General features: G+C 33.6%; 7 protein-coding genes and 1 long non-coding RNA gene across 13 annotated transcripts; 3 read left to right on the top strand and 5 right to left on the bottom strand.

The window, feature by feature from the left end:
* The first annotated feature begins 3,641 nt into the window (after positions 1-3,641).
* LOC111908737 (uncharacterized) lies at positions 3,642-5,942 on the top strand. The gene is made up of 4 exons (XM_023904576.3): positions 3,642-3,996; positions 4,589-4,845; positions 4,953-5,401; positions 5,496-5,942. The coding sequence occupies exons 1-4, from the start codon at positions 3,875-3,877 to the stop codon at positions 5,751-5,753; spliced, it is 1,086 nt and encodes a 361-aa protein (XP_023760344.1). The 5' UTR covers positions 3,642-3,874; the 3' UTR covers positions 5,754-5,942.
* Positions 5,943-13,055: 7,113 nt separating this feature from the next.
* Positions 13,056-14,463, bottom strand: LOC128128490 (uncharacterized). The gene is made up of 2 exons (XR_008226443.1): positions 14,257-14,463; positions 13,056-13,420 (listed from the first exon to the last, which is right to left on the bottom strand). It is a non-coding gene; the product is annotated as an uncharacterized LOC128128490 (long non-coding RNA).
* Positions 14,464-15,068: 605 nt separating this feature from the next.
* On the top strand, positions 15,069-17,365 carry LOC111908536 (uncharacterized). 3 transcript variants are annotated; one of them, XM_023904436.3, is made up of 7 exons: positions 15,069-15,228; positions 15,824-15,879; positions 16,003-16,159; positions 16,250-16,389; positions 16,485-16,631; positions 16,813-16,872; positions 17,015-17,365. In XM_023904436.3, the coding sequence occupies exons 3-7, from the start codon at positions 16,024-16,026 to the stop codon at positions 17,189-17,191; spliced, it is 660 nt and encodes a 219-aa protein (XP_023760204.1). In that variant the 5' UTR covers positions 15,069-15,228; positions 15,824-15,879; positions 16,003-16,023; the 3' UTR covers positions 17,192-17,365. The 3 variants fall into 3 exon arrangements, with proteins under 3 accessions (XP_023760204.1, XP_023760251.1, XP_023760150.1); XM_023904483.3 differs by having other exon boundaries at positions 15,070-15,228; positions 15,841-15,879; XM_023904382.2 differs by having other exon boundaries at positions 15,070-15,228; positions 15,827-15,879.
* Positions 17,366-27,128: 9,763 nt separating this feature from the next.
* LOC111908446 (vacuolar protein sorting-associated protein 60.2) lies at positions 27,129-29,417 on the top strand. Its single transcript, XM_023904301.3, has 7 exons — positions 27,129-27,407; positions 27,963-28,114; positions 28,209-28,302; positions 28,676-28,747; positions 28,835-28,946; positions 29,015-29,166; positions 29,259-29,417. The coding sequence occupies exons 1-7, from the start codon at positions 27,339-27,341 to the stop codon at positions 29,310-29,312; spliced, it is 705 nt and encodes a 234-aa protein (XP_023760069.1). The 5' UTR covers positions 27,129-27,338; the 3' UTR covers positions 29,313-29,417.
* A 2,242-nt stretch (positions 29,418-31,659) lies between these two features.
* On the bottom strand, positions 31,660-33,781 carry LOC111908191 (F-box protein At4g09920). The gene is made up of 4 exons (XM_023904159.3): positions 33,585-33,781; positions 32,411-33,288; positions 32,168-32,308; positions 31,660-32,091 (listed from the first exon to the last, which is right to left on the bottom strand). Exons 2-4 carry the CDS (start codon positions 33,272-33,274, stop codon positions 31,813-31,815), a joined length of 1,284 nt encoding a protein of 427 aa, XP_023759927.1. The 5' UTR covers positions 33,275-33,288; positions 33,585-33,781; the 3' UTR covers positions 31,660-31,812.
* Positions 33,782-35,005: 1,224 nt separating this feature from the next.
* Positions 35,006-38,128, bottom strand: LOC128125839 (FBD-associated F-box protein At4g10400-like). 4 transcript variants are annotated; one of them, XM_042898622.2, is made up of 4 exons: positions 37,822-38,121; positions 36,421-37,293; positions 35,558-35,692; positions 35,006-35,464 (listed from the first exon to the last, which is right to left on the bottom strand). In XM_042898622.2, exons 2-4 carry the CDS (start codon positions 37,282-37,284, stop codon positions 35,177-35,179), a joined length of 1,287 nt encoding a protein of 428 aa, XP_042754556.1. In that variant the 5' UTR covers positions 37,285-37,293; positions 37,822-38,121; the 3' UTR covers positions 35,006-35,176. The 4 variants fall into 4 exon arrangements, with proteins under 4 accessions (XP_042754556.1, XP_042754558.1, XP_023759878.1 ...); XM_042898624.2 differs by having other exon boundaries at positions 36,421-37,190; positions 37,822-38,115; XM_023904110.3 differs by having other exon boundaries at positions 36,421-37,341; positions 37,822-38,113.
* A 230-nt stretch (positions 38,129-38,358) lies between these two features.
* LOC111909574 (receptor-like protein 1) lies at positions 38,359-42,196 on the bottom strand. Its single transcript, XM_042898626.2, is given in 3 exon segments — positions 38,359-39,718; positions 39,720-40,036; positions 40,128-42,196. Coding segments are annotated over 3 exon segments (1,077 nt in total). The 5' UTR covers positions 40,149-42,196; the 3' UTR covers positions 38,359-38,979.
* A 7,361-nt stretch (positions 42,197-49,557) lies between these two features.
* Positions 49,558-51,866, bottom strand: LOC111908101 (uncharacterized). The gene is made up of 3 exons (XM_023903969.3): positions 51,425-51,866; positions 51,159-51,308; positions 49,558-51,068 (listed from the first exon to the last, which is right to left on the bottom strand). The coding sequence occupies exons 1-3, from the start codon at positions 51,770-51,772 to the stop codon at positions 49,713-49,715; spliced, it is 1,854 nt and encodes a 617-aa protein (XP_023759737.1). The 5' UTR covers positions 51,773-51,866; the 3' UTR covers positions 49,558-49,712.
* Positions 51,867-71,687: the final 19,821 nt, after the last annotated feature.

Raw genomic sequence — 71,687 nt, 5'->3', positions numbered from 1 at the left:
TATCTTGTACTATAAGTACTTTTGGTTAGGTCTTTATGCTGTTAAGGACTATCTTCTCTGGATATGATGTAAGACCTTTTACAAGGTCATTTTCCCGAACTTTTACGTCATGAATATCAAAGATATTGACAGTTGGCTAACTTCTGTGTCATTCTTTATTCAAGTACTCTTATCATACTTTCATTGAGGTCTATCTGAAACATGCTTTAGTTAAGTCATTGGACTATAGTAATTTAACTCCAGAGACATTTCCAAGTCTCTTTCAGTGGTTGGATCATGTTATTCACCAACCAACGATACCTCGGCTTGAACGACAAACGTCTTGAGACCATTTTACAAACTTACTTCCACTCAGTACTAGGACTGCATCATAGGGATGTAGGTCAAACCTTCGCGAACATACTTCCAATCCGTATTAGGACTGCATCATAGGGATGTAGGTCAAACTCACAAGAACATACTTCTACTCTTTACTTGAACAATCGAAGTACATCTAGAGTCAACTAGAATCGCTCACAAAATCCCTATCTTTCGTGTTACAGAATCATGTCGTCATCCGGAAACAATCAGCCGAGCAACGAAACCCCTATCCTCCATATCGACGCCGCTACATTACAAGCTGTAGTAGCAATTGTTGTGACAACTTTCCTTACATACATCAACTCCGGCAACACAAGCCAGACTTACAAAAGAGTCGAGAGTTCCGATGGTAGTATCAAACCGGGAAACCAACAAATGGCAACAATCATAGACTTGCGAAGCCGTAAGACTGAAAGGAATAGACGATATCGTCAAGCCCTAAAGGAGCACAAGAGATCCCAAAGACTTGCCATGCCACAGCAACAAGTGGCAACTCCTGCAGAACGCTTTAGGAAGCAATTTCCAAGGTGGAGTAATGAGGAAGGCACTCGTCTTCACATAACACTGGCTAAACACTTCACTCCCGCCACCAATGCTAGTGCTAGCCAGTCATGCCACCAATGCGGTGAGATAGGGCACTTCCAGAAGGATTGTCCTATAACAAAGAACTCCAGCGCAGATGGCAGAATCCTAAGGATCACTGCCGCCGGGGAGACTACTCCAAACCCACGTTGATGTAATTTAGGCGTTTCGTTGTAACAGACTTATAAACCATCCAAAACTAGTGCAACCAGAGTCTTATCTTTTGCTGGATCCCGTCGGTATAGGGATGCTCGTGCTGCGTATACTTGCCTTTTGTAGTATACCTTATTCGCAACAATAGTCTTGTAGTAAGTCTAAAGTACTGTAACTCTGTTGATGGTTGCACAATTGTGTTTGTCTGTAACGCCTTATGTTTAAATCTAATGTCTTTAAGTTTCCTTATGATTCTGACATTATCATACGACTCGATTCAATTTGATCCGCACAAAACCAACTTCATACGTACATCTCTTTCTCGATAAACGTCTTTTTAGCGAAACCGTCATTTCAGAACACCGAAGTACTCATGCGTGGAGTACCTCATAGTTCTTTTCTTTTCCGAAGAAATCCCCGAAGTACCACTCGTACAGTACGTCAAGTTCAAATCCAAAGATCCATACGGTTGATCTGTCGCTAAAGAATGTATACATAGGGGTGATATATAATCAAGGTTCTACAGGTTTAGAATTGATGATTCCACTTTAACTTCTTTTTCCTCGATGGGATATGAGCTTAAAGAAGAATCAGTTATTCGACTACCTTTTCAATCTTAATTATATACGACTCGTATACACGATATTGTGATCGTTGAACCAAGTATGAATTCTAATATGAACTTCAGGACGGAGACTGCCCAAGACTACGAGTAATCGCATCGTCATGTGAACAAACTTAGAACCCAGTATGACTCCTGTAAACAGATCTCCCTACAGTCTAAACACCAATGGAGATACAAGAATAGTCCAGACAACTTAGCGAACTACACAAAAATAGAATTGGAAGACTAGGCTTCTCACCCTGGAGAGCTCCGGTCTTATCCTTCCAGAGGTCGACGGATTGCATCATATGTACCTCGGCTATCAAGGACTCCGTCTAGATTTTCCATTAGAAATCGTTGCCTCTACCTCACATAGATGAATTGATTGAGCAAACGCAAGGAACGAGTTACCTTTCAAAAATGGACCTGAGATCCGAATATCACCAGTTCGAGTGTTAGGGAAGGATGTCCTGAAGACTACCCTCCGAACTCGATGCGGACACTTCAAGTCCGTAGTGATACCCCTCGGATAGGACCAATACGCCCGAAGCATTCATGAGTTTAATTAATAGGGCCCGTCTTTCTTACTTGGATCAGTTCGTCTCGACTCGCCGAGTCTATTAGCAGACTTTCTCGACTCGACTCGCCGAGTCTATTAGCAGACTCGCCGAGTCTATTAGCAGACTCGCCGAGTCGATACGCGATCCAGTGCATGGAACCTAAACTGACTCGTCGAGTCATCTCCCAGACCTCGACGAGTCCATGCGGGACCAATTTGGACAAAACCCTACCTGACTCGCCGAGTCATCCCCCAGTCTCACCGAGTCCGTACGCATATTCTCATGATCTAGGACCGAAGGGTCCACCCGAGTTGTGGGACCGGAGGGTTCCACTGAAACACATTGACCGGGGGGGCTTATTTGAGTACAACCATGAGAGGCTACTGAGATATGTGTGTTATTTTGGGGAACTCACTAAGCTCCGTGCTTACCGTGTTATGTGTTATGTGTTTCAAGTACTTCTCAGGATCACGGGAAGGCACCGGCTTGGTTGTACACACACGAGTTAGAGATATGTTTTGGAGGATCCTAGATTGTGTTTTAAAAACAATTTATAAACATGCGTTTTGATAACTAGATATTTGGGGGTTTTGTGATTGTGTTAATGAAATTAATGTGCTTTTTAAATGAAAAATCTATTTGAAAATTTACAGTGTTACAAAAGCCGTGAGGACAACAGATCCCATAAGAACTCTGCAGTTAAGCGTGCTTGTGCGAGAGTAGTACCAAGATGGGTGACCCCATCGGAAGTTTTAGTGTCGGGAGCCAAATCGGACAATATTGTGATACGTTTCGGACGAGGATGTTACAATTTTGTTCTAGATCTAGGTGTGATTTTCCTCTTCTGATCTTGAATAGAATTTAATAATGGCTGGCATAAGATGTTGGTGGTGAACAAAGGAAAATGAGGGTGGTGATTGGTTTCTAGGTAACAATTATTCAATTGAGAGAGAGACAGAGATGGGTCGGCCCCAAGTTTTGTCTATATGTCCCTTAAACCGGCTAAAACAAGTAAAGGAGACTAAAATGATAGATTGCCCACAACTTGGTTCCCTTATAAAGCCACGAAAAAACTTAAATGACTAAAATGGTCAATCCTAAAAAAATCCGTTATATATATATATATATATATATATATATATATATATATATATATATATATATATATATATATATATATATATATGTCATTTTCCCTAATTGTTTATATGAGTTAGATTAGTCAATTTTCAAAATAATAATAATAATAATAATAATAATAATAACTACTACTATATGAAGATAAGTTTTCTTGGAGTAAATTAAGTAATGGTCCCTGTGGTTTGATATTTTACATCTATATCACAAATTTTGACCATTTTAGTCGAAGTCAAACATAAATCCTGGTTAAAGCGATGCGCAGCCAATCAGTGCGTCCTTCGATCCAGCCAATCAGTGCGTCCTTCGATCGAGCATCGTGTTCTAACTACCTTTTTCTTCTGCCTTTTCTTGATTCCAATCTTGATCAAATTCACCTCTTAATATACTGATTGGCTGGGTTTTGATTCGAAGCGTAGTCTAGGGTTTTGCATTTTGGAATTTGTTATCGATCTATAGTAGTGAAGTGTGTATAGTAATGGCAGAACCGGGAGTGGATAAAAAGAAGAGAGTGGTGGTTATTGGTGGCGGGGTTGCAGGTTCTCTTCTTTGCAAAACCCTTCAAAAGCATCGACATTTTGATTTCACCCTCATTGATTCGTAAGTTTCTAATCCTTCTCTTCTCTTCTCCCATGTTTTTTGATTGATTGGGATTTTTCTAAGCTGATATTCAATCGGAAATGTTCTTAAGATCCTTTATTTTCCGTGCCCTTACTTTCACCCTCCATTAATGGTATTCATTTCAATCCGAAACAAAATACTTGTCTAGCTCTGAGTATTTCGGTAAAGTGATTACTACGATTTTATAACCATTTAGGGAATTGCAATAAGGAAACATACTATCATCGAGATATATGTAAATTACTACCTATATCTTACGTTAATCAACTGATTATATACCTATTTCTCACCTTAATCAATTATCTGATTCTGATTGTAATTCTTTAAGCTTTCAAATGCACATTGGATATGGTCGCACAAATATACACCCTTATGTAGTTATGCGACCTTTTCTTTGAGATGAATAATCATATGTTTAACTTGTTTATCTTTTGAAAACAAATGTTTACTCTTATACTCCATATGAAGGAGTGAAGGACTATATGAATAACCAGTAGGATCATCTATTCCTTCTTTTTTACCTCATTCTGTATTATGCTCCTATTCAATTTCCATTTTCTTTTTTATCCAGGAAAGAGTATTTTGAGGTGACATGGGCAAGGTTGAGGTCAATGGTGGAGCCATCGTTTGCAAAAAGATCTGTGATTAATCACCATGAATATCTTCAAGGGGCAAGTATTATCACATCTGATGCAAATGGGATTGAAGACAATGAAGTGTCAACTACAGAAGGTCGCCTGATTTCATATGATTATCTTGTAATTGCCACAGGTCACATGGGTAGCAAATGTGTCACAAAACCTGAGAAGCTCAGGGAGTATGAAGCAGGTAATTTTACAAAACTTTCATATCATTCCAAATTGCTTAATTTGCTTCGTTTATAAAAGAAGAGTAACATGTGATGTCTGAGGCCAATTTGCAATCTTTGTTTGCAGATAATGAAAAGATCAAATCTTCAGAGTCAATATTGATAATTGGAGGGGGACCCACTGGTGTGGAACTTGCAGCTGAAATTGCTGTTGATTTTCCCACCAAAAAGGTGAAACTAGTTCACAAGGGTTCAAGATTGCTGGAGTTTATAGATGAAAAGGGTAGTAAAAAGGTGCTTGATTGGTTAACTCTAAAGAAAGTTGAGGTAATTTTAGGTCAATCTGTTGATTTGACTTCCAGCTCTGATGATGGAACCTATAAAACATCTGAAGGTGAAACTATCATGGCTGATTGTTATTTTAAATGCACAAGTGATCCGATTGGTTCATCATGGCTTAAAGAGACAAGTCTCAAGGATAGTTTGAATGATAGTGGGAGATTAATGGTTGATGCAAACTTTAGGGTCAAAGGGTTTGAGAATATCTTTGCAATTGGAGATATCACTGATGTTGCAGTAAGTCTCATCACATTTCTATGTTTCTTTGGCTCATTTTTTTGTCAATTATATAATGTTGTTTGTGAAATGACAATGTTTGATTGATTTTTAGGAACTTAAACAAGGATATTTGGCACAAAAGCATGCTTTGGTGGTTGCTAAAAATTTGGAGTTGCTGATAAATGGAAGTGATGGGGGCAATATGGTAAAATACACTCCGGGATCACCAACGGCAATTGTGTCATTGGGGAGACGAGAGGCCTTGTTGCAAGTATGGTGTGTAACATCGATTGGGAGAGTTCCTGGTATGCTAAAATCTAAAGATTTGTTTGTTGGGAAAACAAGGAAGCAACTAGGGCTAAAACCCTAATCTTGTTTCTTTATTGTGCTTGGAATTGGATTGGATTGATAAACCCTTTTATTATACCAAACTAGTTTATTCGGTTTGAAATTTTAAGGTAAACAAACACATACTATGATGTTATACAAGTCTAAAAGAGTGAATATGAAAACTTTGGTATTGTTTGGTTATGTAACAATTTCATTTATTTCGGGTTAAGTCATTGCTCAACTTCTTATCTCAATTCACACACATTGTATTAAAATTTCTTGTTTTGAAATCTTAACAATATCAATATGCACAATATAATTAAAACTCATAATCTTAAGCAACATTTTTACTTTGCAAGGTATACATGTCAAAAATTTGATCTTTATGAGCTAATAAATAATCTTTAGAATTGGTTAAGGATATTGGGTGCTCTTAGTTTTGTTTTTGTTTTTGTTTTTTTTTCTTTTTGAATCTATTCATAAATCACAAATGATAGTTGTATCTGATTTACAATTTTTTAATATTATGTTATCAGTACAATATAATATGAATATTTGATTATTTATAAAACATTATTTAAACAATGTTTTAATTAAAAACCGAGGAGTGGTGCTTTTGGGAAAACTTCCGACTAGATAAAGAATGCCCCACACGTATGAATAAAGGGAGGGTGATTCCTCCACTTAAGAAATTTATCATCCCCAAATAAAATACATGTTTCATTAAGTGCAAATGTGTTGTATCTTACGTGGATCAATCAATTTCTTAAGTAGAAGAATCACCTCATATGAATAAAAGGTAACATGATATAAGACATTATTTAAATAAAATGCCAATTGAAGGAAGAAGAGTAGTTATAACCAAGTAGTGTTGTACACATAAACATGAATAAGAGTTTGTTCATGTCCGTTTGGAAAGTTTAACCGAACAAACGAACTGGCACAAACATATAGATGAACAAACACCGACTATTAAACGAACAAATCGTATTGTTTGTGCTCATTCATTAAGATGATAAACAAACATTATCAATCATATGCGAATGAACATAAAGAGACATAAATAAACATAAACATTCAAATCAATCACCGGAAAACTTGATCATCAACAATTCAATGATTGTTGACCATACTTAACATATATTAAATCTAGAAGTGGTAAAACGTAACCACTCTTAAAAGCTTCACTTTCACTCTCACACGTTGCATAATATTTTATAACATAATCAGAAAACATAACATAAACGAGCGTAAATCGACGAACATAAATAAACACTCACGAACGTAAATAAACGAATGAAGTTGTTTATGTTCATTCATTTAACCAAAACGAACAAAAAAATCTTATTCATGTTTGTTTATTTATTAAATAAACGAACATCAATGAAATTTCAACCAAATTATCAGTTTGTTTGCAATATTAAAGTAGTAGATAGAGGTTAATTCAAGCTAAAATGTAAAGGAAAAAGAGTTAAAGGACTAAAGCAAAAGGATTGATGGGCATAAAAGAAAAAGGCTAAGATTACCTCGTTTTTCATTTAAGGAATCGAGAGGAAAGGAGAAGATCTTGTTTCTGAGGTTTTTTTTGGTTTTTTTTGTTTTGAAAAGAAAAGAAGAGAAAATAAGGGAAGATTTTCCTCCCAAATTGGAGAGATTTGGAGAGAAGTCGTCCATATCTTCGTCTGATTTATTTGAAGTTTACCCAATTATCCTTCTTATCACTATTTATACGCACGCTGCAAACCAGAAACTTGTTTATATTAGGACAGAAGTATACAATCAATAATTCTAATTGAAATAAAACAAACGAATTCAAATATATTTAATATACAAGAATCAATTTACAGAAAACATACTTGTTTAATGATTATACATAAATTTAATCATGAAAATATAGAGATTGAGGCCTGCCTTGCAGTATCCTAAGACAGAAATTTCCCTGGTAGGGATCTGTCAAGAAGATACAACAATCAACCAAGATCTTCTCTTGATTCTGACGAAATTCACTATGTTCCCTTCATTGCATGAGGAATATTTGTATGGTTTTTTCTGAACCCGAAATCTGTTCTTTGGTGATGTATTTATAGGTATAGAGTGACTGGTTTTCCCTCCAAAAACTGCTAACCGAAAATAACTGTCAAAACAGTTAAAACAATTTAATAGATTTTTTTAATAAATAATAAAAGTCAAAATCAGAATTAATATATATAAAATAATGTAATTAGTCAATGAGACCCCAAGGCCAATCTTTTGACCATTAAATATATAATACTCTAAGTCTTTCAAGACCATTTTGACTAGCCCAATCACCAAATCCAATCTAATCCTTCTAGTCCAAGCCTTTGATGTAATTAATAAATAACTAGTAGGAGGCTTTTTAAGGGAGTATAAAGTTCCTCTTTCTTCCGATGTGGGACAAGTCCCATAGAGAGAGTTTTCCATTTAACAAAGTTCCAACAGTTTACACGATTTGCATCCTCAAGCCGTTCATCAAGTCTTCATCAATCTTCGTCCATGCAATATCACATGTAAAACTTGTTTTTATTTTCTTTTTTATTTTCAATTCAGTGTTCTACTTCAAGTTCTTCTATGTATAGTGATCTGGTATTATTTTCAATCGTGATTTGTTATTATTTTCAGGTTCTTCTATGTATACAGGAGAGTGTTATATTAAAATAAGTGTTCTTTTTGTGTACGTACTCGACATTCATATATGTTGTTCACGTGAATCATCCTCAAAAACAACATGCAAATATTAAAAATAATTGAGTCTGACTACTTTTGCCATTCTTGAAATATTATTAAACCAAGTTAGGAGGAGGTGTCATGCTTCACGAAACAAGATTTGTTTTTTTTTTCAAACATGAATTGTTTAAAATATGATCCGACAATGTACATCAAAATGGTTGGATAATAAAACTAGTCAAGTTTATTCTCTTTTAAGTACATTTTCAGTATATTTGTATAAGAGTTGTCGAACACAAAAGCTACTTTTCGAAACGAAGAATTAATTAGAAGAAAAATATCACACTGATTTTGTTGTTCTCTAATCTTCTGCGTTTCTGTTTAAAACAGAAAAGAGTTGAAGTAAACGAGATGAGTTCAACTAAGGACGCCTTGGAATCGGTATTGTTTCTTTCTCTATTGTATGTTTAGTTTAAAAATACCATGCCATATGCATGTTTTCTTTACATATAACAAAGTTCTAATTCTTTTTTCCTTTATAACTTTCTCATCAAGCAAACACGGATATGTTAGTTAAATACGCCATTGTTTGAAGCTAATACTGCAGTCTAATAGGAATAATTAATAGATTGCGCATGTCAGAGTTGTGTTTTAAGTTGTATATTAAATTGAAACCTGATCACTCTTTATTGCTTATGTAGATCGACAAAAGACGTAAAATTGCGGATCAGTTAATCAATCAACTTGATGAACAACTTGTTGAGTGTAAAGAGGAGATGAAAAGACTTCAACATTCTTCAGCTGATCAAGAAGCTGTGATAGCTCATGCAAAGATACTTCTCGGACACAAAAAAATGTAAGTTGATTCATAAGAAAATGACACCCTTACCCTTATGAGGATATATTGTGAATCCGAAGGATTCATGTAGTTACACAAGTGAAAAGGATTTCCATGCCTTCTTTTTTCTCCTTTAGCCTCCACATATTTTATGGACTTGGCATATATATAGTCATGTATAATAGCAATATGCTTGTTTGATTATTTTATCTTTAACAAATGTTATCTCCGTTCCAAATTTCAAACAAGTTACTTTTCTATATTCTATTTAATTATATGTTTAGATATTAATCCACAACCTTTACTCATTCTTGTCAGGTACCAAGAACAAATTTACATACTAAACAACCAAGCATTGAACCTACTTCAAGTGGAATCCGTTTCCCAAAGTCTTAAAGAGGCTCCAAAAAAAGGTGAAAGCTAATATTCAAAGGTTTCAAGACATATTATAACTAGTATTTCTAACCAATGTAATGTATTTGGCCTGTTGTACATGTATTAACCATCTGCTAATACTTTCAATATGAAATAAGAAAAACTACATTGAGTTGGCAAGAACACATGAAAATGACCATTATTCTTATTAACTTTGTTCATATTTGCTCATTTTGTCAACTATAATGTTCTTTCTGCATTTTCGAAAGGGGCTATGGCAACATACTTTTATTTATTTGTGTGTCATTATCATAACATCCTACTTTTGTATATTTCTATTAAAACATTGTACTTTTAAAATTTTTTTCAAAAGGAAATGTATGTAGAAAAAATCTATCTAACCAATTGTAACATTGTACTTTCAAATTTTTTTTGTGAGGACAATATACATCGACAAATCTACCTAATTACAGTAGTGAAAATTGCTTTGTATTTGATTACATTGCTATATTTGGGTAGATCTATGAAGTAAAATGTTGTTATAGGAAGAAACATAAGTAGGATGTTACCATAAAGAAATCAATGAAAGTATGATGCTACATTTTTGAAAATAAGGTAGTTGGTTAAGATGTCTATGACAAGTACAATGACTAGAAATGCCATTCCTTCAAGAAGATAAATTCAAATTTTGTTTCATATTTACTATGTGTTCTATTTCTAAATGAAAGATTGATGCAAGCTTTGTTATAGCTTAAATAGTATACCAACATATATATATATATATATATATATATATATATATATATATATATATATATATATATATATATATATATATATATATATATATATTGTTTGCAGTAGTTATTAGTTCTTAAGGTAAAAATTTTATTTATCTATTTACAGTTAAAGCGCATATATATATTTTGGAAAAAATGGCATACAATATATAAACTTGTTATGGCTCCTATACAATTATAGGTGAGGGTGAAACATTAGTAACAAAGTGAAACTATTTGGTTTATGAAATGAGTAAAAGAGAATGTTTGATTAATGTTTATGAACTTAAACAAAGGGTATTTAGCACAAAGGCATGCATTGGTGGTTGCTAGAAACTTGGAGGTGATGTGAGTAATATGGTCAAATACAATCCAACTTCACCCATGTTTGATTAAATGTTTTTAAGATACTTTATCAATTCGTGTGAAGACAAATGCATGATTGTATACATTCATCAGCAGTTTAATGATTTGAGATTCCAATACTTTTCTATAAAACTCAGATTTTTAAATACAGTTTACGAACAAAGGGTCTACGAATAAGTTTGTAAAAAAAATTAAATTCTTCTAATGTACAAAATAATGCCACACATGAAAATGTTTTAAATGAAGAAGATAATATTACATGAAAATGTGGATGTTGATGAAATTATTAATAATGAAGATGTTAATTTCACTCATAAAAATGTTAATAATACAAATGAGGTCCTCAATTTCAAATGAAAATGTCGATATTGTAAAAAAAATTATAAAGGCCCTAATTTTTGCCACAAGCCCTAAATTGTCTAGGACCGATCCTATACCTTGGCTTGGCTTCCATTTTCTTGTTCTCCTAATTTCAGGTAAAAGTGATTTTGATGCACCTTCATAAACCACAACTAGCACCGATAAACCACCATTTCATCAACTATTTTTTGTTTTCCTTATTTTGGTTCAATTCTCACTTCATCTTCTTCATTTAGCTCCTTAATAATGACATCACTCCTTTGATTTGGTGACATGAAGTATGTAACCAAATTGGATGTGTCATGCTCAGTACATACATGAATCACTTTGATAGCTCTAATGTATTTAGCTAGGTTACATATATCTTGATAATTACCAAGAGGTCTAAGGCCAAAAATCAAGTCTTGGTCGGGAATTCTGAAATGATAATATTATACGAGGGAACTACATATTCTAGTTCTAGCATCATAGCGTCGAGCTCATGCACTCAAAAACTCATATATATATATATATATATATATATATATATATATATATATATATATATATATATATAAACTAAATCAATATACCTAACTTTCCCTTACACATATCTTATATTTGGAAAAGATGTAAAGTTCCTATTATAGCGAAGTTCAATCGTGCACAAAGTGGGACGATCAACTTTCCTAGAAAAAAAAAGAATGTAGTTAGCATATTATATGAAATTTCAAAAAATTTAAGTTTCAAAAACTATAGTAACACTCATCATACAAAGCCAGTGCATCAAATCCCATCGTGGTAGGTCATATCGTCCACAGTGAAAACATCTTTTTTTTTCTTTAAGCTATCTGACTACAGCTTAGCTCAGTAAAGGATTTTGGTGGAAATTATTGATTTAGGGTTAATACCTTAATGGAAATTAAACGAGGAAGAAGATGAAAAGTGTCTAATCGTTTAGACATCGTTATATGCACGATAATAAATGAGCAATGCCTCCATAAATGAAAAGATGAAAATGCACGCGAATAAATGAAAAGATGAGAATGCTCTCGTGTGCAGGGCACATGGGAAAGAAAACAACATGCCTCTAACTAGGGATGGAAATGGGGCAGATTTGGGGCGGGGTTGACCATCATTGTCCCCATCCCTATCTCTGCCGGATGCGGGGAATCAAATCCCCTCCTCTTCGTATTTTAGGCTTTTCCTTAGCCCATCCTCAATCCTTCAACATAATAAACTCAACTTACAAAAAAACCAAGTTTAATAAGTCATCAAAACCATATGCATAATCTGATTTTGTTTACATCAATCATAAAGTTTAACAAACATCAAAACGAAAAGTAATGATTTGGTATACAGATCGTCGAACAAAGTGAGGATTGATGAACTCTTGGAATTGGGAACATAATTTTGTATATGAAATCTATCTCTGACGGTCTAATATAGGTCAATTCATTGTAGTGGACTTAATTCAAATTCAATAAACGATCGTTATATATATATATATATATATATATATATATATATATATATATATATATATATATATATATATATATGCTTAGGTTATTCTATTCAAACTAATTATTGTGTTATTGTATGCATAAATGTGGGCCAATCAAATTTACTTATTTTAAGAAAGTGATTAATATATATTATTGAATTAAATATAATTGAAAATATCATCTTAATTAATTACAAGGGTAATTTAGTCAATTAATTAAGATTTAATAAAGGAAAATTGCATTTTTAAGGGATCATAGATTTTATTAATTTTAAAAATCCGATTTTACGAATTATAATTCTTTTAATTTGGACATTCTGACAGAATATGTTTATGAGTATATTCAAAAATAAAAATATTGTTGAACAATAAATAATAAAAATATTCTTGAACCTATTTCTTGATCATGAATTTAAAAACTTCTAGTAAAATAACAAATTTTTGAATAATCAATTGAAGAATAAAAACAAAAAATATATTATTTTCTTATAGAATACGGGTAACAATTGTTAAGAATTACATTTATTGTTAAAGAATAAAACTAAAAAACAATCAAAACGTGAAAGAAAACATTAAAATCTAACAATAACTAATACATTCTAAAAGAATAATGTGGTCCGTTTCAATTTTGTGGTCTGTTCTTCAAGCATCAACTTCTGTGATTCCAACAGAATTGGAATTCGTCATTCCATTCCAACAGAATTGGAATTCATGATTCCATTCGAATAGAATTAGAATCTCACCAATATCATCCATTGAATCATCTACATAAACATACTTGATATCTTTTCAGAATTCGACATTGTCAAGATCATGCACTGTCCACATAAATGAAGTGTTAAATCAGGAAAAAAATTCGAATGAAAAGCAAATTAATCATTTCCTGTCAAAATAATAAATAAAAAAGAGAAGCTATGTAGATGATCAAACCTTTGCAAATTAAGGGTCCATACAATATGAAGAAGCTAAATCAGATAGGAAGAAGCTAAATTTGATAGGAAGAAGCTAAATCAGAATTTTATAAGGGAATCCATGGTTGTTATTGATGGCAAAAACTTTGTTCTTGAGCAATTAAGTAAACGCAAAACAATAAAAAAAAATCTTGGTTCTAAAAGTTTGGATTCTGCTACTGTGAAATCAGTACTTCAAGATTCTTCTTCAACTTTTGGGGATGAAATAAAAAAGGGAAAGTTTAGGGGTTTGGTTCCAATCAAGTTAGAGGAGAAATTCAGAGAAACTGTTTCTGATTCCAATTCAGATTCTGATTCCAACTCTCAAATTCCATTGAATTGGCGTTCAAAATCAATGAGATCGGAGAAAATACCAGATGAAACTTTGCATTTTACAAAACCTTATGTTGGGATTCTTGACTTAAGATCACAATTAATGAGAGTTTCCACGCCAACCCAGATGAAGAATTATGCAGATAACAAAGAATCGAAAGGAGAAATATCATTCACAGAATATAAACCTCGAGAATTTAGCTTTGATTCTTCTGAGATGAAATCATAAAAACACAAATTTCTCTTGATTTTATCAGAATATCAACATCAAAATCAAAAATTCGAAATAATGAAACACCCGAAACAACAGATTTCGATCGGAAGATATTGATAAATAAAGGAAGAAATAGAGGTGGATCTGGAGAGAATACCTTAGACGCAATGATATGTGTGTGTGTTTGCACGACAACTGGGGAAGCAATGATTGGGACCAGCGACTGATTGGAAGCAGAGAATGGCCACAATGATCGGAAGTATCAGGGAGGGAAGGCTGGCCCGATTGTGAATGGAGGGATGAAGACGATTTGTGGAAGATGATGAAGACGATGACATGTTGTATATAAAAAAAGAAATTAGGTTACAAGTGAATGTTAGCGTGATTACAGAAACTATTTGTGGAAGCTATTTATCAAATTACTAAAATACCCTTGTTTATTTATTTAATTATTTAAATTTTTATTTAATTATGATTGGCTCACATTTATGCATACAATAACACAATAATTACTTTAAACATTTGAACCTACCTCTGTCTCTCTTTCTATATATATATATATATATATATATATATATATATATATATATATATATATATATATATATATATATATAGTCATCAAAGTGGGGACGAAGCGGCTTGGAGAGTGTTATACCCGACCCTGATCCCATCCCCGGTTTAGCATAATGGGGATCCCAGCCCCATACACGGTACCCGTTTTGGTGGAGAATACTCGTCCCCGATTGGGACGGGTCTACCGGGTTCCCACTGGCCGGGTGAAATTCCCTGCCTATAACGACAATTAGAGGCAGCTCAAACACCGAAATTTTTTTGGACCTCACCAAAAAAAAAAAAAAAAAAAAAAAAAAAAAAAAAAAGGAGAAAAAACAGCCCGCTGAAACCATTTCTATGGTTTTGTCAAAAAAATTCTTTTTGGAACGGACTTTTTCAAGTTCTTTTAGCTTAGTTAAATTATCTATATACCCCAAAACTACCCTAGCGTCGCTGGCCTACTTCACAACGTTCTGCAGCTTCTCACACCGGCGACCCTTCTCCAATCTCCGCTCCAGACATCCGATCGCCGGCGTCGGCGCCGGCTACTGACTTCTCCTTCTACGGTCTCTTAGTAAGTCCCACTTTTCTTATCTGTTTAGTTACACCTCTTGGATGATAAACACATGATTTCTTATTCGATTTTGAATCTAAAGCTCAATTCCTGTCTGATTTCTGGTTAATCCGATTCCCAATTTCTGGTTTGGTGTTAATCTCATTTTCTTTTTCTGGTTCGGTACTCCCCTGCCCTGGATCGATAAAGCACATGACTTTTTTTTTAATCGATGAAGCACATGAACTTATTGTTCCAATTAAGCACATGATTTCTTTTAGAATCGATGAAGCAGATGTAATTTTAAGCCAGTTTGGTGATCTGGTTTCGCGTTATAAAACCAACAAGTTGGTTTTATCTAATTCTTGAAACAGGGCATTGTACTACAGCTTTTTTCTGAATTACATCTGGTTAATATCGATTGCTGTTAATCTGCTTTGATGTTAAAATATCGAGTCAGCTTACTTTCTTTTTTTCTGATAACCGATGCTCGTTGTTAAGCACTTGAGATGACTGATGCATATTTCTTTATGAATTGAAGTGGATCCAAATGTAGATGTTTGGTATTTATGTTGTATACATTTTCCATGTGTGATTTATGTTGTTTGCATCTTAGTAGAATGTAATTCTCAGATACTTGGATCGTGTGTTCATCATCATCTCCAAGCCAAGGTACGCTATTTTATGAACTTTCTTCTTTTCCCCACTTAAATGTCACTTGAATTGATTTTCCTAGTGCTATTTGTTCACCAATATTTTGGATTTCAATGGGTGTATTTTCGTATGTGGATTTAGGGGAGTGTTTCAAATTCAACGATGGAGTTCATCTCAATTGTTGTTATCATTACTACACTGCTACTTGTCCGAATTCTTTATGTTATATCTCAAGGTAGTAAACCGATATGTAACACTTCTTCAAAACATTTGAGTACTCTTATTGTTTTGGGTTCAGGTATGTATGTTAACGCTTCCTTTCTTATTCCTACATAAAAAAGAAAACATTCAAGCTCAAAATTGATACTATTTCTTGGTTTTGATATAGGGGGACACACAGCAGAAATGATAAATTTATTATCTGTTATGCAAAATGATCGATTTGCTCCAAGATTTTACATTGCTGCAGTAACCGATAACATGAGTCTTCAAAAAGCGCGTGTTTTTGAGACCACTTTGGCTGATAAGGTAGATCAGAGATATATAATATTTCTTATGGGTGGGACAAAAAAATTGTACCTTCTGTAGTTTTATACTGTTATGTCATGTCATGTCATGTGCAGATAAGTTTGCAGGTGTCAGATTCGACCAAATTTATGCAAATCTATCGAAGCCGTGAAGTGGGACAGTCATATATTACCTCAATCGGGACAACATTATTTGCTTTATGTCATGCTTTGTGGCTCATGCTCAAAATCAGACCTCAAGTGGTACTACTATTTTATTTTATTTTTTTAATTAAAACGAAGTTTTACATATATTACCTTAACACTTATTTTTCATCCTTTTCTTGTTTTTATAACGTTTTGATGCCATACTTTTGTTTTGTATTAATTATTATAAAGTACAATGCTATTTCTAGTATTTAACCCTTCCATTTTCTCTACACAGATTCTATGCAACGGTCCCGGTACTTGTATTCCCTTATGTGCCATTGCATTTATTTTCAAGGTTTGTATGTTTCAACTTTTTAAAATAATACCATGAAAATTTGGGTCTTTGATTTCTACTCTTAATAGATGGTTGACAAATAGTCAAACAGTTTCCTTGCCAAAAGTCAAACATTTGACTTTTCATGTGTTGACTGTTTCAGGTTTTGGGAGTTAGATGGTCGTATATTTTCTATGTGGAAAGTATTGCAAGAGTGAAAAGACTATCACTCAGTGGTTTGCTTCTTTACAAATTACACATGGCTGATCAGTTGTTTGTGCAATGGCCACAATTACAAAAACAATATCCTCGAGCTCGTTATGTGGGGCGTCTTATGTAACACAATTTGTTTTATATAAGTGACTTAATTCATAAAGACATTTAAGTGTATACAGTGTTTAAAATAGAGGTGTGTATCACTATAGACATGTCTTATTATGAGTTTTTGTTTATATGTAAACTTTGTACTTTATTTTTAGGCTAATACAAATACATCGAATACCATGTTTGTTAATTGTTTACGTGTATATGCAAGTTGGGCTAAATGTCTAGTTGGAACGTTTGGAGATGTTATTGTTTACACCAGAAAATGAAAACATATTGATGAAAATTGGTCTAATAATTTGGAATATAAAATAGAAAATAGATATTAAACAAATAAACAATCATTTTGTGAAAATTAATTTCTATTCTTATTGCCAACTCTTCTTGACAGTTGGATTCTGTTTGCTACTTTACTTTGACAAAAAAAAAGAGTAAATTACACGAATGGTCCCTATGGTTAGGAGTAATTTGCACGTTTGATCCCTAACTTATTTTTTTAACTCGGAAGGTCCCTACAGCTTATTTTTGTTGCACGCTTGGTCCTGTCTTACCTAAAAATACTATTTTGCCCTTGATTTTTTAATTTATTTAAAAGTGGGGTACGTAAGGTAAAGTAAGGTGAGGTGGAAGTGGGGTTGGGGGTATGTTTATTTAAATAAATTAAAAATCAAGGGCGAAATAGTCTTTTTAGGTAAGACATGGACCAAGCTCGCAACAAAACAAACAGTAGGGACTTTCCGAGTTAAAAAAATAAATTAGAGACGAAACGTGCAAATTACCCAAACCATAGTGACCATTCGTGTAATTTACTCAAAAAAAAAACGACCAATCAGGTGACTTGAGAAAAGGAAAACGAAATCGAACCAAAATCTACAAAATAAAAATTATATTAAAAAAAAGCAGTCGTTAAAAAAAGTAGGGGTGAGCGCGGTGTAGTTCGGTGCGGTTATTAGCCAAAACCTCATCACTAACCGCAAATGCAGTTAATCCATTTTCAAAACCGCTTAATGCGGTTATTTTTGCGGTGCAGTTTTTTTTTTTTTTTTTTGTGTTGCGGTTATTAACCGCATTAATTTGGTGCGGTTATTTTGTGTGGTTTTTAACCACAGTTTAGAGCTCAAACGGTTTTAAGAGTTCAAACATAGTACTTGTAATAATAAAAAATCATAAAATATAAGACAATTAACTTAAATCACAAACAACTAATATCTTAAAAACGTCAAATCGATAGTAATTAACAATATATATCTTAAAATTGTCTAATTTCACCATTTTTCAAAGTTAAACATAACAAAGACCAACACTTTTGTCTTCTAGTATTTTATCCATTTTTCATTCATGAAATTTGTCTTATTTTTAATATTTAATATATTAACAATTAATAAAAAATATATATATATAATGTATGCGGTGCGGTTTTTTTGCGGTTTTTGAAAACTAATAACCGCACCGCACCGCAAATTTGTGGTTTTTGAAAAACAAAAAACTTCACCATCAGTTTTTATTGCGGTTGCGGTTTATTTAGTTTTTACGGTTAATTTTAGTTGTGGTGCGGTTTTTGTCCGCCCCTAAAAAAAAGGACACCAACAATTTGGATTTTCCTTTTAAAAAGCCAAACTTTTAAGGGCGGTTTAACAAAGAAAACCTGAATTAGTTACAATCATAAATTTCTTATTGATAAATAAAATCATCGCATATCTTTTTAGAGCTTTTAAAAACTTTTAATTTTTTATCTTTTAAGTTAAAATTCAAATTAAAGTTAAAATTTTGTTTAGCAATAGGACAAATGACATAAAAACTTTTAAATTTTTTTAAAAAATGTCATTTTTACATTTGGCCTTTTTTGGGGTTAATAAAGTCTGAACTTTTGTTTGATGGGTTCATATATATATATATCGCATTTTGCAGGTTATAACCATTGTTGCCAATAACCTTCACCTGATTTGGCAATACTTGATGAGGTTATAACCATTGTTGCCAATAACCTTCACCTGATTTGGCAATACTTGATGTAACGCCCGCGTTTTCCATTAGACATTAATAAAGATGATGAAGTGGTTAGGGTTAATAATTGTAATTTTTTGAGGTTAATAAAAGAGAGTTATTTGATTATTACGTGGTATTTGTATGTATGTATGTATGTATATATACACACACACACACATTGTGTGTTTATAGCCATGTAATAAATTAGGAATAGAATTCACATGTAAATAGATAAAAGATCAGGATAAATAGCCTATGAGTGAGACGAAGTAGCCATAATAAGGATTCCAGAGGTATAAGGAGCTCTCAAAATGGACTTATAACGAATGGGTTATGACTTGTTGAAGTTTCACGTTCAAATCGGCGTAGCTACAATATCGTAAATAGCAAATCAGAGTTAGGACAATTATTAGTCTTAGTAATCTAAACGAAAGTCGTAGTAGTCATTAAACCGAGAGTGTATTTTATAGAACGCCCCAATCTGACTTTGTAAGAGGAAGTTAGGGTTTTTAGAACTTTCAACGTATTAGTATACGGCTCAGAAACCGAAGTAGAAATCGGTTGATCGTTAGGAAAAACAATCTAAACGAGGGTTGAAGATCTCGTCCATATGGTTATGTCGATATAAAGACAGTCGAGAATGGATATCATATGAGGAAGTTATGAATTTTTAACGGACTTTAACAGTCTAAGCCTGTTAAAAATATAGATTTAAAAAATAGAAGTCAAAATTAGCCGACATATTCTAAACGAAAGTTGTAGATCTCGTCGAGAGCTTTCCGGGGATATAAAGAACGTTAAAAACGGAGCTAGTATGAAGAATATACGATTTTCTGAAGTTTTCCGAGAAGCGCCATGCGCATGTGGGTTGCATGGCGCACACCTTCTAGAAGGTGGGGCATGTACCACTATATTTGTGACACGTGACAGAAAAATAGGAGGAGCAATGTCTCAAGTGTGCACGGCGTGCAGTTGCGCTATAAATAGACTTTGCCTGCTCATTTGCTTCCTCACTCCCCATCCTCCTCCTCCTCTCTCTCTCTCTCTCTCTCGAAATTCTCTTGGTTTTAGCCCATTTACCATAGTTCTAGCCTTCATTAAAGCCCTACGATCCCTGAGGAAATAGTGGCTAGCAAGTAGAAGCTCTGCCAGTTCAATTTCCTAAATTATGTCAGGAAGAACCTCTGTAAGTTAAACTACACTCTAGTATTTTTTGTGAACTTATATTTATAGTCATAAGTCGTCATTATGAACCTATAAATAAGACTTCTCATTAATTCCATGTCGTTATACTGATTGATCTACTTACGGGAAATGTATCTAAAATGGTCTTGCTGGCTTGGTTGTTGGATTTTAGAAAAACTATTATGCCGAAATGATCATGTCTCCCAACTGTCCTGCCTAGTTGATCCTTACTTGATAGATCTTGATGTAGGCATTGAGATTAGTGAGGATCTAGACTATTCTTAGTCTCTAGGATCATTAGACTAAAACTTTGTAGTAATTATACTTAGGTCACGTCAAGGAATATCTGACGTGTTAGACGAAACTATGCTCAGATCACCAGTCACCCATTTTATCATGTGAGTGCATAATTACTTTCATCTTACACATAGAATAAAGTATATAAGATAATTACATGCTATATGTGCATATTATATGTGTTCTTGATATCTATGCTAGATGAATGGTTTATATATGTTTTACTCGATTTTAAACTGTATATGTATTTTTTTTACCTATAAATATGTTGGGTAAAGATGGGTAAATATAAGATGACATAGATGATGAGAGATGAAAGGTGATATAGATGATGAGAGATGAAAGATGATATAGATGATGTGAGATGAAAGATGATATAAATGATTAGAGGCCTTGACTTTAAAGATGATCCAGTTGTCTAGCGGAGTATAGATAACGACCACGAACTATTTTAGACAGTCTAGTGGAACGCTACCAGGCTCGCAACCTGTATGTGTTTTTGAACTTAGTGTTCACCAGGTGTACTCCATCCCCCCCCCCCCCCCCCAATGGTTTCCTTACTAGCATATATTGTTATGGACTTCCCTAAGCATTATTGTCTATCCCGAAGATGGTCCTTATGATAGGTCCATTGAAATTAGATGTTAAGGATAGAGAGTGAGGATAGTGGGAAGGGGTAATCGGGTTGATGATTTGATAATAATAAATAAAGATTTAATTATTATGGGTTGAAAACCCGACGTGTTCACCAGGCCCCTCATGCCTGACCCACTCAGTTTTTTATATTATAGGTAGTGGCACAAGAGCACATGTGTGATGATATGATGAGAGATTTATGGATGCCTATAGGCCAGTAGTTTAGATAAACTAGTGTAACACATGTATTATTTCGTTTATGCTTATGTACTATATCGACAATGACATTCCAAGGTTTTTAATATAAATAAAATATGTTTCTTTGGAAATGTTTAGATAATATCATTATTATGTTTTTGGGAACAAATTCCACAATATTATTCTTTTAAAGATACTCTGATATCAAAATAAGCATAAATAAATCGGTCTTTTCTAACCGTGAAATTGGGGATGTCACACTTGACAAGCTGATCCCACGTAGACTCCTACATGGTAGTCATCGTAAACCTAACCCATTTATAACAATTTCAACAAGAATCGACATTTTTCTCCCACGCAAAATGCCAACATCCTCTGCAAAATCAAGCTCGAATGGGATTTCACAATGCAAGAAGAAGTACGAATCGAAATGCGGATATGGTGATGTATGTCATGTCTATGTTTCACATACACACCCTAAGAAAGAAATTTTGGGGGTTCCCTAATTATTTCATCATCCTAAGTTTTTCTTTCTTTCTTTTTTCTAATGTAATTGGGGTTGCAATAAGCTTATATTATGTAGGTAGAAGGAGGCTGTGGGTTTTCAACTAGGTTGACGATGAACAAGATATGAAAGAGTCAAATGGGTTTATAGAGATAGATGATGACATTGATACAAATGGTTGTTGTTTTGTTTGTAGTTATATTATTCATGCTTGTTTTAGTAGTGTACAAGATTTACTGGCACCTAGTTGTTTAGTAGTTGTTGTTATGACAATGGTTGTTTAGTAGTGTTTAAATGGTTGTAGGTATGTTTTCGTACTTAAAATCCCCATTTGGATAATATTTGTAATGTTTGGATGGTTTGAAAATTACATTGTATAAAATGGTTACATATGATTTTTAAATGATATTCGGAATGTTTGGTTGGTTTTATAAGTACTAAATGGTGTTTGAATGGTCTTTGTAATGTTTGGTTGGTTTTATAAGTACATTACATAAAATGGTATGTGTAAGTACTAAATGGTGTTTGAATGGTATTTGTAGTTGTACTAAATGGTGTTTGAATGGTATTTGTAGTTGTACTAAATGGTGTAATGTTTGGTTGGTTTTATTAGTATATTTCCTTGACTATGAATTATCAACCAAAACCTACAATTGTTTATACAGTTAGTAAAAATCATTTTTATGATTAAGATAAATGTTAGAATACATAAAATTAGAAATATACCTCATATTCTTTCCAAAGAGAATTATTTTCCTCAACACTATCGGACAAACATTAGAATTCCATCTTTGACTTTCCTCATTCATGTGAGCAAACATGTTCATGATATAAAACATTATCACTTTAAGCATGGTGATCAGAGGTTTTTTCCTAGCATCCAAGATGATTGAGTTGAAACACTCTGAGATCCCATACTCAACTGCTTTACAAGCATAACCTGGTCTAAAAAATGGTTTTACATCATGTTTTTAGTTGTTTTGACATTAAATACTCATATGAAAAAGCGCTTAAACTATTAATGATTTTCATATACCTCTTGAAGTCACATTCCACACAGCTTATAGATGCACCCAAAAACAACTTCTTGTACTCCAACCCTGTGAAATACTTCTTAAAATAGGCATAAATGTGACTAGCACATTGTCTGTGCTCAACATGAGACAATATAGCTCTTACAAATTCAAGTAGACCCTAAAAGACAATGATTTAATGTATATTTTTATGTATGAAAAATGTATTTTATTAACCTATATGCATAAAAATATATTTTTATTAATTTTTAGATATCCAAAATGTATTTTCAGTTTTATTTTATTTAATTAATTATATGTTTTAAATATTTTAATATTTTTTAAGAAAGAAAATGTTATAGTTGTGATGGTTTAGAATAATGAGTTCTTTGTAAAGTAAGTTGAAAAACATGGAAAAAAAAAGAGAAAAAACTATATACATTTGCATGACAAAAAGTTTGAGAGGGAATGACTAATTCTATACCAATGCACATTATCATGTAAATACACAAATTAAGACTGGGTTTCAATCTAAAACAAGTATGTTTCTTGTTAAACTAAGGGTAAACCGTAAGAAAGTCACTATATTACCACAAAAATTTGATTTTGACACCAATGTTATTTTCCTCGATTATGTCACTATATATACAATTTTGTTGCAATATCAATCAAATAACTGGTTCTTCCAGTAACACTTTTCCCGAATTGTAATAAAGTCACTAAGTTCACCAAAAATTTGACTTTGACACTGTGTTTTGTTTTTGCTCAATTATGTCATTACATTTACAGTTTTGTCGCAATGTCAACCAACTGACCGGTTACCATCAATCTAATACGTTACCAAATAAATTACATGACAATATTGTGATGTGGAAGCCAAATCACATATTATATGGTAGGATTGAGTTTCAAATATAGGATTTGCATCGAACCCAATTTCACATATCTATTTCTTTTCTTCTCCTCTTCTCGTCAGAGTATTTCTTCAAAAATGGTGTCTGAAAAACCCTTGGATTTAGATTACTTTTTAGGAAAAATGTATTTTGTTTTTTCTCTTCTATTAAAACATGGAAGAAACTTTAACTTGTTAATTTGATGATTTTTGTTGGGTAACCGGTTTCTGGAAAAAGAATAAGCTAATTTCAAGAAATCCTTGTACTTTGGCCACTTTTTTGAAAAAAAAAACCATTTTTTCCTTTTATATTACATCCATGCAGATAAAAAGTTAATTCCAACAAGACCCTTTTACTTTGACTTGGTAATTTAAGCATTTGCAGTATACATATGCAATATACATTCTAGCATAAATATACATATACATGATACATGATACATTAATGGATATGCATATACATGATACATAAATACATATATAATCTAGTATATAAATATAGATTATATATGTATGCTAGCAACCTAACAAACATACATATGTATGATAGAATGTATATTTATATATGTATCATGTATATGTGTATCTATTAATGTATCATGTATATGTATATTTTTAGGTCGATCCAGTGGTTCAAACCCACTTAAAGGTTATCGAAGATGGTGTACTCACCCTTTTAGGTGATACTTTTTTATTATAATGTTTGATGTTTAATTCTCCTCGAAGTATTTCTTCACAAATGGCGTTTGAAGATCAATCTAGTGGTTTAAACTCACTTAAAAGTCAGTGAAAGAGTGTACTTACCTTTTCAGGAAATGTCATTGTGGTTTAGAAGCTCGATTTGTACAACAAGTAAATAAAGACCCCTACAAAGTCGATACAGGAGATGTTTATTGAGTATAAACCACTAAATCGGCCTTTTATGGGTCTTCATTTATTTGTTGTACAAATTGGACTTCTAAACCACAATAACATCTCTTGAAAGGGTGACTATGCCCTTTTCACTGACTTGTAAGTGAGTTTGAACCATTAGACCGACCTTTGAACGTCATTTGTGAAGAAGTACTCTGACGAGAAGAGGAAAAGCAGAGAAGTAGACATGTAAAATTGGGTTCGATGCAAACCGGTCATTTAGTTGATATTGCACCAAAATTATAAATATAGTGACATAATTGAGAAAAAAAACTCGGTGTTCAAATTGAAATTTTGTGATAATATAGTGATTTTATTGTAATTTGGAAAAAGTGATAATCGGGAGAACATGAAGAACTGGTTATTTGGTTGATATTACAATAAAAATATAAATATAGTGACATAATTGAAAAAAAAAAATATTCGGTATCAAAATCAAAATTTTATAATAATATAATGACCTTTTTATAATTTACCTTTTAACTAACATAATAAACCTTCGGGCGAACATGACTTCATAAAGAAAAAACATCATAAATGGTCCTTGTAGTTTTCCAAAATCTGAAGTTTAGTCCTCGTGGTTTAAAAACATCATAGATGGTCCTTGTGTTTTAAAAACTTTTAACGATTGGTCCTTATTGCTAACTCCGTTAAGTTTAGTCAGTTAACTGAAGGGCATTTTCGTCATTTCACTACCACAAGGACCATTTATGATGTTTTCACTTAAAAAAAAATGAAATAATTTGCAAAGGAGGTCCCTCTCTCTCGTACATACAAACTTAAACATCTCTCTATCATGTTCATCTTCATCGTCTGATCATAATCTTCGTTATGGTGAAGCTGCGTACAATTTTAAATCCATCATTAACCCTTTTACAAACGCTACTTTAAGCTATACATTATAACAAAATCAAGAATTAAATGAACTTTAAAACTATTACTGAAGAACAAAATCAAATTCAATGATCCAGTCAACACATAATCTCATTCCAGCCTTCCAGGTCAAACCAGAATCAATCGATTGCAAATGCAATAAACCTTTCTTCCCCAAAATCAAAGTAAGTGGCTTCAAATCAAGCAAGAGTAACAATAAAAAACCATAGATAGTTACTGATTAATTGTTGTTTGTGCTTAAAGTTAGCTCGAATAGTCAAAAATCCAAAAAAAAAAAAAAAAACACAGAAATCAAATTGAGAAAAATGGAGTTAAGTTGAGTAAATACCCAAAAGTTGAAATGGAGGAAGAGAATTGCAGTTTCTTCGTTTAAATCACCATTGAAGGAAGTGCAAGAGCTTTGGTTGCTCTTCAACCACATCCCATAACTTTGATTTCTCGATCACATTTGAAAACCAGAAGCAAAGAGAAAGACCTACAAACGAAAGTCGATCGGAAATCCTACCTTCTCATCGATGGAAACAATTGGCAAATCGGAAAACCCCCAATCGAATTTCATGACATACAAGACATCTCAAAAACTGACGACGACGACGCATACAAATACCACGCGTACCATTCGTTCAGCGAAGCCCGAATCGATTTGGGAACATCGAAGAGTCCTGGAGCTACAAATATGCCATTCGCGGGTACAAATGGTTTTCACAAATCGTTGACTCGTGAATTCTCATTTAAACCAGAAAGAATGGTGATACAAGATGACGGGGATACGTATAAGAGTGCAAGTGTGCCTTATTTGGTGATGTTTACTTCGTTGTTCATTGAATTTGTGGCGAGGCTTTGGAATTTGGTGGTGACATTTGAGGAATTGAGTGAGACAATGAAGTTTAAGGCGTCGATGGCAGATTTCAGAATCTTTATGAGAGAGAGAGAGAGACCCACTTTGCATATTATTTTATTTTATTTTCTTTTTTTTAAATAATTGAAAATATCATAAATAGTCCCTATGGCAGTGAAATGACGAAAACACCCTTCAGTTAACAGATTAAACTTAACGGAGTTAACAATAAGGACCAATCATCAAAAGTTTTGAAAGCATAGGAACCATCTATAATGTTTCTAAACCACGGAGACTAAACTTCAGATTTTGGAAAACCACAGGGACCATTTATGATGTTTTTTCCTTTCATAAATTTAGACAACTAAATGACTATTATTAGAGATCTCATCGATCGAATAGCTAACGATCTATGCTAACGTGGATTTCTCTCCCATCTTGTAAAACTCGTATGATAGTAACAAAATACTTGTATATAAAAATACTAAACAAAAGGAAAATGGGTTGAAAAGAGAAAAACAAAAAGTGAAAGGTGCAGATAGCAATTAGCCCAATTTTATAAACAGTAAAATACTGGGGATTTTTCAAATTCTTTTGACAAAACCGATTGGAATCTTGTTTTTGAATAAATTGTCGGTCTGGGTTTTCATTCAAATTGTTTTCCCATAGTTCATGCAAACGAAGAATTGGGAGAAGAAGATCTCAAATACATCGATTTTTCCCGATCTTCTACATTTCTGTTAAATTAGGGTTGTATTGCGAGTAAACCCTAACCCAAAAAAAGCTAGAAGTTAGAAAGTAAACGAGATGAAGAGAGTGTTTGGTGCTAAGAAAGACAAAGAACCTCCTCCTTCCCTCAACGAAGCATCGGATCGGGTATTGTTTCTCTTATTCCATGTATTGTATTTGCCGGACATGTTTAATTTGGTTTCTATAGTCGTATTCCATCATTTTCATGTGTATCCGTTTTCGCTTTTTTGTACTGTATTGTGATTATGTTTACAATTGTTGATTGATACTTCATTTTGGTTGTCAAAGGTATTACTGAAAGAGGCTTGAGAGTTTACTTCCTACAACCTGTTGATTATGCTGTTCATTGTGATTTAATTGAGCTATTGAGGCTTTGCCTATCTGTTTCTTAAGCCAAAATTTTATAGGCTCTCAAACTATTGTGGATTTGCATTTATACATGAGTTAGGGCATTCTGAGGCATCCCTCCATAGATAACCTAAGGCATAACATGATCAAACATGAGCATGAAATATGAATATGTTAGTTGGATAAGTTAATATTACATTTTTAAGATCAAGTGTATTTGTATGTAGCTCTTAATCTTATATTTGAATATCCTTTAGATCTATACTATTTTTTGTTCTACTTCTACATATATATACAAATAGAAGCCTGATTATGTTTTCATTGCTTATTTAGATCAATAAAAGAGGTGAGTCAGTGGATGAGAAAATCAAACGACTTGATGGTGAACTCGCTCGATATAAAGAGCAGATCAAAAGAACTCGTCCGGGTCCCGCTCAAGAAGCTGTGAAAGCTCGTGCAATGAGAATTCTTAAGCAAAAACGAATGTAGGTGTCACACTTCATATAACATGATGAACATCAACATATATAATAATAGTAATATAAATAACTCACTTATAATTTTATTAACTTTTGTTAGGTATGAAGGACAACGTGACATGCTATACAACCAAACTTTTAATCTAGATCAAGTCGCATTTGCTTCCGAGGGTATCAAAGATGCTCAACAAACAGTATGTTCCACAAAATTTTAAATTAATTGTTGTTCATACACTTGGCTTTTTGTTTGATTTTAATTTTACAATGGATAAATAAATATAAACGATTATCTGTGTGCGATAGTATTAAATTACTTTTGTTGTTAGCGCCGTGTTGGAAATAGTTCAAAGCATGCAGGGTGGAGCTTTTTCTGTCCTCTGGTTGGAAGTTGCTGCCTACCTCCATGAGGTAGTGGATTGATTATTCTAGGAAACGATTTTTCCTGAATATGTCATATCATATCATATGTGTGTGAATTGTGAAACATAAACATATGCCTTAAAAGACTACATATTTTGTTTTTGAATAAAATATTCATGTTTATACTGATTGGTTTGTAATTTCCAGATGTCGGCTCTGAAATCAGCAAACAAAGAGTTGAAAGGAATGATGAAGACTGTAAAGATACAGGACATTGATGTTAGTATACTATACTGTTTTTAAATTATCTTATTTATTAGAATTAGAATTAGATAATATATGTCTAAATGGTTTATTCTTTTAAAGAACTTGCAAGATGACATGATGGAGTTGATGGATGTTAGCAATGAAATACACGAGTCTCTTGGTAGAAGCTACAGTGTGCCTGACGACATTGACGAAGAAGATCTCATGGGTGGTAAGTCTAATTATTATCACTGTTAACTGTCTACTGTCTACTGTTGACTTGACTGCTTTGCAATTCAGAACTTGATGCTTTGGAGGAAGACATGGGGTTGGAAACAGCTGGCGAAGGTGTGCCTTCATATCTTCAACCTGACAATGAATCCGATTTTAATGAAGAGCTCAACTTGCCTTCAGCTCCCTCTGGGCATGCAATACCATCCCGCATTGTTAAGGTTAGTATTCCAAGACTTTAATTTTTTTTCCCGATGTTTTTTTAAGTACGCAAATTAAGGGCGTTTATGTCATTTTATCTAATGTTTTATAGGCCGAGGATGAATTTGGTTTGCCTCAAGTCCCACGTGCATCTTTACGTGGTTAGATGATATGGTGCAAAAACGATCATGATGATTACTTGATGTATTTGCATGACTTTTAAACTATTGTTTGTATTCTTTTTGGTTGATTTAAGTTTTGAATTTTTTTACCTATTAGATCCCATAGGGGTGTTTGGCTTAGCTTTTCAAACCCCAAAAGTCCTTTTTGAAAAAGTTACAAAAAGGCAGGATTTCTTGACTTTTCCAAAAAGTTCCTTTTTCCTTGTGTAAAAACTTCAAAAGTGATTTTTAAAACTAGTTTGCCAAACATCTTTTGCTTTTTTTTCTTTTCCAAAAAGGACTTTTGGCTATGAAAAGCTAAGCCAAACACCCCTTAAAACTACACATATAAGCCGATTCAACTATTTGACCGGCCTAAAATTAATTAAGGGAAAACTGCAATAAAGTCCCTACATATTGGCCTCATAATCAATTTAGTCCCGATAAATTTTTTTTATTCAATTAAGTCTCAAATACCGGTAATCGTATTCAATTTAACCCTTTGACCCGGTCAACAGGTCATCCAACTTTCTAAAATTACATTTTTGGCCTAGATTTCAAAATTTATTACAAAATTGATCCAAATTTTACACTTTTGGCCCAGATTTTAAATTTTGTTACAAATTTTGTCCAAACTATACATTTTTTGCCCAAATGTTAAAATGTTATTATGAATTCATCCTAACTTTAGTTTTTTTACAACTTTTTTTTCTCAAAGAATTGTTTTTAATAAGCTTTTTCTTTATAAAATTATATTTATACAAAAAAAAAAACGTATTTTCACTTAAAAATCTTATATTTTCTATATAAAAAGAATTTTAAAAAGTTTTTGTATATGAAATATCTAGTTATAAAAATAAATATTTATTAAGTATATAAATATATACAAATCCGTTTTTATAAGAAAAAATGTATACAAAAACGTATTTTACAAAAAAATATATATACAAACACTTATTTTATCTATATTTTTTTTATAAAATCGTGTTTGTTTACATTTTTTTTATAAAAAAACTTGTTTGAATAATTATTTGTATAATACGTGTTTGTATACATTTTATAAAATGTATACAAACATGATTTTATAAAATATATACAAACACGTATTATATAAAAAATTATTTAAACACGTTTATATAAAATATATACAAACATGTATTATATAAAAAATTAGTCAAACACATTTTTATAAAAAAATACAAACAAACACGATTTTATAAAAAAAAAAATAGATATACACTTATTTGTGTGCATATATATATATATATATATATATATATATATATATATATATATATATATATATATAGAGAGAGAGAGAGTTAGGTTCAAATGTTTTCACTATCTATTGTGCCTGTATTATTGATTCTGGACCAATCATTTTAGTTATTTTAAGAAACTAATTAATGCATATTAAATGCTGAAGATGTAATTAATACCCATTATATCTTCAACATGTAATATGCATTAATTACTTTATTAAAATAACTAAAATGATTGGTCCAGAATCAATCATACAGGCAGATAGTGAAAACAAAATAACCTAACCCTATATATATATATATATATATATATATATATATATATATATATATATATATATATATATATATATATATATATATATATATATATAAAGGTGATAGGTGTTTGTATACATTTTTTTTGTAAAATACGTTTTTGTATACATTTTTTTATAAAACGGATTTGTATATATATTTATATACTTAATAAATATATATTTTTATAAATAGATATTTCATATACAAAAAAGTTTTTATATAGAAAATATAAGATTTTTATGTGAAAATACGTTTTTTTTTTTTTGTATAAATATGATTTTATAAAGAAAAAATGTATTAGAAACAATATTATGAGAAAACAAAAAGTTGTAAAAAAAAACCTAAAGTTAGGATTAATTCATAATAAATTCTAAAATTTGGGCAAAAAGGGTAAAGTTTTGACCAAATTTGTAACAAAATTTAAAATCTGGGCCAAAAGTGTAAATTTTGGACCAAATTTGTAATAAATTTTGAAATCTGGGCAAAAAATGTTATTTTTGAAAGTTGGATGACCTGTTGACCGGGTCAAAGGGTTAAATTGAATACGATTACTGGTATTTGGGACTTAATTGAATAAAAAATAAATATATGGACTAAATCGATTATGAAGCCAATATATAGGGACTTTATTGCGGTTTTCCCATTAATTAAAGCAACTAGATGTGACAAAATACATAGGGTGAAACAGATTGGGAATGAGGTGTTACAACAAGAAACATTTGGCTAAATTGTTTTTCAACTTGTCCTCTTGTTCAAAATAAAGTATTAGATTTTTGTCTATGTTAAAAGTAGATAAATCTGACAACACAACACGTTTTGTTCACAAAACGTGTGTTTGTGTGTGTATATATGTATGTCATTGCATAACTTATCTTACATGCAAAATGAAACACAATATAAGTCCTTGATAATACATAGATATTATTCTTGGAAAAAAAAAAAACTAGTTATAAGCCGAATTCCCAACAAAATGGATCTCACAAGACCTTGAAGCCCTTGGAAACTTCAACAACTGTGCACACAACCACATTTCTTTTTTGGGGGACAAGGTTTCAGAAGTGATTATTGTTAGTGTCTTCAAAACCTCCGAATTCCCCAACATGTATTCTAGGAATTGTAAATCCCACTTGCGCCCATTGCATCTTTTAAAGTTCAAGGTTGTAAGATTTGAAAGCATACAAGTGGGAATTTGTTGAGGCTCAATCCAACAAAATTCTTCAGGCTATTGAGAAGAACCAAATGTTATGTTAAATCATAGAATAAAACATGTGATCAAAGGTTAGAAACAACGCAATTACCTCATCAATACATAAATGCTCCAACTCACAAGAGTTTTCAAGAACATGAAACATTGACAACCATCGTGAACATGAACCCTTCAACTCCAATCGCTTCAAATTGAGAAACTTGGGCAGAGGCGAATTCAATGGAATTGGTAGCTTCAACAAAAGACATGGTGTTGAATGCATGAAAACGACAATTCTTTGAAGTGTAAGGATCATAACAAAAAAAAATCAAAAGTTGAACATGGCATGACTTACATCGATATTTGAAGTGGACCATGAAAGTGATTTGGCTTCACTTATTCCTTTTAAAAGCTCACTCATCAAATGACTAAATCTTATTTCATAAAAAGAAAAAGTTGCCTCAACTAGATTTGACAAATCTTTCATCACAAATAGTGAACACAAGACCCCACCAACAAGGAAGTATTCAAGATTAGGGACATTCAAAACAACTTTGTTGATAACTGATAAGCATTTGCGTGTTCTTAGTTCCAATCGCTTCAAAGTAGGAATATTGAAATTGTATTCTTCTTCATCATCGCGCCATGCTACTTCTAAAAATAAACTTTCAAGTATCGGGGAGCCATTGATGAGTATAAATGCATTGGTACAAGGTTTGCCATTAACACTGATTTCAAGGGTTTTCAGACAAGGAAGTATGACCGGAGATGAAACGTTAAAAACATCTGGATCATTACAATTCACAATTAATCTTAATTTTGTGAGTGTCTTGCAAGTGAACAATTTTAGAGGCAACTCAAGAAGCTTGACTTGTATGTCAATCTCACGAACATTTAACCTAACTGCTTCATTAATCCACTTTGACACGTTTGACTTTCGAACCCAATTGTCAGAAAAGTGTAAGCGGAATACTTCAATGTGGGATGTTTTGTAAAGCTCCAATACCGAGTCTACAAATTTTGATAAGGGATCTCTATCAAGTATGTAGGGATAATCATTGAAGGCAAGCTTCTTGAGCAACATCCAAGTGTACCTCCATCTTTTTGATAAAATGCTTGTTTGCACTGCTAATCTTATAGGAATGAGAGAGAGTATATGTGAAATAATCTCTTCAGGCAAGCAAGTAAGCCTATCTACATTTTCACTTATGGAACTCATCTTCTTCAAACCACCTAATAATTCAAACACACAAAAACTTCAGAGTTCAGAATCCTCTCAAGACCTATTTTGTTACATTTATATCAAATTTAGCACTTTCCAGATACAGATTTCACAGCAAATCCATCAATCCACATGGCTGTCATAAAGGTCTTTTAATTAGGATCCAAATATTTGTTATTATATAGTAGCGCATATCTTATCCACTCAAGAAAATCTATTTTATTTAAAGATGTAGAAAATTCAGCTGTTTAATAGCAAACCGACACTTCGATTAACGTAAAGTAGGGTTAAGTTGGATGATGCAAACCTGATTAATGGATGATGTTCATCTGCAACTGAAAAATTAGGATTTGAAAGTATATCTGGAAATATTGATGTAAGGAGTTGGGATCTTTTACGTGAAATCGGAAGTAATTAGCTTAGGAATCCAATGATTGTTTGGAAGTTCCAAAGCTCAAACAGGCCTGATTCAAAAACGGACAGAAAGAAGCAAACAAAGGTTATTTCATAAAAAGAAAAAGTTGCCTTAACTTTATATATTTTTTAAGTAATTTTTTATTTCTTTTAAGTATTTTAATTAGAGACTTTTAATTATTGATCATAGCTTCTAGTCAAACTAAGAGCGTCTTATAATTTATATAATTTATGTGTGGGATAATGACGTAACGAACTTTCAATTTTATTTATATTTAGTTATTGAATTTTTTTTCGTGCTTGATAATTTATCCTTGAATTATTTGAAATTATTAACAATTTATCCTTATAACCGATTACAACCGGTCATAAAGGTAAAATGTAAACAATTTCAAATAATTTAAAGGTAAATCAAGTACAAAAAAACCTCAGCTACTAAATATGAATAAAATTGAAAGCTCGTTACCATTTCAAGTTATTATCTATTTTTGTAATCATTTTTTAGTTTATTTTGCCTATTGGTAGCAATTACTTAGATTAATAACTTTGATTTTAGTCATTGTGTTTGTAAGGAGTATTACAGAATAGAATATGTGCCACAAACTATGTTATAGTTTATGGCTTTAATCCTAGTCCATGAGATAAACATTTAACTAGAGTTTCTTTATTCATTCTATGTTTTACGTTTCTATTCATAATTACAATTTTATAGGTTATAATGAGACATCATTTATCCAACCGCATATTACACCTCTTGTACTATATATATATATATATATATATATATATATATATATATATATATATATATATATATATATATATATATATATATATATATATATATGTATATACTGTTTTGCACCCAATCCCTAGGTTAGTAATTTGGAGGCATCCGCTTTTAGAGAAACCTTCTGATCAGGGCAGGGGGATAATCATTTAGATTTCTTTTCTGGTTGTTCTATCTTTATTCCATTAGGTAGTCAAAAGCTTTTAGATCTATATATCTCATATTTTAGCTTCATTATCTATCATTGCATTTTGGTTTCAATCAAGTTTAGTTTCTATTCCAAATAAAATGACCATTCACTTTGAACATACAAAAAACCAATTACAATACCCTCAAATAATAAATAAACTTGTAATTAGAAAACTTTTTGAGACAAAAAATGAAGAAATCAGCAATACTTGAATCTAGAATTATAATTTACTTTTTGAAATTTTAAAGAACAATCCATCGAACTCCTAAAATGTCAACCAACACATAGTTTAAAGTTTAACTATCAATCAGAAATCCTTTCTAATAATGTAAAATTGAAATAACATGCTGAACATTTCCATAGATATCTTGTAACTATCACAAAATGTATATATACACTTGAATGTCATTGCATAACTTATCTCCCATGCAAAATGAAACATACACAATATAAGTCATTGCATAATACATATATACATACATACATTCTTCTTAGGACAAAAAAACTAGTTACATGTATAATGAGACCAATTCCCAACAAAATGAATCTCGCAAGACCTTGAAGCCCTTGGAAACTTTAACAACTGTGCACACAACCACATTTCTTTTTTCGGGGTCAAGCTTACAGAAGTGATGATTGTTAGTGTCTTCAAAACCTCAGAATTCCCCAAAATATATTCTAGGAATTGTAAATCCCATTTCCGACCCTTGCATTTTTTAAATTTCAAGGTTGTAAGTTTTGAAAGCATACAAGTGGGAATTGGTTGCGGCTCAATCCAACATGATTCTTCTGGCTATTGAGAAGAACCAAATGTTATGTTATAGGTGGGAAAAGAAGTTTGGAAGCATAGAATAAAACATGATAGAGTTGGAAACAATGCGATTACCTCATCAATACATAAATGTTCCAACTCAGAAGAGTTTTCAAGCACATGAAACATTGACAACCATCGAGAACATGAACCCTTCAACTCCATGTGTTTCAAATTGGGAAACTTAGGCAGATGTGAATTCAATGGTACCTTCAACAAAAGACATGGTGCTCAATGGATGAAAACAAGAATCCTTTCAAGTGTACGGAGAGTTGTTATTTTTTTCTTTTATGTTATCAAGTAATGTACGAGTAAAGTGGTTGAAAGATTAATGATGTATGTGTGGATAAAATGTTGCGTGCATAATTTTTTTTTTTCATTTTTAGACCGAATAAATGGTATGAATGAGACCAAATTATCATTTTGCCATTACATTTCAGTAAACAACTTACACAATATTCATCAAGTTTAACCTAAGAGGAGTTTGGAGAAAAAAATAATACGTGAAAATATGTAAAGGATTGTTGTATTAATACATTAAGCCAATTTTTTTTCGCATAACTCATTAATTAATTATGTCCAAATTAAGTAAAAAAGAAACAACCATGTATAGTTTTCAAAATAAGTGCTTTAACCCGTTAAGCCTATTAAGTCAAAAAGAAACAACCATTTGATTAACAAGGTCACTAAAAGTTTAATACATCCTATGCCCTTTGAACTATTTAACTTTGTTCCAAGTTGGTAATTTTTACCGGTTGAGCCAAATTTTGTGATCAACTGCTAATGCCCAAGTCAGCACAAAAACCGGTAAAAGTGACTAAATTGAAACAAAGTTAGGTAATTCAAGGGACTTGGTTACAATTATTCGACTTTAACCCTAATTAAAAGGTGTGACGAAAGAAGAGAGTAATACGTTGAAGTTTTTGAAAGAAACTTACATCAACTGTTGATGTGGACCATGAAAGTGACTTAGCTCCACTCATTCCGTTTAGAAGCTCAGCCTCCAGATGATTAAATCTTACATCAAAAAAAGAAACGCTTGCCTCAACTAAATTTGACAAATCTTTCATCACAAATAGAGAACACAAGACCCCACCAACAAGGAAGTATTCAAGATTAGGGACATTGAGAACAACTTTGTTGATAACTGATATACATTTCAGTGTTCTTAGTTCCAATCGCTTCAAACTAGGAATATTGAAATTATATTCTTCTTCATCATTACGCCATGCTACTTGCAGAGATAAACTTTCAAGTATTGGGCAACCATGGATGAGTTTAAATGCATTGACACAAGGTTTGCTTCTAACACTTATGTCAAGGGTTTTCACACTAGGAAGTATGACTGGAGATGGAAAGTTCAAAACACCTGTCTCAAAACAACTCTCAACTAATCTTAATTTTGTGAGGGTCTTGCACGTGAACAACCTTAGAGGCAACTCAAGCAGCAAGACTTGTATGTCAAGCTCTCGAATGTTTAACCTAATGGCTTCATTAATCCACTTTGACACGCTTGATTTTCGAACCCAAATGTAAGTAAAGTGTAACCGGAATACTTCGATGTGGGATGTTTTGCAAAGCTCGAATACATTATCCACAAATTTTGATAAGGAATCTCTATCAAATACAAGTGGATAATCATTGAAGTCGAGCTTCTTGAGCAACATCCAAGTGTACCTCCATCTTTTTGATAGAATGCTTGTTTGCACTGCCAATCTTATAGGAATTAGAGAGAGTATATGTGAAGTAATCTCTTCAGGCAAGCAAGTAAGCCTATCTACATTTTCACTTATGGAACTCATTTTCTTCACCTAATAATTTAAACACACCAACTTCAGAATCCTCTCAAGTCTCAAGACCTACCTTGTAACAATTTAGAACAAAATTAGCGTTTTTCAAAGTACACATTTCACCATAAATCCAACAATCCACAATTCTTCTTTCTTACAGAGCTTTTTTCCATTAAAAGAGGCCAAAATCCATATCAATGTCAGGGGAAAAAATGTGAAAGTGCATATAGGTGAAAGATGATAGAATGGAAGTAAAAAAAAATAGATAAACTTAGATGAGATTAAAGGTTAGGATCTAAAACTATATCTAGTAAAATTCACAAAGGAATTAGAATTGTTAACGAAAAATTCGAATAGGCTTTTTAGGTAACTTCAAAGATCCAAATATTTGTTATAAAGTTCTGCAGTATCTTTTTCACTCAAAACATATCCAAAAAAATCCATATCAAGTTCATTTAAAAATGTAAAAAAATTCAGCTGTTTAAAAGCAAACCGACAATCAAAATATGAACTCCAATTCAACGTAATCTAGGGTTTGATGATGCAAACCTGATTAATGGATAATTCTCACATTGAAATTTAGGATTTGAAAGTATATCTAGAAATAATAATATAAGGTGTTGGGATTGCTTATGTGAAATTGGATGTTAGGTTGAAGGGATCCAATTGTTGATTGCGGTGGAAGTTCCAAAGCTCAAACAGTTCAAAAACGGACAGATAGAAGCATACACAGGTGATGGGCTGGCCGATGTTGCTTTTGTTTCTTTTTGCTTTTCGGAAAGTAATATTTTTTTAGTTTTTACAAATTTTTCTAAAGTATTTTCGTTATTGAGTATAGCTTCAAGTCAAACTTGATAGAATTGACTAGGATCTGAATCACTGGAAAATTGTATTTTACTGAAAACATGTCTCTGTTGAACTATAACAATGATCATTTTACTCTTCTACTTATAATAATAAATAATAAAATGTTCATGAAGGTATAAGCATTGTTTTATTTGTTAATGGTTCCTTCTTTCTTAATACTTTTCATAAATTTTTCTTATTTAAGCATTACACCACCATCTATGATTCTATGTTTGTGGTTGTTATCAATACTTTATCCAAAATTTTATATTATTTTAATGTATCAACTGTGTAGCAGACAATTTTAACCTTGTACGCTTACAGAATCATAAACAAAGTAAGAACATATAAACATACAATCTTAAACCCTATCTAGCCACCTTCTACGCCACTGAGGATTGGTGTAAAGAATTGCAACAAATCCCAATAATAACACGAAACATGTGGAACAAGAACTTGCATAAAAGCATGTCATATCGATACCATACCATTTCTCATTGTCTTCTTCATCCCATGGATTAGTCACCACCTGTGCATTGCCCCTGCATTTATTCTCAAGTGGTGGTCCACAAAGAAGAGGATTCCCTTCATAGCTTTCCTCCATAAAGGTGCCAAACTGTGCTTTCATCTCAGGGAGTCTACCTGAGAGATTGTTGTGAGAAAGATTGAAAATAGATAGAGAAGTCAGCTTAATCAATTCGATTGGAACTTTTCCGGTCAAACCATTTGAAGAAAGGTCCAAGCTCTCTATCTTCGCAAGATTTGATAAGTTCACTGGAATGGGTCCAGTGAGGTGATTGTGAGACAGGTTTAAAGCACGAAGTTGGGTTAACAACCCCAGTTCTTCTGGAATTTCACCTGTTAGTTTGTTACATGAAAATTCAAATCCCGCCATGTAATCAAGGATCCCACCCTTGTAGCTAAGAAAGAGCATTTTTGTTGTATACTGAACTTCGTTTTGTGGTCTTCGTTATGTGAGATATCAGACAACTCATCCATGTTGCTTATCCATTCAGAGATGACACCTGTAAAAAAGTTATTGCTAATATCTAGAACAATCAGATATACAGGTCTTTCTTTGTTGTAATTTCCAATTTTCCCTGTGAAATGATTGTTGTCTAAGTAAACCCATTGGAGGTAACCCCAGCTTAAGTTTCCTGAGAGTATCTGGCCATGCAATTTGTTCTTTGATAGTATTAATGTATCCATAGTACCTGTAAACAATCCCTTTGGTACTTCTCCTGATAACCCATTACAAGATAAATCCAGCATCTCTAATTCACTCAATTCACCATTTGAGGATGGAATAACACCACTTAAAGCATTCATGGACAAATTTAAATACTTAATGTTGGGAAAGAACTTTGGTATGTTGTCGAGAATAGTACCTATCATATGATTTCCAGATATATCCAACCAATTCATCTTCGCATTCCTATACAGCGATATACCCTCAAACAAATTGCTCCTTAGCTTAAGAACTTGTAGATTCATATTATTTTTGATCAACCAATTTGGGATGTGTCCCTCGAAGGAGTTGTGAGACAAGTCTACTGTGTGTAACTTGTGTTGGTGAATTAGAAACCCAGGGATAACACGTTGGAATCCAACCTATAGGCTCTTCGGTTTACACCTCAAATCTGTCATTGTCGCTTGAAAATCGAATTACCTCAAGCTTTGAATGATTGGAGAACAAGCTGAAGGAGAAAGAACCTTCAAATATGTTATGACTAAAATCAATGTACTCAAGCGATGTAAGATTAGCAATGAGTGATGACACAAGTTTTCCAGTGAATCGATTTGAAGAAATATCCAACAAGTTAAGAGATGTTAGATTTTTCAAACACTGAGGCAGAGTTCCATGGAGCATGTTGTTACTAAGATCCAACTCACGGAGGTTTTTAAAACTCACAAAACCCTGTTAAAGGAGAAAAAAAAAGTTATGTCTAAGCCATGAAATTCAAAAGGTAAGTTGCAACACTCAAAAGTGCATGCTTAAGATAACTTACCATGATAAGGTAATGAGCCATTAAGATTATTGTAACCGAATGAGACAGCTCTTAGGGAAGCTAATGTTTGTATTGTTGATGGGATGCTTCCAACAAAACTGTTGTGACTCAAATCTAAGACCTCCAGATGGTGGAAAGATGCAAAAGCTGGATGACAACAAGAGTGGGTTACATATATGTAATCTTTAATCTTTGGTTGAGTTCTTACACCAATAATAATGTTGTTAATTATGTGTAACAATGAAAGAATGTTACCTTTGATTGGTATAGTTCCATTGAAACCATTACCTCTCAAGAGAAGGACTTCCAAATCAGACAAATGAAGGAATTCTGAATTAGATAGAGAAACGTACTAATCGGTTTAATAAAACGATTAGAAAATATAGAAATTAATGTATTTGATTTCTATATTGATGAATCTTTTAAGATAAACATGCCTTGGATGGGAAAGGAACCTCCCAATGACTTAGAAGATGCAAGATCAAGAATCTTGAGGGATGGGAGGACACTTAGTATTAGACAAAGTAGTTTAGTCTATATTAGATTACTTGAATAGTTAGAGGAGGCTAACTGTAAATATGAATTCTATTTATATTCCTTTGTATCTTTACCCGTATAATACACAATACACAATTTACCCAAGTTAACTTGGTATTAGAGCTAGCCGGCCCTACCCTCTGCAACAACATTTTTTTTTCTCCTGGCTTTTTCGTTAGCTCACCATGGCAATTCAAGCCTTCACAACAGCAGAAAAACACTCGCACAACTCACACAAATTTGCTTTCACCCTATCTCCAACAAATTACGGTTTCTGGAAAACAATGATCCAGCCGTTTCTTATCACAAACAATTTTTTCCAATACGTTGATGGCTCTCTTCCATGTCCATCTCAAACACTACCAGGTGTATCCACCGAAGCACAACCCAAAACTCAACAGAATCCAGATTATGCTATCTGGATCTTGAATGATGCACACGTTCGCATGTTGATCATCTCTACAATCTCCGAAGCCTCCTTCCCACATGTTCAAGGCGATACCTCCAGAGATATATGGCTCTCCCTCGCACGTGCATATGCTCCTCAATCGATCTCTAGGGAATACACCCTCAAGTCACAACTACTCAAGATAGAGATGCAACCCGAAGAATCTATCTCTACCTTTCTTTCCAGAGCCAAAGAATACGCCGAAGCCCTCGCAAACATTGGAGAACCGGTCAAAGAAAAGGACCTCGTTATGTTTGTTGTTTCCGGTCTCTACGATGAATACAATGGCCTTAAGTCTAACCTTCTCGCCTAAGAACATCCCATCACCTTTGTCGAGCTACAGGGCCTCTTATCAGATCATGACTATATGATTCGGAAATCTGCACCTGCCATCTCTCCTATTCAAGCTTTTACTGCTACCACCAATCGACTACCCTCTACTACATCTGCTCCTCAAGCTGATACAATTCAAGCTCTACAACAGCTGGCATCTCAACTTGGTTTACAACTACAACCGGTTAACCAACCTGCTCAGGCATTCTACTCATCTCGTTCCCAGAATTCTCGCGGACGTGGCCGCAGTCGTGGACGAGGCTCGTCCAATCAGCAAACAGGGGGAAACAGAAACCAACAGTTCAACTGGGCAACCAATTAGAACACTATTTACGGAACCTGCAATAGGTGTGGCATTGGTCATGTACCCTCCCAATGCCGTAACCGTGATCCCGCTACCATGAAACGACCACCTCAGCAACCATCTGCCAATTTCGCAGACTTCAGATCTCAACAAATGCACACTTGGGTTCCTGATACTGGGTCAAACAGCCATGTCACACAAGACACTTCGACCTTCGATCACCATGAACCTTACTACGGTGATGATTTCCTCCACGTTGGCAATGGTAAGGGCTTACCTATCCTTCATGTCGGTTCCACTAGTTTTCACTCACCCTCTAAAACCTTCTCTCTCCCAAATATTCTTCATGTTCCAGAAATAAAAAAAAAATCTTCTTTCTGTTCAACGTTTCTGTCAAGATAATCATGTTTTCTTTGAATTTCACTCCTCTTTTTTTGCTGTTAAGGACAAGCTCACACGCACCACCCTCCTCACGGGTCCAAGTAACAACGGACTCTATTCTATGCGTCTCCCACAATTTTGCAGTCTTCCGAAAGTTGCTTTTACAGTTGTTCGTGTTTCTCCAGACATTTGGCACCAAAGACTTGGACATCCGCACTCCCAGCTTTTAAATACTATGCTCTCTAGATTTAGTCTTCCAGTTTGCAATAAAAATTCTGTTTCTTTTTGTAATTCTTGTCATATTGGCAAATCGTCTAAATTACATTTGTCTTCCTTAAATTTTAAGAGTAATCATTTTTTGGATTTAATTGTGTGTGATGTATGGGGCCCCGCCCCTATCCCTTCTATTCATGGTCATCACTATTTATTATTGTGTGTTGATGATTACTCTAAATATATGTGGTTCTTTCCGTTGAAACAGAAGTTGGATGTGTTAGGCGTTTTTAAACAGTTTACCATCATGATCGAACGTCAATTTAGTACCAAAATTAAATCTGTCCAAACCGACTGGGGTGGGGAATTTCGAAATCTATCACAATTTCTCACCTCTCTTGGGATTATTCACCGACTTTCATGCCCCCACACAAGTGAACAGAACGGCGTTGTTGAACGCCGCCACCGGCATGTGGTCGAAACCGGCCTCACACTTCTTTCACAATCCGGGGTTCCGCGTAAGTATTGGCACTTTGCTTATGACACCACTGTTTATCTCATTAATCGGATGCCCTCACGGAACCTTGCTAACAAATCTCCCTTTGAATACCTGTTCACACAGAAACCTAACTATTCATTCTTACGGGTCTTTGGCTTACAATGTTTTCCTCATATTAGACCCTATAACAAGCACAAGATGGATTTACGGTCCATAGCCTGTGTTTTCCTCGGCTATACTCCATCACATCATGGCTATCGGTGTCTAGATATCACCACCGGACGAATTTACATTGTCCGACATGTTCATTTCAACGAACAACACTTCCCCTTTCAGTCCGACACATTTGGTCACCAAATTCCTAAACCATCACCACCAGATCCTTACGTATCTAGCTACCTTACTGATCAAGCTCCCATCGATACGCCATCAGCAAACATACCGCTTCGTACCTACGTTCGCCAACGTCGGCAAACCCCCATACCATCTACAACACCCGATTTTGTCAACGAACCCGTCGACGAACCAACAGCTCCCACTGCTGAACCCGTCACCACTACACCGGCTACTGCTGAACCGGTCACTACTCAACCGGTCGCTGCTGAACCGACCACGACAGCCACGTCAAATCGGGCTCGTCCCGCGAATCTGCGTCCCAATCCAAAACCACGGGTTCCTTATGACCCAACAGCATATCACACTTCAGCACCCAACGACATTGAGCCTTCGTCATTCTCTGTTGCTAATCAGTCTCCCCAATGGCGGAAAGCCATGGCTGAAGAATATAATGCGCTTATACGCAATGGCACTTGGTCCTTAATCCCTCCTGTTAAGCATGCCAATATTGTTGACTGTAAGTGGGTCTACAAAATTAAGAGAGATCAATCAGGTGCTGTCAAACGTTACAAAGCTAGACTCGTTGCCAAAGGTTTTCATCAACAACCTGGTATTGATTACCATGAGACGTTTAGCCCGGTCATCAAATTTACAACCGTTAGAGTTGTTCTTTCTCTTGCAGTCTCACAATGTTGGCCTCTTCGTCAATTGGATGTTCAAAATGCATTTCTTCACGGTGATCTGACAGAGACTGTTTATCTTCGACAACCACCTGGCTTTACGGATCCGAAACGTCCGAATCATGTATGTCGTCTTCACAAATCCCTCTACGGGCTCAAACAAGCACCACGGGCCTGGTTTCATCGTCTCTCACGAGCATTGGTCTCTCTTGGTTTTCGGGGATCTAAAACCGATCCTTCCTTGTTCATATACTCCTCTGGCGGCACCCTTTTGTACATGCTTGTTTATGTGGATGACATCATCCTTACGGGTAACAATCCTATTGCCATTGACAACATTGTCAACCGATTGAGTACAACCTTTGCAGTTCAGGATATGGGTCCTCTCTCTTATTTTCTTAGGATAGAGGTGACTAAACAAGGACCTGATCTTATTCTATCCCAAAGAAAGTACATCTTGGAAATTCTTCAAAAAGCTGGACTATCTCATGCTAAACCTGTTGACACCCCCATTACCACAACCGCCAATTTAGCTCTTGGGGACAGTCCGCCGTTTGAGAACCCTGTACGATATCGTCAGGTCGTTGGGGCTCTACAATATGCAACTTTATCTAGGCCAGATATTAGTTATGCTGTCAACAAAATTTGCCAATTTATGCATTCTCCAACAGAGAACCATTGGTCGGCGGTCAAGCGCATACTTCGTTACTTATAAGGCACTGTTAATCACGGCCTTCGCTTCCGGCGCAACCTAGACTCCACGTTGCATGCTTATACTGATGCACACTCTCCTTCTCTGCATGCGTACTCTGATGCAGACTGGGCTGGTTGTCCAGATGACCGCCGATCCACCGGGGGATTTGCTATATATCTTGGTTCTAATCTTGTCTCGTGGTCAGCCAAAAAGCAGAAGACTGTGTCTCGTTCCTCCACAGAATCTGAATACAAGGCCTTAGCCGATACCGTCGCTGAAGTTACCTGGTTAGAATCTCTCATGCGTGAACTTCGTGCTCCCACTACTACAACTTCGGTTCTGTGGTGTGATAATCTTGGAGCCACTTATTTATCTGCAAATCCAGTCTTCCACGCACGAACAAAACATGTTGAGGTTGACTTTCACTTTGTTCGAGAAAAGGTTGCGGACAAGAAACTATCCATTCAACATATCTCTACTGAAGATCAGATAGCGGATGTCTTCACCAAACCGCTACCTACTCAACGGTTTACGAATCTTAGATCCAAGCTACAAGTCGATACCCGACATTAGCTTGAGGGGGAATATTAGACAAAGTAGTTTAGTCTATATTAGATTACTTGAATAGTTAGAGGAGGCTAACTGTAAATATGAATTCTATTTATATTCCTTTGTATCTTTACCCGTATAATACACAATACACAATTTACCCAAGTTAACTCTTAGGCATGATATGATGCTCTTGTTGAAATTGTTTTCTGAAAGATTTATACTCTCCAGCCATTTCAATCTTGATAAGCTCTTACAACCCGTAAAAAAAGAAAAACATATTTCAATCAGATGTATATTTTGAAAGATAGTTTGGAGAATTATATGTTCATTATTCTTTGTACATCATTATACCAGGGGTAGACACAATTATGCTTGAAACAGAGCTACCTTTTTATTTATCAGTGGTACATAAGTACAAATGGTACGTAAATTGAGAACAAAATGAAATCGATTAAATTCACATGGTTTGAAATTGATGCTCTTACAACTTCACAAGGAATTATATGTACGTACCTTGAGCTGGAAATGGTCCTGACATTGGATTGTTGCTAATATCCAAGCTTGTAATCGATGAAAGGGTATTTAAAAATGTTACAATGCTTTCATTAAATCTGTTGGACCCAAGATTTAAAGTTTTCAACTTCCAGAATATGGAAACCCTATCAGAACCTATATTAAGGAATGAAGCAATCGAATTTATAAGCTATAGTTTGATACAACCACAAAGCTGTTTAGGAGATATACATGTATATACATTTATATCCATTTTTTTAATACTGTTATCCTTCCCCTAAAAGAATTGTTATTATATCTAACCGAGTGACTTGATTGTAGGATATTACTATCTCTACCAGAAAAGAAAGGTAAAAGTTTAAATTTCAACACATGAAAGAGTCAATCTGCTATATATACATGGTTATATATAATGTTGCAACTTGCAAAAGAGGGATTCGTGTATGAATCCAATTAGGTGAATATATTGGCATGATAGATTTATGATGATATTGATTACCTTGAATCTCAAAGATACCATTGAAGCCACAGTAGCTTAGATCCAACATCTCCAAGTTCTCTAAAGCAGCAAATTCTGCAAATCATTTGAAAATTGAAGAGGGTGCAAGTATCTTTAAAGCATACATTTGTGCATGTGTGCATGATAACTTAAAAAGAAGACATGAAAAGACGATAACATGCCACTGATAGGGAAGTTTCCATTCAATCCAGTGTAACTAAGATCCAATACTTTGAGTGAAGTGAATTTTCTCAATGATGGAAGGATGTCGTTATCAATATCAGTATTGAAACTGAGGTCTAGTATCTCCAACTTGTTCAAACTCAACAACCTTCTAAGCCCTGAAAAAGAGAAAACATCTTAGTGATCTTGTGATATAGAAAGGACAACTTTTGGAGCAACATTGGTAAATACTAAAAAGTTGTAGCATGAATTGCAAGATCTGAAGTACACATAAAATCTTGTGTTTGGCCTTTTATATATAGAAAAATACTATTCAATTACTAATTAAGTTACCTAAGAAGCGTCTTTGAGCGCATAAATTAGTTGGATGTTGTGTTCATGAATTACCTGTCTTCATAATCGCTTTATGATCAAGATAATCATATGACAAATTGAGACTTCTCAATTCCTTAAAATGAAGAAACAAGGAAAAATTCAATGGCCAAAACTTGCTCTCGGCCTCCACCCCTCTCAAATTGTACAAAGAAAGATCTGTGACATGTCCGGTGGTTGTGTTGCAGTTGACTCTCTCCCAATCACAACAGTCGCAGCCCCTATCCCCAGGGGTACTACTGTCATAATTATCAACCCAAGTAGGGAGAAAATGGTCATTTTCGGAATCATATGACTTCATATGGGAAGCTTTGATTTCGAGTAGTGTTTTTCTCTCCTCTTCTATACAATTACTTTGTGTTAGCCCAGCCATAAGAATATGTATCATAATCGACATCAACAACCAATATAGCAATGATTTACGCTTTCTACAGGCCCAACATTCCATTTTAGTAGCTAATGGTGGCTTTATAGAGACACTCACAATAATATTAAACTTCCTTTAGATTTGGTTTGCTTAGAAAACATTTGATATGTGATGAAATGAAAATGTATGAATATTAATTAATTGCATAATTCCCGCCAGTCATCAAAGTCAGTGGTCAATTTTCACACATAAGTCATTAAGTCATCAAGTCAATGCTAAGAGTTTCCGTACATAACTCTATCCATTGTCAGCCACTCCCAAAAATTATGAAACGGCAATTTGTTGACTTTTTAACAAACTTCCATGTCTCCATTCACATTGAAGATATTTGCCCGATTATTTTAAAATTACTTTTATATCTTTTTAGTTTCTTTTTATCTTTTGTTTAATTTTAATTAAAAGCCCCATACCCTTAACCTTAACCTTTTCTAATTTCTTGGGACATTTCTATTCTCTCTTTCCTACCGGTGCCACCGCCACCAACACCAAATCCACAGCTCCGCCTTGGCCACCACCGACGGCCTCTTAACCCTTGACCCGTCATTCTAGCCCACCACTATACCCCATCATCTCGTTCTGTGTTGATGGCGGTGGTTTGTGGTGGCTGATTGCGTTGTTCTTCTATGTCGTTTACGACAGTGGGATAAGGGGGTGGTGATGGATAGGGGTGTTCGTTTGGATGGATCGGTTTGATCCGATCCAATCAAGTGAATCCGAATAGATTTCGGTTTTCAAAACATTGATCCGAATAATCCAAACTAAATTTAACTCCGATCCGATCCAACCAAATTACAATTCGGTTTGATCGGTTTTTACAATTCGATTTCAAGAAGCAAGGCATTTTGAAAAATATATAACTTGAATATTAGCAAAATCTATAAAGAAACTATTTTTTTAAAAATTATAATTTATGAACAAATACTAAGAAAATACATTATAGTTAATATTTTATTAACAAAAAACTTTTGAGAAGAAGTAACTTTAAAGTAGTATATTCGACAAAAATTTCTAATAACTAAAATAATAATTTAGTAAATTTATAAATAGTTAAAGATACATATGAAAAACAGAGAATAAGTTGTTATTCGGTTTTTTTGGACTATTCGGTTTTGCTGAAAATCAATCCAAAAATCCGAACCAAATAGTCCGGTATTGGACAATTCGATTTTATCCAAATATTGAACAACCCTAGTGATGGAAGGTCAGACGACGACAATGGGGTTCAACATTAAAAGTCTAACGGGATGCTCATGAGATTATTGCCCGTAACGATATCCATCTCCCAAAACGGATGCATAGACCTGGTGTTAATAAAGAGACCACGATGAAGTCGATTCCTGCGATGATTTCATTGTGGTTTGATATCGATCTCCTTCTAGTTTTTACCTCTTAAAATTTGATTTTGCTATCCTTGAAAAATATTTTGCTCTTCCTCTGTAAATTTGATTTTGTTTTTTATTTTGTAGGTATGATTTGAGGACTTGATAGTGAAACACACATTAGCTTTTATAATTACCACTAGCTTTTATAATTACTAGGCAATATCAACACTCTTTCAAAGTGGAGCCCACTGATACATCAACAACTAATTTATAATTTTAAAATATATCTGAAACAGACTATATATTATACAGAAAATTATAAAAATAGCTAATTTTCTTAATTATTTGGTAGAAAATAGCAAAAAAAACACAACATTACAAAAATAATCATCAAAATCGAAGATGGATTAAGTCCATCTGCGATTTCCCTATTTGATCTGCGAATGTGCAAGTCGGTAAAGCACAGACACGGATTATAAGTTGTACGTTCGCAGATTGTTTTTTGTTTATGTTTTTCTAATTTTTTCCGGTATAAATACCCTCACACCTGACTAAAATCACAGATGAACTTAGTCCATCTACGACTTTCTTTGAAGTTCATCTGCGATTTTGGATTTTTCACCTTTTTTAAATGAAAGTATAAGTATTTTTTCCGGAACAGTCCAGAATACCCATTTCAAACTTCAAATACACATTAAATTGTTGGTAGATTGCTTAAGGTTACTACTATACATACCCCCACTCACATAAATCGTCAAATCATGGGGTAGACAAGCACTATTACACTCACATGGGGGTACACAAGGCAATTTCAGGGGTATGCATAAAGTTCCCCTTGCTTAATTTTTCCTATATGTTTTATGAGTTTTAATTTAGATTTGATTTGACCTGTCGCCTAATAGATAGTTGTCAGAAGTGGTGGAGAGAGAGAGAGAGAGAGAGAGAGAGAGAGATAAGTGTTTGTGATTTTGGTACGTGGGGGTGGTGTATTTTTATTATTATTATTATTTTTGTATATAAATCATTTAAAAGAAAATATAAAACAAGTAGAAGATATACGAAAATCATTTTATATGGGTCAAGGACCAATCATACAAGAAACTAAAACGAAAAAAAGTTAGAGATGAAACTTACAAATATAAAAAAACACATGGACCATTTATATAATTTTGTCATTAAAAAATTAACAAGAAACTCTACAATCACACAAGTCACATATACAATAATTAGATTTTTCAAAATTGAACTTGTTAAAGGAGTTTTGTACTTGAGGATGAACAAGCGGGCTGGATTCATGCGCAACACTCAGTGTAGTGAAATTCGATCTGCAGCCGATGATGAACAAGTGGGCTCGATGCATCAACCAACCCTTTCTCCACATCGGTTTGCAATTCCCTTAATGGAATCGCAGCCAAAAAGTTTTTAATATACTCCTTACACGACTCTTTACCTTTCGACACCACGATCTCCTCTTTCTCATATGGTAGTCGTTTAATCGATGTATCTTTATCAAACTTCATCACATACGCCTGATCGCACCCCTCATACAACCTCTCTCCTAAAGTATCAATAATATAATAAGCATCCCGGTCAACTTTCAACACAAAAAAATGATCGTTCCAACTCACGATATAAACCAACGGTTTTTCTGACTCGATTCGATCGATCTCATCCCATATGTTATCAAACGACATAGCACCATGTAAAAAGTCAAAAACGCCCTCGTCAAGCTGGAAGAATCCGATGAACGACTTTTCCGGGACCACAATGAGATTACGGGTCTTGGATTCGAGAACGGTTTCTAGGTCAAAGTGTTTATCGGGGAAATTTTTCGTGTAGAGTTTGTTTTCGCATAGGTTTCTCCAATCTAAAGAACCTTCTAGAATCAAAGTATCGAGTTCGGATTTTACGGGCATTTCTTGGTTGCTATTTTGGAACCAATCAGCGATTGTAGCGACCAAAGAAGTGCATGCGCTCTCTCCCGAGGCGCGTGTGCTTCTTTGGTCAATTGAAGCAAAGAAAATTTGTGTTTTGACTTCCATTTGACCATCTCGACTTTTTAAGTCTTTGTTTTCCCATTTACCGATGATGAAATTATCGTCTCCGAATTCCGAGATTGAAGATCGACTCGTGGTTGACCCTTCTGATGATGTCAGCATTCGGCGGTAAAAGTCGATATCGTCCCCGCCTTCTTCTTTAACATCCTTTTTGAGAAGTGGTTCGCCTTTGGGTTTTGGAGACCGGAATCCCAGTTTCCGTTTCCGCCATGGGAAGATTCCGCGCATCGAGATTCGCCTTTCGGAATGTGAATCGTCTTCCTTTGATTTATAATGTCTGTATGTCCAATCGTCATCTTCACTACTACTGCTTGAATTGAAGTTTGAAAATCGTCCGATATGATTTGCGTAAGCTAGGGTTCCGTAATCGAGAGACTTCGTAACATTGGAATCGGCATTATCTACATCGGAATCAACTCCATCGAGGGAATTTGGGCCAAATCGACAGTTTCCCTCTTCTTGATGACATATTTTTTTAGGTGAAACTACTTTAAAGATCTTGACTTTTTTGAAACCGGCTTTAAGGCCCGATGGGTCGTCTCTGAGTGACAATGGCAGAGGCACGGCATATTCATGGAGGGTGAGTGATAGCTGCATAATGAGAATGGAATTAACATAAAGATTTATTCATGGGGGATATATGATTGATATAGAACAAAGTGAATTTTAGAAGAAACTTACAGAGAGTATAGGACTACAATCGATGCTAATAGGCATTGAAAGATGAATATTTATTGGGGTTTTCTCTTGCTTGGATGGAGCGAATTCAGCAAGGTTCAATGATCCAGTTGCAATGGTATGAACCCGTCTTTTTGCTCCTTGGTTTAAACCCTGAAAAATTAAAGAAGATTAACAATTTTTAACCTAAAACGAAACCCTGATTATATTACGATGATCAGTGAGTAAATCAATCATATTAAAACCAAGAAGATTAGTTCAGGACTTACATCGAACACCCTGAATGCAACTTCCCACTGTTGAAAATTCCCATCTCTAAATTCCACCAAATCGCAAACAGTAACGAACTCTTCGTTCCATTTAACAACTCCGTCGTCGTTTAACGATTCTTCCTTCGTCAAATTCCTCTTCGCACTACTCCGCTTGAAATTAAGTCGATTACTTGATGTCGTAGAACCTTTCCAATTGACTTCAACACCCAATCGTGAAAAATCTCGGGGATCCCCACTTGTAGTTTTCTCAGGCAAGCCTTGGAGACAGCGTACAAGAATCTTGGCCTCGAATTTTCTCGACGAGATTGGTGGCCATGGACTCCATTTCATCATCCTAACACCCATTACTTTTCAAGATTGATTGTTGGGTGTTTGAATTTGGGATCGGAGAGGCCTTTTCTTGCTTGAAATTTGGAGAGTGTAGAATGTAGATGAAGAGAAAGGTGGTGTAATGCTATTTATATATATAAGGAAAAAAAGTATGCTGCGGTCATGCTCTTGGTTTTACAGAAAAGCATGAGAAGAAAGGCCGGCAATATCGAAACTTATGAATTAACGTCTCTATTTTGTTTTCACCCATTAACGTTTTTTTTAATTAGGTAATAAACCAAAATAAAAGAAATTATATACATATAATAATGTATTCTATTCTTTAAATATTTATTTAAGGTATTAGTATATTTTTAACTTAAATTAATTATTGTTCATTTTTGCTACAGCATGGTCATTAGTCATTAGACCACTACAATCTAACTATCAAATTGTTTAATATAAACAATGGATGTGGTCTATATCATTACAGAATATTATATTGTTAAAGCATGCTGATTAGACCCTAAAATCATATGTACTGCATCATATAAGTTAATAAAATCTATACATATGATCAAATATTTTGAAGTAAACAATTTTTTTTAAATAAATATTAATATAATCGACGATAGGAATTTTGATTTTTTTTTTTTTTTGTTAAACGAAAAAGAAAAGACGTCGATGGGTTATTGAATGGCCCATATTTTGTCCGACCAGAAAAGTTACTTCACTAGCGTGCGTGCACACAAAGGCTAAACCACACACACTAGTACTAGTCAATGAGTAGACAGTAATGACGCAAAGGCCAATATTTTCATATTCGCTTCTTTCATTTTTGTGGTCAAAATCATTCTCATTTTTTTCATTTTGCTATTTTAAGATATGCCAATTTACTCAATGAAATTGTAATACAACACAACAAGTAAAATATGTATTCTTATTAATTTTTTTATAATATGTTTTTTTTATTGCTTTTCTGTTCTGGATTAATTTTGTTTGAATTTAAACAAAATTCTTATTGATTTTTGGAACATGATTTTTTTGGAAGATGAACAGATGATAATGGTGGTGGTGGTATTTATTATCAAGGTTTTAAAAACCGGTTTGAACCGGGTGGTCGAACTGGTTGGATTGGGAACCGGAAGAGAGAGTGGTTAAACTATCACCGGTTTTACATTGATTTCTAAACCGGATTAAACCGGACGGTTTTCAGAAAAACCCGATTGAACCGGTCAAAATCAAGCGGTTAAACCGAATAAAAATATATGAAAAAAAATCATTTACATAATAAACGTTGATGATATTTTTCAAATCTATTTAGTTTTCTCTAAATAAAAACATATGGTAATGTTATAAATTTTTTTGATGTGTTTGTATTAATCTAAAAATATATATCGTTTCGTATTATACTTTATTTTCTTTTCGACGTATATGGATTGATATAAAACACTAAAACTTATGGTTATGTGTTATTTTAATGTATTTTGACTCATATATAACTTATTTTTATGTGTATTTTTAATATTTGAACTTGGAAACATCAAATTTATAATTTATATATGTATGTATGTGTAGGAAAATAGAAAACAAAAACATGAAAAATATAGAAACCGGTTCACCCGGCAATCGAACTGGTTAAACCGGTTGAACCGGAAACCGGTCACCATACCGATTCAACTAAAAAATCGGTTTTTAAAACATTGCTTATTATAGTATAGTATGATCGCCAATAGATCATGATTTCATTTTATTTATATTATTTAGATATTAAAAAATAAAATTTAGCTCGCAAACTTTTTAAAAACAGTCAATTTCTTTATTCAGATTTTGACTTCTAGTTCACATCTCCTATAGACATGAAAAACAACTGCAAACATCTTATCTCTTTTAAAAACAAACATCACCTAAATATGTACGATTGCAAAGTTGATTACCCACACAAGTTTATTGTTCGCCAGAGAAGTCCTCGAAACTCAGTAAAACATTCATTTCTATTAAGCATTTTATGATAGTTTATTGATTAAATATGTGCAAAAAAATAGCTAAATGTGTTTAATTATAAAATTTGGTTATCCTAAACAAATCATTATTTCTAATAAGAAAATACAAATCGGACAATATCCTCAATACAACATTATCGATCTATGTATTATAACCATGTTCCTTACAACTTGTAAATAACTCCATTCCACTTTCCTAACGTTGATGGAAAACATAAAAGAAGGGAGAAAAAAAACAAACAAATTCAGGCTTTCGATGTTAGAAACGTCTTGCAAAAACCTTACTCACATCTAATGATCATCTTATTACTTAATTTGGTATAAGTTAAATAAAAAAACATAATTAATGTCTTTTAAAAATATGAATGAACTATATTTAATAATACCTCTATGGCCAACCTTAAAAGTAGTTTGTGGCCTATATTTAGGCGATCATAAAGTTCAAACCACTCGGACTCGGATTATGACCAAACTAAAAAAACCTATGGTTGTGAGATAAAGCCATAAAGGGTTGTATTATAATTAGATGTAGGGACTACAGTTCGTTGATCCATTAGAAAAAATCAAATTGAGTTGGAACCAAAGTTGGTTGATTTGTTAATATTTTTTTTATTTCTTTAGGTTTAAAATGAATCAAATATGATTTAAGAAACTATACAATTCAAACATAAATTTAATTCTTTTAACAAAATGATTTATAAAGTTGTAATTATTTGAATACATTGTTTATGCTTCAACATATGTTAGCCTATGTGACTCATGGGTGCAAAATGACATCTTTATATAATCTAAAAACAAAGTAATCCTAAAAATAAGTATCTAAATAGAATATTGTTTTGATTCATCCATTTAAAACAAAGTGATTATACTTTTATATCATCTATCATGATTCTATCTTTCTTTCTTTATTTAAAATGTGAATATGATATAGTCGAATCATTTTCATTTTAAACGGATGAAGATCTATTAAACTAAAAATCTTGGATATACATATGTTTCGATATTGTTATTGGCTATTTCACATACCACAAGACTCTGATTTTACATTGTATCTTAGTATACATTCTAACTATATATTTATTTTTACTTTTACCAAAATACCATATTTTTTTTATTACCGAAGAAAATGATCAACTAATCTAACAAATGATTTGCTTTTTGTAACATGGACTCAAAAAATGTGTGATCTAACTGAAAAAAAAAATCATAAAAACACTGATTTAATATATTTATATAAAAATTAATACCTAAACGACAACCAAATAAATAGATTGAATTATTATTCCATGTAGTTAACGACCAAATTTCAAATTTTGATACCCACAAGGACCACTTTCTATTGTCTACACTAATGCATTCCACATTTGATAAGCAATGGTATATTGACAAGTGACGTTTCCTTTACCATGATGTACTTTTTAAGGACCAAAATTGCCTTCTAATAATTTGATTCAATGTTACTTGTCTTTAATGTATCTACATGTGTCTATACTCTATAGATGTTCATAGTTTATCAAAACCAAAGGGTTCTAGCCCACGAGTCATGTCCTCTTTCTTTAAGGTTAAAGGTTCAAGTCATATTATGGATATAACTTGAATTAGATGTTAGCTTAAGGATAGATTAGACTTGTCGGTTAAATAAAAAATCAAAACTAATGAATCCACGGAATCGAAACAAGTTGGCCGATTTGGTCCCTTTGTAATTTGGACAGTCCCTTTAGGGGTGTGTGTGATTACTTATTTAAAACAATTTATATTTTCTAAAAGTATTTATTAGTTTATCCTATGTTAAAGTTGAATTTTAGAAAAAGGCTTAGCTGAATTTATACAGTTTCAAAATGTAATAAGTTGTTAAGTTGTTTTTTAATGTCTGATGTAATATATCAAAAACTCATTATTTAAATCAATAAGTAAGAAGGAAATAATTGATTATTATTTATTTAATTCAATAAGTGTTTATGGTATTCTCATATCCAAACACTTACATAGCTTATTACCATTATTAAACAATAATAACCCAATAAACACTTTAAATAAGCAATCACAAATATATTCTCAAACGGAGTTTACGTTTCAATTTATGATTTAAAGGGCTAATCACCATATTGAAATGGTCCCAATTGCTTAGTGAAATTTTAGTTTCAATCCAAGTTTTAAAAAGAATGATATTGCATGTTCTTTTGGTTGCCAAATCTTACACCAATTTCCATTTAAATGTCATTCATTGCCTTCCATTAAGTGACAATTTCCTTTTAAATGTAATGCATGGTCTTCCATTAAATGACATTATGTTCCCCTCATATAAGGGTATTTGAGTTTTATATCTGTATCCCTCCTAACGCATCTCTTCCTAAAGAATAAATATTTTGAACATACATTCTTTCCCAGACCTCCATAATTATATGGGATTAGATAGTTTCTCTTCTTCCCATCGGCCAAATTTCTTACAGAAAAAATCAATAAAATGGTTATTTGTGTATATAAGAGCCTTGTAATCATGCTTACCTCTTAGATGAACCTTAACCCATATAGGAGATGTTGGTCTTATCCATTGAATAGTTCAAAATGGCATCATATCGGGCGGGTTAACCAGCCCATGTACCTTAGATTAGTGAGCATGAGTCCAAGTTTATTCAGGTCAAATAATAACCTTAAAGTGTCATTCATATAAGCAAGGAAATACATAGTGTCATTCAAATAAGCAAGGAAACAATATCATAGTTATATTTTATCCAAAACACTTTCGGATACGATGGTTAAGATTCTCATTAAAACTGAGAACATCATTTTTATAAACTAAAATTATGCCATCATTAATTCAAAATTTAAACCATCCTTGTATAAAGCATAAATGAAAAAAAAAATGTTTCCTTCCATATCAGGTGAGTAGCAGCAAATTAATAAAACCATAGATAAGTCACTAGAAAGTTGTAATTTGTAATCTCTTTTCCTATAGACAACTATATTATGATTGTTGTCCATATTGAGATCCAGGTCCCCATGTTTAAGCTTTCTACTTCCTCTTAGTCCCTACAATTCTCGAACATCTTTTGGAGTTTCAGATTCATGGTAACAAATATGAAGCATGCAACCTTAGTTTTTAGTAACATGATTATTATACTCCTTCAGTTGAGCTCTAGTTATGGTGTCAATAGGAGGTTCAGGGAGAGATTCCTCAATGGTTCAACATTTATGATCATACTTGAGAGGAATTCCCAGATTACGATACCAGTTAAGATAATTTTAGTCATTCAACTTATCCTTTGAAAGGATACTTAGCAATGAGAAGTTTAAGTTTGAGGAATTTACGTTTTCATACATCTATAAAACTGTATAAAGGCTTGTTAGTGATTTGATTGTATCATTTCTAAATTTATTACCCAAAATTTATTTTAACAAATTCTAAGACCTATATTTCTCTTCCAAATGCGAAAAATAGTGTCGTAATCGCATGAAGAAATTATTTGGGTAGGTAAAACTCTTTACCAGTTATAGTCTCTATGGAACTCTTAGATATTTGTGGGATTAAGTGACTTATGTCAATATTGGCATGTTTAATCCATACATTCTTATCTTTTCATGTGATGCGGGTGTAGCGAATCACAAGCCAAGACAATAAATCAACCATTTGATCATACGTGTCATCCAGCCCAAGACTCTCGGGTATCGCAAACAATATTTCACTCTCCTAACACCTAACTATTTTGTTTGGCCAATGCACTTTCCCAAGATGGAAGACATTAGATAAGTGTGTATTCCAAATGGGTAGAAAATGATTTACATTTCAAAAGGGGGTTTTACTTTGATCAGTTAAAACATTTTTAACTGTATTTTGACAAATCATCTTTTAAAACTCTTTAAATTATTTATAAAATAATTTTATAAACTTTCATTTTTTTTCAAAATGTTTTGCATGTGAATTTGTGCTTCAATTATAACAGGTTTTCAAATCGTACAAACATTAAATAACACAACTACATGTAAGTAACGGTAACCATTTCCTCAACCTATGTGTTTCTTGTAACACCCAAAATCTGGAAGGCCAAGAAAGGAAAGAAAACCCTAATTTTTAGGGGTGACTCAGCGAGTACAAGGAGGGACTCGGCGAGTCCGAGCGGGATCCGGGTCGAGGAGTAAGTGACCAACTCGGCGAGTCGGCCAAGTGGACTCGGCGAGTCTGGTCTGTGCGAGGAAAACCCTAAATTCGGGACTTGGAGCCTATTTAGACGTCTCATTCTCTCCCCTAGGGTTCCTTTACTGCCTCTTTCACCCAGAACATTAAACCCTAGCCTCCATATCCTCTATTTGAGCCATTTGTTGCCTTGGAAGGTGCATTAAAGCTTGGAGAAGGAAGAAGGAACTTGGAGGAGCAAGAAGGGACTATATATCTGGGATTGTGAGTTTATTCTGAGCATTTGGAGGTAACAAACTAGTTCCTGGACCCCTTTTTGCACCTAGATCTATGTGTGGTTGTTGGGGCTTTTTAGCCATAATGTTATTATTTTGAGTTAGAAGCCAGATCTGAAGTTGCTACTTCAGATCTAAGCATATTATGGTCTTGAGAAGCATAAAGTAGCAGCCCTTGAGTTGATTATGGAGCCTCCTTGCCTTAAACCCTAGTTTGTGGTGTATTTTGCCTAGATCTCCTTCTCTATACGTAAAGTTTGCAACTTTACGTGAGGAATAGGCTTGGGAAGGGTAGATCTACAGTTTGGAGTCTATGCATGACTCAAAAGTCCTCTGCATGTATAGAGATCTGAATGGACTCGGCGAGTCCTTTGAGTGGACTCGGCGAGCAGCATGAAGACGAGGAGGAACTCGACGAGTGGGATGAACAGCTCGTCGAGTCAGATGAAGTTGGGTAGGAACTCGGCGAGTTGGATGAACAACTCGGCGAGTCTATTGAAGGTTGTCTTGGACTCGGCGAGTCTGTTCTTGGACTCGGCGAGTCTGGTCGCGAAACCCCAAACCCTTTGAGTTTAGACTCGAATCAGTGAGTCGATTGGAGACTCGGTGAGTTGGACAGGTCAGGACTCGGAAATCGGTAGGCTCGACGAGTCATGGACTGACTCGGCGAGTCGCAAAGAGAAGGACTCTGAACATATAAACTCGGCGAGTCCCTAGGGTGACTCGGCGAGTAGGGTTGACCTGGAAGGTTGACTTTAACCAGGACCTTGACTTTGACCAGAGTTGACTTGGTTGTCTTTCGGGGGTCAGTTAGACTCAGTATTGTATTGACATTGGTAGTTCGGGGAGCGAGTGGAGCTGAAGTTCAGAGAGTTGTCGTGAAGCAGCTAGTGGGTTCATCAGCAAGTTCAGCCAGTGCAGGTGAGTTTCCCTTTGTGTGAATGGGTCTACGGCCACAATTTCGGCCCATGTAGATATGAGTAGAAGACCCGGGGGTTAGCCCTAGGCATCGTATGCTAGTATGTTGTTCAGGACGAGGTCCAATGTTAGCGGGCGGGTGCCCAAGGAATGGTTTATGTGATAGTTTATACTTGTTGTCTGTGTGATACTTGTATGTGCCTGGTAGGGTGGTGAGTGTGGGCGAGGTCCCGTACCTCACCAATAGCAGAGTGTGGATGGTGTTCCATATCTCATTAGCAGCAGATCAGGGGCGAGGCCCAAGTTAGGGAAAGAGTGAGTGCGGGCTGGGCCCATATCTCACTATCAGTAGGAGCATGGACAGGGCTCCCTGGCTCATCGGTAGAGTTCGGTTGTTAGGACCGGAGGGTAATCAGACACCCCAGAAACGTCTGACAGTATGTGATGATATGTTTGCATGCTGGCCTGTTATGTTATATGCGATAGAGGTAGTAGGAGGGGACCAGTCCCCAAGTTTGGTTGTTAGGACCGAATGGTAGTTCAGACACCCCAGATACGTCTGATAATCTGTTACGTTACGAGAGGTGTATGTGATAGTAGTAGAGTTCGGTTGTTAGGACCGAAGGGTAGGTCAGACACCCCAGATATGTCTGATAATATGTTATGTTACGATATATGTGCTAGTAGCAGTAAGGGGTGAAATAGTCCCCGAGGATCGGTTGTTAGGACCGATGGGTAGTTAGCACCCCAGAATGGCTTGACACGGGTAGTCAGCACCCCAGAATGGCTTGACACGGGTAGTCGGCACCCCAAAATGGCCGCACGGGTAGTCGGCACCCTAGAATGGTCGTACAGGGTAGTCAGGCACCCCAAAATAGACTGGCAGTATGTATGTTGCATGTTTGCATGGTATGTGGTAGGGTGGGGAACTCACTAAGCTTCGTTCTTACGGTTTTCAGTTTTGGTTTCAGGTACTTCCGGTAGCGGATGATGGAGCTCGGGATGATCGCATGGCACACACCATATTTTAGACATCCTAGGATGTAGTACTCTGATAATGAACATGTGTTTTGAAATCTATTACTTTGATTATGCTTTGAATCGAAGATTTTACTTTAAGTAATATTTTATTAAAAGAAATTTTTAGTCTTGAATTTTGGGACGTTACATTTCTCTAGTGAGCCATCACATGAAAAAACAAGGTCATTCTAGGAACAAACAACCACAATGATGCATGGCTTCCACTTTCTCTGTCATCTACTCTTGATGCTCTAATAGGATTCCATCAAAGCTCATATCACTATACCTCCTTACTTGGTTGACTTTAGTTTTCACTTATTTATAATTTTTAATCTGATACAACTTCATAGTTAACCTAATATTCATTATAATTACGTTGAAAAATTACATTACAAATAAATAAGAAACAATATGCAAGTCCTGATTAAACTTAACTTAGATAATTTACACAACCCAATACATCACAAACATAGGTCCAATAAGTTGGCAATGGGTTCATGGGCCCATACAAGAGAAAAATTAACATTATTTTTATAAGAATTGTAAATAAATAGTTTACAAAACAATCCTTATTTGTATATTACAATGTCATAAAACTCTTTTATAGACATAAACATATGAATACACTTTATCATATTAATTATATAAATCTGTTCCAAAAAATAAAACCCAAAATCATAGGAGAATCAAGATAACTGGGAAACAAATTCATACAATTTGAATTTAACGGAAGAGATCACGCATGCCATATCATCATAGAATCAAAACCCTAATGTGTATATTTCATACACACATTTTCCCAAACAATGTGAACAAGATCATACCCATTAGGTTTTCCAAACACGATTTCTATGTTCTATTAACAATAATCAGAGACTCTGGTACCATTATTGGATTATAAGGTGTTATTCATGCTCTTAGCAAAACATATAATCAAACAAATAACAACAAAAGCATTTAAAACTACAACACTTATGATTAAACCATGGATCATAATTCTTTACATTAATAGAAAATATGATCCTAAGAGATGGTTTAAGAGTTACCTTTAACAGTTCTTTGGAAGATGAATGACCCAAATCAGAGTCCATCTTACATTATTGTTGTCATACTGTCTTTCGTAACCGGGTATCCCTTCAGAATATATAAAATGATAAGAAACGAGTAGGAAAAATAGAACATGAAGTTACTTTAAATTGAGGAATGTTGTAGAACTTGTTGATAGGATTATGTGGATATAAAGATCGTCGAAAACAGAGTTCGTATGAGAAGGTTATGGTAGTTTGAAGTTTAAATGAAAGTACATTGTTATTTTGAGAAAGTCAATGGAAGTCAAGTCAAAGGTCAACCTTTGACCATCATGACGTGAACAATAAGTCATCACGATGTGACAGGTGGTGAGTCACTGAGACACTTGGTTGGAGAGTGCGACATATGGCAAGACCGGGATCTAATTGATCATCACGACGTGAAACATATGTGGTCACGAAGTGACGTACATCTGACTATAAATATGATAGTTTTCGTGTCATTTGAAAGGGTTTGGCATACAAGATCAGAGATGCTGCTCGGTAGTCGTTTGCAGGATATTAATATGATGAAATTATACCGTTGTACAAATTATACGAGGTTGAGTTATGGGATATAATTTGGTATCTTTTACCCGTCAAATTGTAGTTATAATGTTTTCATTATTATTAAGATTTGATAGACCTAATTATATTATGGGTGTTCGTGATATGGTGTTGTTACGAACCCATTGGTAAGATCAGTGAGTAAATCTTACGATTAAAGATTTAATTGAGGTTGTAAGAGTTATAAACCCTAATATTTGAGAAATACACGTTATGAGAGATTTAACTAATGGCTTACGGGTTAAGCCTATTATGATAATACTATGATATTTGATTAGTTTGGTGATAAGAGGTCCCTGAGGGTAGCTAGTAGTGAGTTATGACAAATTTTGAGAAACTTGTTATTTAAGGATTAGGTGCTACCACATGATGAGCTAATAGGTAGCGAATGATTGAAGCCAATACTTGAATTAATCTGCTAAATAGCCAGGTGAGTAACACTACTGTAACATCCATTATTGTATTATATGTGTTATACATTACATGATTTATATGATTAATTGTTAAAGAAAACGTAATTGATACTCGAGAAATCGATTATTCTAAAAGATAAATATCTGACTGTGAGATTAATGTTGATTGATAAGATAGATTATAATTAAGAGATATATTACATTAAAAGATAGATTATTTATGAGTAATTGCTTATATTAGATTTGTGACGTGATATTTATGATATCTATGATATGCGATATATGAATTGCATAGAGATTTAAATAAATTGATTTTGTTGAGAAATTATTCATTACTATGAGTTAGAACATTATTGAGAAATACATTATAATTGATAGATTAATTATAATTAACATATAGATCATGATTGATGGATTTTCCATGAACAATTGATAGATTAGTATAGAGAGATCAATTATCACTGAAAGAGATAGATCTTAATAGAGAGATTTATTAATATTGAGAAAGATATATTATGATAGTGAGAGATAGTGACAGATTAACTGTGAAGGATAGATAGATCAAGAGAGAGATAAAGAGATCATTGATTAAGAGATTGGTCACGATTGAAATAGATTAATAATTGACATATAGATTATTGATTGAGGGATAGATTATAAATGAGAAATAGATTATCACTGAGAGGTTGGTTATGATAATACCACTAATTATATTAATTAATTATTAAATAAGTGAGAAATAAGTTATAATTTGATTTATATGATTATGTTTTAGTAGTTGTTATTCACTAAGTCATGAGGCTTATGTTGTTATGATGATTTATTCTCAAGGTATATTGTTGTGACGTCCGACTCGATCATGTACTTGATACCAATACAATCCTTGTGATAACTACTTGTATTCCAGAGTGCTAATGTACACCAAAATTGTTGTAAACTTTTAAATGATAAATGAATTTTTTTGGGTGTACTTGGTATGAAATCTTGGGTGTAGAAGTTGGTATTAAAGTCGTGGTTTAAGAGAATTAGGCTCCTATAGTAGATTCCTAATCTTAAACCATAGATTATAAATGATAATTGATCTGATATGATAATTATGAGTTAGATATATTATTTGATACTTTAGTAATTTCAAGATATATATATATATATATATATATATATATATATATATATATATATATATATATATTATTTCCTTATAAATTATGTCATGATGCATTGCGGAGAGAGTTGCGGAGTATGATTGCAAGAACCATAGTGAAATACATAGCACGATGACTAGATATGTGTGGTGTAGTGATCAGTGATAAATAATACAATTAGATCGACTAATAGCAATGTACTTTTCTAATCACGATGTGAAGAGATAATGACCATGACGTGACCATAAAGTAGTATGGTATAAATGAGTTGTAGAGATCACGATGTGGAGAGAATAAGATCACGACGTGACGACTAGATCACTACGATGTGGTTGGGATTAAGTCATGACGTGGTTATGAGGGTGAGTAGATAAAGGCAGTGTACTGAAGGTATATGCGACACAACGAGAGTCTTCCATGATGCGGACAAAACGTAGATTGTTATATGATTATTTAGGATGATAGACCACAACGTAGTGAATATGATACCATGGTGTGATAATGGAGAGTGAGAAAGGAGACCGTGACATGATGAGAAGCTTGTTACGATACGGTGCTTGTTGGAAAATAAGTTAGAGTTCATATAGATATAAAATGAGTAGTATTAAGAGAATAAATGTCAAGAGTATATATAATACGAGTCTATGAATTAAAATAGTGATATAACTCCTAAGTAAATATAATGTGAGAAACTATGATGAGAACATTTAATTAAGATCATGAGATTTACATGATGGATCCATGAAAGGTGATTGGATCTTATTGTGTCAAAGATTGAAATAAGTGAGAATTTTGATTGGGATCATAGACTTACATAATTATTTCATATAGACGGTTGATAGACTTACATGATTGATCTATGAGAGGCGATTAGATCATTACATGTAGATGATTGAGACTTGCATGTTTAGACCCATAAGAGGCGTTTACTCGTGAAGACGATATTTGTGATTGAGTCTCGGAAAGGTGACTAGGCCTAATCCCAATATGTGATCTATTATGATTAATTTGAGTAACTAGTATGAGTAAATGATGTTGATCCAAGTAATCGATATGAGTAGATGATATTGATCTAAGTGATTCAAGTAATTGATCTGAATGGTTGATTTTGATCAAGAGTGATTTATATGAGAAATTAATTTAAGTACCCGATGAATCCAAGTGAATGATATGAGCTAATAATATTAACTTGAGTAATTGATTAATGAAATTGAGAAATTGATCAGATTGATTAATCTAAGTGGTTGAGCAGAATAATGGATCTGAGTAACTGATTTGAATAGTTCGAGTAATTATTTCAAATAACCAAGAGTGACTGATCTAAGTAATTTATGAGCACCTGAGTAAATTAATTATACTAGGATTTTATAGCCTGAGAATGCTTGATTCAACCTTATTTCATGTTCCTTGTTTGTTTGTGGGCTTAGGATAGAATCAAATATTCGGTTGTCTATCAAATCTGATGTTATGTACAATCGTGATGTATACACCTAGCAACTACAAAAATAATGTCTATAGAAGTGATTGAAATTTGTCTAAGAAATTGTAAACTTACGAGAGAAACAATTTCATAATTGAGTATGAAAAAGGGTCTGGAGAAAGATCAGTTAAAATGATCAATTAATAATCTGAGTAAATAATTTCAGTAATTGATTAGATTGAATTGAGTGAATGAACAGAGTGATTCAGTGAGATTGAACATAATGATTAATATTGATCAGAGCTATTGATTTGAGTGGTTGATTAATCTGAGTAATTTAAGTGATTCAATCGAGTGATTTATAGTGATCGAAGAGATAAATATGGACGATTAATATTGATCTAAGAAATTGATTTTAATCTGAATAATTGATATTGATTGGAGTGATTGATTAGAGTAATTAATTAGAGTCATTGATCTGAAAGATTGACCTAGTGATATGAGAAATTAAACTGAACAATAAATCATTAGTTAGAGTAATCTGAGTGATTAACCCGAGTGATTTGAGTGATTTATAGACTTAATATGTGGAGTGCTTAATCGATATTCATTATGTGATAGACTTAATAAGTTTCTAGTTTATATATTTGATAATTAGTGATATACTCGTAGCTTATAAAGTGAGTCATAAATCGAGTACCATACGATATTTGAGAACATGTTAAGAGAAAATAGCTTAATTTGATTGATAATACATGAACTACTACTACTTGTGAATGAGATGATTAATATTTCAAATAGTAGCAGGAATATTGATTGATCTTGATAATTGAGAGAAAAATGTTAATGATTAAGAGGAGTATCGATTTGTAATGGTCAGACTATTTTCCCGAGAAATTCAAATCGATCATTACCAAAGAGTTAGATAAAAAGGATAGTAAATTAAATACGTAAGAAATGTCTAAACATATGATAAATATGTGAGTCATTTAAACTAAGAGGAGGTATGAGAAAATTTTGAATACAAGAAGAAGATGAGCTTTTAGTTAAGTATAAAAAGAAACGAGTTATGATGTTAAATCCTTTTGTAATAGAAGTTTGAATAACATCTTTAACAAGAAACATATGATAAGTTGAGATGATAGAGCAATTATAGTTTGAGACTATGACTAATGAGTTATTGGAGAAGATTTAAGAGAAAGATTAATTTAAAATAATTACGAGTATTTCAATATATAATGGAGCATAAAGTTACTTTAAATCGAGGAATGTTATTTAGCAAAATGTAATTGAGGAATGTTGTAGAGCTTATTGATAGGATTTTGTGGATATAAAGATCATCGAAAATAGAGTTCATATGAGAAAGTTATGGTCGTTTGAGGTTTAGATGAAAGTACGTTGTTATTTTGAGAAAGTCAACGGAAGTCAAGTCAAAGGTCAACCTTTAACCATCACGACGTGATGAATAGACTATCACGACGTGAACAATGAGTAATCATGGCATGACCAATAGGTTATCACGACGTGACAAGTGGCGAGTCACCGTGACACATGGTTGGAGAGTGCGACAAGTGGCAAGACCGGGATCTAATTGATCATCACGATGTGACACACATCTGACTATATATACGATAGTTTTCATGTCATTTGAGAGGGTTTGGCATGCGGGATCGGAGATGTTTCTTAGGAGTCGTTTGTGGGATATTATTATGATGAAGTTATATTGTTGTACAGATGATATGGGGTCGAGTTACAGGATACATTTAGGTATTTTGATGGGTTTTATGCAAAACAAACATACTAAAACTCTTAAGTGTGCATGCAACCCTAATAAAGATCTATTTTTTCATTATTGAATCCATGACTATGAACATCAAAGGTAAACCCTAAGAACACTAGGCTATTTTCGAAAGTACCAAATTAGGGTTAAGGAATACATACCTTGATTATTATTGTAGCAAATAACAAAGAACACCTTTTTGTTGACCTCTTGGAAGCAAGCACCACAATTGTCGTGTTTATAAGGGGACCACACCCAACACAAACAAGAAGAATATTATGAGGAGAGGGGAGAAGAATTCCGTCCAAGCCTTAGCAAGAGAAGAGTTACACGAAAATGGGATCCTTAGGGTCCTTTATATAGTGGGACAGGGAACACAAGATAACCCTAATTTGAATTAAATAATATTAATTCAAATTTGGTGATTATCCTCTTCCTTATTATCCACATGGGATATTAAAGAAACCCTAGAAGAAGAACCATTAGAAGCATGACATTTGTGACGCTTGCTCTCAAGACTTCAACAACACAAGGATTTGTATTATTATTACTATATAGCAATCAAGGTATGATTCTTATAAGACTAATTGTGTATTTTTTTTATTATATACTAGTGTTATAGGGTTTCTATTTTTTGTTCAATTAGAGAAAACATAGATCAATTTTTAGGGTTGCATGCACACATAGGGTTTATATGTTTTTCATAATGCCCATCAAATACTTTGTTTCCCGATTTCTGATTTGTAATAACAGAACTTATAATCGAACACATCAATTTAGTCATGGCTAAGACCGACACTATAAGTTAACACCAAATTATCGAGGGGCCCAAAGATATCGCTTTTCCCGTTAGGGCAAAAGGAACGAATAAACTTTGACTTATATGTTTGCACTGTTTACTCATCCGAACATGCACAACAATATGTTTTGTAACATCAATTTACTGATGTGTTTATGTATCATCAATGCACAACTGACTTGTAAACCACAACTCATATATATCCGTTTCAAGATTATAAGATAGTATCGTCTCAGAATTTCTCGTGATAAATTCCATGAAGTAATTCGTTGAGCATGGGTGAATCCAATACTTAAATCTCCATTTCAAAGTACTCATGAACATTGTAGCAATACCATTGCTATGTTTAAAACTCTATAGACAATCTACAATTCAATTTGTGACAGTATTAATTCACTACTTACTTCCAAAAGTATGATTGACTGTGGACTTTTTAAAAGTCGAATTATTCGGGAAGTAAAACATGCAAAATGAAACACAATAATAAACAATTGAAAAAAGGTAGTAAACAAACTCATAAATAATTCTCTATTATTTAATCACCAAAAGTCAATTACATTTACTTTGTTACAAGTTTCAATTAATTATCTAACTACTAAAACTAATATCATCTTTCAGACCAATGTCCCTAGCATGCCAAACATGTTTGACCCTACTCAAACCCTTTGTGAGGGGATCTATAGGATTCTCTTCTGATGATACACTCTTCACTACGAGGTGTACTTATTATACTCTATGTCTTATGAAATGGTACTTTCTGTCAATATGTCTTGATCTGCCATGATCTCTTGGTTCCTTTCCTAAGGCAACCGATCCTTCGTTATCACAGAAAATTTCCATTGGCTCCTTAATGGCTCGAATAATTCCAAGGTCTTCAATGAAGTTCTTCAACCAAATTGCCTCCTTTGATGCTTCGCTCGTTACTATGTATTCTGATTTACAGGTTGAATTAGCCACTGTCTCTTGTTTGGAACTTTTCTAGGTTACTGCTCCTCCATTTAAGGTAAGCACCCAGCCAGATTGAGAATGAAAGTTGTCTCTGTCTGTTTGAAAGTCGGCGTCAATATACCCAGTTACTCTTAATGTATCACTACCACCAAATACTAGGACCCAGTCCTTAGTCCTTCATAGATACTTGAGAATATTCTTAACTTCTATCCAATGAGCTTTACCTGGATTTCCATGATACGATTGACCATGTTCAAAGAAAATGTCACATCAAGGCGAGTACATGTCGTAGCATACATGATAGATCCAACGACGAAATCATATGGAACTCTACTCATTTCTGCTATCTCTGCATCGGTACTCGGGCTTTGAGTCTTACTCAGTTTGGTATTACTCTGTATAGGCAGTTCTCCTTTCTTGGAATTTTCCATACTGAAATGTTTTAGTACCTTTTCCAAGTATGTACTTTGACTAAGTCCAATTAGTCTTTTACTCTTGTCTCTTAAAATTCTTATCCCTAGAATATAAGCGGCCTTTCCCAGATCCTTCATAGCGAAACACTTTCCAAGCCAAGACTTAACCTCTTGCAAAGTTGGATTGTCATTTCCTATAAGAAGTATGTCATCAACATACAATATCAGGAAGGTTACTACACTCCCACTAAATTTGACATATACATATGACTCATCTTCACTTCTTGATAATCCAAATTCCTTGACCTTCTCGTCAAAGCATAGATTCCATCTGTGAGAAGCTTGTTTCAATCCATAGATTGATTTCTCAAGCTTAGACACTCTATTGGGAAACTTTTCATCAAAAAAAACTCTCTAGTTGACTCATGTAAACATCCTCAGCCAACTTCCCATTAAGAAAACCGGTTTTGACATCCATCTGCCAAATTTCATAGTCATGAAATGAAACTATGGCGAGCATTATCCTAATAGATTTTATCTTAGCCACTGGTGAGAATGTCTCATCATAGTTAACCCCTGGGGTTTGAGTAAAGCCCTTTGCGACCATTCAAGCCTTGAAAGTGTATACCTTTCCATCCATTTCGGTCTTCTTCTTGAAGATCCATTTTGCACACAACTGCCTTACGACCTGGTACATTATCAAACAAATTCCATACTTGTTTGTCATACATGGACTTGATCTTGTTGACCATTGCCTCTTTCCATTTGGTTGCCTCAGGACATGTTATTGCTTCCTTGTAGTTAGTCGATTCATCCAAATTTACCAGTGTACTGTCACTGATAAACGTGTCACCATCTGTAGTAATATGGAAGCCATAGAAATCAGGTTGCATTCTAACTCTAGTGGAACACCTAAGAGGTAATGACTCGTCAACTAGTTCAACAAGAATCTCTTCCTCAGGTTGAACCCTAGCATCTTCAAAGTTTCCTTCATCGTTTGATTCTTGAATGTCTTCAAGATCAATCGTGCTCCCTCTCTCTCTCTCTCTAAAGACTCCCCTTCGTGCTACAAAGACCACGTTCTCACTAGGTTTGTAGAACAAATATCCAAAGGACTTCTGTGGATAGCCAATGAAAATACATTTCTCACTTCAAGATTCAAGCTTTCCGTGAGTCTCTCGTCTAACGAAAGCTTCACAACCCCAAACCTTGATATGTGCTAACGAGGGAACCTTCCTTGTCCACATCTCGTGAGGTGTTTTGAGATATTGATTTTGATTGATGAGATAGATTATAACTGAGAGATATATTACATTATAAGATAGATTATTTATGAGTAATTGCTTATATTAGATTTGTGATATACGTGATATTTATGATATTTGTGATATGCGATATATGAATTGTACTGAGATTTAAATAAATTGATTTTGTTGAGAAATTATTCATTACTATGAGTTAGAACATTATTGAGAAATACATTATAATTGATAGATTAAATATAATTAACAGATTGATCATGATTGATGGATTTGTCATGAACAAGTGATAGATTAGGATAGAGAGATTAATTTCCATTGAAAGAGAAAGATCTTAATAGAGAGATTTATTAATATTTAGAATGATATATTATGATAGTGATAGATATTGATAGATTAATTATGAATGAGAGATAGATCACGAGAGAGAGATAGAGAGAGAGAGAGAGAGATCATTGATTGAGAGATTGACCACGATTGAGAAATAATAACTGAGAGATATTGATTGAGGGATAGATTATGAATGAGAAATAGATTATCATTGAGATGTTGGTTATGATAATACCACTAACTATATAAATTAATTATTAAATAAATGAGAAATAAGTTATAATGTGATTTATATGATTTATATAAATATGTTTTAGTAGCTGTTATTCAATAAGTTGTGAGGCTTATGTTGTTATGATGATTTATTTTGCAGGTATATTATTGTGACGTCCGACTCAATCCTATACTTGAGGCAAGTACGATCCTTGTCATAACTACTTGTCTTCCAGAGTGCTAATGTACACAAAAATTATTGTAAACTTTTGAATGATAAATCAGTTTTTTGGGATCTACGTGGTATGAAATATTGGGTGTTACAATTGGAGCCCTTGATTGGCCAAGCTAACAAGAACCTCAGCTGTGTAACATGAGTATTTAGACCAAAAGAAATTGTGGGTTTCTTTGGATCATCGATCATAACATAAAGGGAGGAGGACGTCTCTTAATGGCCCAATTTTAGGGTTTTATCATGTCTCAACTCTTAAGGCTCTTCCCTTTATATAGGTGGTGTATTTCCTAAATAAAATCCAAGGATAATATTATTATATTCTCATGTCATTATCATTTTAGAATTATTCATTGATTATTCTAAATCCTTCTTAATAAATGAAAATAATTTTACCACATGTCACTCTCTCATTAACTTGGACACATGTCAGTTTTTGGTATTTTTAAATAAATGTTTTTTCCATGTGTCATTTTCTCATTATTTATCTTTTTTTAATTAATACATCATATTTAAACCTCAATTATTAATTGCTTTATTTGAAAATAATAATTAAATTACAATATTACAACTCATATTATTGAATATGTTTCATTTTAAATTCAAATTTTAAATTTAAATAATTTTTTGTTTAAACCTTCATATTTAATTTTTTTGTTTTATCCAACCCGTATAACATACGGGTCTCACAACTAGTAATTAATATAACTCTTTTAGGCATAATCAATTCCACCTAATTAATTATAAAAATTTACATTAATTTCTAATTATTTATTAACATAATAATAAATAATAAATTAAACAAAATAATTTCTATTTATTTATTGATGCTTAATAAATAACAAAATAATTTCCTCTTTATTTATTTTCTTTTTCTTGCTCTTATAAAATGGATCCAAAATATGGACTAAAATGGATTTGGATTCAAAATGTAAATTTAGATTCATAATATGAAAATGATGGATTCATAAATGGATTCACAATACATAATAACTCACGAGTCATAGAAAGTACAAA

This window comes from Lactuca sativa, chromosome 9 (assembly GCF_002870075.4).
Source record: "Lactuca sativa cultivar Salinas chromosome 9, Lsat_Salinas_v11, whole genome shotgun sequence".
Taxonomy (NCBI): Eukaryota; Viridiplantae; Streptophyta; class Magnoliopsida; order Asterales; family Asteraceae; genus Lactuca; species Lactuca sativa.
This window is presented reverse-complemented; position numbering and strand designations above follow the sequence as displayed.

What these genes read in the sequence shown, in the direction of transcription:
- LOC111908536 (XM_023904436.3), top strand. Translation starts at nt 16,024, where the DNA reads ATGGAGTTCATCTCAATTGTTGTTATCATTACTACACTGCTACTTGTC. An exon ending in AGACCACTTTGGCTGATAAG is followed by an intron (nt 16,390 to 16,484) that starts GTAGATCAGAGA and finishes TGTCATGTGCAG; the next exon opens with ATAAGTTTGCAGGTGTCAGA. An exon ending in CCATTGCATTTATTTTCAAG is followed by an intron (nt 16,873 to 17,014) that starts GTTTGTATGTTT and finishes TGACTGTTTCAG; the next exon opens with GTTTTGGGAGTTAGATGGTC.
- LOC111908101 (XM_023903969.3), bottom strand. Translation starts at nt 51,772, where the DNA reads ATGGGTGTTAGGATGATGAAATGGAGTCCATGGCCACCAATCTCGTCG. An exon ending in TTGCATTCAGGGTGTTCGAT is followed by an intron (nt 51,309 to 51,424) that starts GTAAGTCCTGAA and finishes TTAATTTTTCAG; the next exon opens with GGTTTAAACCAAGGAGCAAA. An exon ending in ATTGTAGTCCTATACTCTCT is followed by an intron (nt 51,069 to 51,158) that starts GTAAGTTTCTTC and finishes CTCATTATGCAG; the next exon opens with CTATCACTCACCCTCCATGA.
- LOC111908446 (XM_023904301.3), top strand. Translation starts at nt 27,339, where the DNA reads ATGAAGAGAGTGTTTGGTGCTAAGAAAGACAAAGAACCTCCTCCTTCC. An exon ending in CGAAGAAGATCTCATGGGTG is followed by an intron (nt 28,947 to 29,014) that starts GTAAGTCTAATT and finishes TTTGCAATTCAG; the next exon opens with AACTTGATGCTTTGGAGGAA. An exon ending in TACCATCCCGCATTGTTAAG is followed by an intron (nt 29,167 to 29,258) that starts GTTAGTATTCCA and finishes AATGTTTTATAG; the next exon opens with GCCGAGGATGAATTTGGTTT.
- LOC111908737 (XM_023904576.3), top strand. Translation starts at nt 3,875, where the DNA reads ATGGCAGAACCGGGAGTGGATAAAAAGAAGAGAGTGGTGGTTATTGGT. An exon ending in GATTTCACCCTCATTGATTC is followed by an intron (nt 3,997 to 4,588) that starts GTAAGTTTCTAA and finishes TTTTTTATCCAG; the next exon opens with GAAAGAGTATTTTGAGGTGA. An exon ending in GAGATATCACTGATGTTGCA is followed by an intron (nt 5,402 to 5,495) that starts GTAAGTCTCATC and finishes ATTGATTTTTAG; the next exon opens with GAACTTAAACAAGGATATTT.
- LOC128125839 (XM_042898622.2), bottom strand. Translation starts at nt 37,284, where the DNA reads ATGAGTTCCATAAGTGAAAATGTAGATAGGCTTACTTGCTTGCCTGAA. An exon ending in GGTCCACATCAACAGTTGAT is followed by an intron (nt 35,693 to 36,420) that starts GTAAGTTTCTTT and finishes CTTTTGTTGAAG; the next exon opens with GTACCATTGAATTCACATCT. An exon ending in AACATTTATGTATTGATGAG is followed by an intron (nt 35,465 to 35,557) that starts GTAATCGCATTG and finishes TCTTCTCAATAG; the next exon opens with CCAGAAGAATCATGTTGGAT.
- LOC111908191 (XM_023904159.3), bottom strand. Translation starts at nt 33,274, where the DNA reads ATGAGTTCCATAAGTGAAAATGTAGATAGGCTTACTTGCTTGCCTGAA. An exon ending in GGTCCACTTCAAATATCGAT is followed by an intron (nt 32,309 to 32,410) that starts GTAAGTCATGCC and finishes CTTTTGTTGAAG; the next exon opens with CTACCAATTCCATTGAATTC. An exon ending in AGCATTTATGTATTGATGAG is followed by an intron (nt 32,092 to 32,167) that starts GTAATTGCGTTG and finishes TCTTCTCAATAG; the next exon opens with CCTGAAGAATTTTGTTGGAT.